Source organism: Salvelinus namaycush, chromosome 6 (assembly GCF_016432855.1).
Source record: "Salvelinus namaycush isolate Seneca chromosome 6, SaNama_1.0, whole genome shotgun sequence".
Lineage (NCBI taxonomy): Eukaryota > Metazoa > Chordata > Actinopteri > Salmoniformes > Salmonidae > Salvelinus > Salvelinus namaycush.
Window position 1 is genome coordinate 19539506 of NC_052312.1, and position 70603 is coordinate 19610108.

The 70603-nt window shown below is 43.6% G+C and overlaps 4 protein-coding genes across 8 annotated transcripts; 2 read left to right on the plus strand and 2 right to left on the minus strand.

Moving 5' to 3' along the window:
• Nucleotides 1-3444: 3444 nt before the first annotated feature.
• Nucleotides 3445-8807, minus strand: LOC120049734 (neuropeptide-like protein C4orf48 homolog). Of its 3 annotated transcripts, none has more exons than XM_038996103.1 (4): nt 8722-8807; nt 7077-7222; nt 6667-6755; nt 3445-4631 (listed from the first exon to the last, which is right to left on the minus strand). In XM_038996103.1, exons 2-4 carry the CDS (start codon nt 7186-7188, stop codon nt 4560-4562), a joined length of 273 nt encoding a protein of 90 aa, XP_038852031.1. In that variant the 5' UTR covers nt 7189-7222; nt 8722-8807; the 3' UTR covers nt 3445-4559. The 3 variants fall into 3 exon arrangements, with proteins under 3 accessions (XP_038852031.1, XP_038852028.1, XP_038852032.1); XM_038996100.1 differs by lacking the exon at nt 8722-8807 and adding an exon at nt 8462-8702; XM_038996104.1 differs by lacking the exon at nt 8722-8807 and adding an exon at nt 7477-7553.
• LOC120049731 (negative elongation factor A-like) lies at nt 8361-20719 on the plus strand. Of its 3 annotated transcripts, none has more exons than XM_038996096.1 (11): nt 8361-8570; nt 9992-10163; nt 10536-10697; nt 13635-13724; nt 13857-13984; nt 16340-16409; nt 18077-18165; nt 18240-18351; nt 18750-19045; nt 19385-19484; nt 19983-20719. In XM_038996096.1, exons 1-11 carry the CDS (start codon nt 8361-8363, stop codon nt 20165-20167), a joined length of 1614 nt encoding a protein of 537 aa, XP_038852024.1. In that variant the 3' UTR covers nt 20168-20719. The 3 variants fall into 3 exon arrangements, with proteins under 3 accessions (XP_038852024.1, XP_038852025.1, XP_038852026.1); XM_038996097.1 differs by lacking the exon at nt 8361-8570 and adding an exon at nt 9095-9619 and having other exon boundaries at nt 19983-20167; XM_038996098.1 differs by lacking the exon at nt 8361-8570 and adding an exon at nt 9713-9731 and having other exon boundaries at nt 19983-20167.
• LOC120049733 (fatty-acid amide hydrolase 2-A-like) lies at nt 20532-29725 on the minus strand. Its single transcript, XM_038996099.1, has 11 exons — nt 29388-29725; nt 28398-28480; nt 28023-28159; nt 26966-27175; nt 26577-26696; nt 26347-26482; nt 24687-24804; nt 24487-24606; nt 23194-23305; nt 22128-22316; nt 20532-21882 (listed from the first exon to the last, which is right to left on the minus strand). Exons 1-11 carry the CDS (start codon nt 29571-29573, stop codon nt 21707-21709), a joined length of 1587 nt encoding a protein of 528 aa, XP_038852027.1. The 5' UTR covers nt 29574-29725; the 3' UTR covers nt 20532-21706.
• Nucleotides 29726-43206: 13481 nt separating this feature from the next.
• Nucleotides 43207-66420, plus strand: LOC120049263 (dual specificity testis-specific protein kinase 1-like). The gene is made up of 10 exons (XM_038995511.1): nt 43207-43354; nt 45283-45588; nt 57726-57847; nt 58567-58615; nt 59594-59740; nt 60951-61033; nt 63057-63231; nt 63520-63606; nt 63764-63860; nt 64380-66420. The coding sequence occupies exons 2-10, from the start codon at nt 45376-45378 to the stop codon at nt 65546-65548; spliced, it is 2142 nt and encodes a 713-aa protein (XP_038851439.1). The 5' UTR covers nt 43207-43354; nt 45283-45375; the 3' UTR covers nt 65549-66420.
• Nucleotides 66421-70603: the final 4183 nt, after the last annotated feature.

Sequence of the window (70603 nt, forward strand, 5' to 3'; positions counted from 1 at the left end):
CTGAGGAGTGGTTTCCGTCTGGTCACTCTACCATAAAGGCTGTGCCTCGACACAATCCTGTATGGGTAATTCCTTCAACCTCTTGGCTTGTTTTTTGCTCTGACATGCACTGTCAACTTTGGGACCTTATATAGAAAGGTGTGTGCCTTTCCAAATCATGTCCAATGAATTGAATTTACAACAGGTGGACTCCAATCAAGTTGTAGAAACATCTCAAGGATGATCAATGCAAACAGGATGCACCTGAGCTCAATTTCGAGTCTCATAGCAAAGTGTCTGAATACTTGTGTAATAAATTTGCAAAAATTTCTAAAAACCTGTTTTCGCTTTGTCATTATGGGTTATTGTGTGTAGATTGGTAAGGGAAAACATTTATTTGATCAATTTTAGAATAAGGCTGTAACGTAAGAAAATGTGGAAAAAGTCAAGGGGTCTTAATACTTTCCGAATGCACTGTAAATAAATTAAAGGGTGTGAGAGTATGAAGGCTCCGCAAACAGCCAAGTACTGACTACAGCACTTCTCTCTAATTGGGGTGAGACTCAGGCTACTTCTATCCTGGTCCCCGATCTCTTTGTGCAGTTTTGCCAAATCTTGCTGTGTTGGCAAGACAGCACAAACATATCTTAGTCCAGGCTTGCTATTGCTGCATTCTGGAAATAAAACAGCTCCAGACCAGAACAATATGTCTAGAGGGAGAGAACTGTTGCTGTGTGATCTCAGACAGCCATTTCTTTTGATCATCGTTTGATAGATAATGCCTGTGGTCTCATTCCAAGCTGAGCAGTCAGTTCAGACACCCTATATGAGGAAAGGCATTGCTACAGGATTTTGAAGAAAATGCTGTTTAAAAAAAATTCTATGCAATAATAACATTAATCATGATCACTTAATAACCACAATTTGTAGAATAAAATGATGTACAGTTGAAGTTGGAAGTTTACATACACTTAGGTTGGAGTCATTAAAACTCATTTTTTCAAACACTCCACAAATGTCTTGTTAACAAACTATAGTTTTGGCAAGTGGGTTAGGACATCTACTTTGTGCATGACACAAGTCATTTTTCCAACAATTGTTTATAGACAGATTATTTCACTTATAATTCACTGTATCACAATTCCAGTGGGTCAGAAGTTTACATACACTAAGTTGACTGTGCCTTTAAACAGCTTGGAAAATTCCAGAAAATTGTCATGGCTTTAGAAGCTTCTGATAGGCTAATTGACATCATTTGAGTCAATTGGAGGTGTACTTGTGGATGTATTTCAAGGCCTACCTTCAAACTCAGTGCCTCTTTGCTTGACATCATGGGAAAATCAAAAGAAATCAGCCAAGACCTCAGAAAAAAATAGTAGACCTCCACAAGTCTGGTTCATCCTTGGGAGCAATTTCCAAACGCCCGAAGGTACCACGTTCATCTGTACAAACAATAGTACGCAAGTATAAACACCATGGGACCACACAGCCGTCATACCACTCAGGAAGGAGGCGCCTTCTGTCTCCTAGAGATAAACGTACTTTGGTGCAAATCAATCCCAGAACAACAGCAAAGGATCTTGTCAAGATGCTGGAGGAAACAGGTACAAAAGTATCTATATCCACAGTAAAACGAGTCCTATATTGACATAACCTGAAAGGCCACTCAGCAAGGAAGAAGCCACTGCTCCAAAACCGCCATAAAAAAGCCAGACTACGGTTTGCAACTGCACATCGGGACAAAGATCATACTTCTTGGAGAAATGTCCTCTGGTCTGATGAAACAAAAATAGAACTGTTTGGCCATAATGACCATTGTTATGTTTGGAGGAAAAAGGGGGAGTCTTGCAAGCCGAAGAACACCATCCCAACCGTGAAGCACGGGGGTGGCAGCATCATGTTTTGGGGGTGCTTTGCTGCAGGATGGACTGGTGCACTTCACAAAATAGATGGCATCATGAGGCAGGAAAATTATGTGGATATATTGAAGCAACATCTCAAGACATCAGTCAGGAAGTTAAAGCTTGGTCGTAAATGGGTCTTCCAAATGGACAATGACCCCAAGCATACTTCCAAAGTTGTGTCAAAATGGCTTAAGGACAACAAAGTCAAGGTATTGGAGTGGCCATCACAAAGCCCTGACCTCAATCCTACAGAAAATTTGTGGGCAGAACTGAAAAAGTGTGCGTGAGCAAGGCCTACAAACCTGACTCAGTTACACCAGCTCTGTCAGGAGGAATGGGCCAACATTCACCCAACTTATTGTGGGAAGCTTGTGGAAGGCTACCCGAAACGTTTGACCCATTTTAAACAATTTAAAGGCAATGCTACCAAATACTAATTTAGTGTATGTAAACTTCTGACCCACTGGGAATGTGATGAAAGAAATAAAAGCTGAAATAAATAATTCTCTCTATTATTCTGACATTTCACATTCTTAAAATAAAGTGGTGATCCAAACTGACCTAAAACAGGGAATTTTTACTTGGATTAAATGTCAGGAATTGTGAAAAACTGAGTTGAAATGTATTTGGCTACGGTGTATGTAAACTTCCGACTTCAACTGTATGTACAAAAATATCACAAAATCAAGCACATAACATCAGACTGTGTGTCCACTGATGTATTCAGAGAAAATCATCTCAGTCACTGGTTTATAGCAAGATAGGCACAGGCACACACACAGTAGTTTATAGTGTGACTAAACACATAAAACTGTTTCCTGAGCGAACAGCTCCTATTCCCTGCAGGGGAGAAATGTGGCCCTATACAGTTTTACACATAGGATACCTCCCAAATGGGACGCTATTCCCTATATAGTGCACTACTTTTGACTAGAGCCTATGGTCAAAAGTAGTGCACAGCACTACACTCTTAGAAAAAAGGGTTCTGCGGCTGTCCCCATAGAAGAACCCTTTGAAGAACCCTTTTGGGTTCCATGTAGAACCCTCTGTGGAAAGGGTCCTACATGGAACCTTAAAGGGTTCTTCAAAGGGTTCTCCTATGGGGACAGCCAAAGAACCATTTTAGGTTCTAGATAGCACCCTTTTTTCTAAGAGTGTACTACATAAGGAATAGGGTGCCATTTGAGACGCAGACATAATCAATGTGCCTCGGCCACTAGCGCTGATGGATAGCGCTGTGCATTATCTATAAGAAGCAAAACTATACATTACACACACACACACAACCTTGATTAACAAATGTTCTCTTGCTCCTGAGGTTGCTTGCCAGACACTGAAATATGGAACCTGTAATGTATCACTGGGAACTGAGGCACAGTCCCAAATCGATCCCTAAGCACAACGCCCTATGCACTTGTGGTGGACGTTTCACCATATTACTTATACCAATCAAATCCGCTCAGATCTCTACAAGTGCATAGGGTGTAGGGCTTAGGGTTCATTTTGGGATTGGGCTTCAGTCATTTCCACAACCACTAAAAAGATATCAGAAAGGCATACAGACAGTGACGAAAGTTATGACTTTAATACCAAATAAAACATACAAGACATTACTAAAAGCAGCTTATTGACATATTGAAACAAAGAAAGCAACAACACAAACACAAAGCATTATTATCATTAATAATTCTCCTCTGTAGTTACCATTTTAGCAATACATTGTCAATATTCTACAGTCCCTATGTCTTAGTGGTAAATATGCATTTGTTTGTCTATATTCTCCTGACCGCTACATCATTCAACTCTCTTATCTTCATACAGTTCAGATAGACAGAATAAAGACAAAAGATATGATGAATATAACAAAGGATGAAGTGCCTCAGACAACTGATTGCCATAAACAACTGGTTGAGATGAGTGTAGGCCTACACCCTATAAACATGCATGGTACCACATACACCTAAAAAGTACACTTATTCTAAAGGCCTGGTGTTGCCATGCCAATAAAAGATAACTTTCCAAGACACTTGTTATGTTATTATGAATTAACAACTATTTTGAATGTAATGCTGCTGCTTTGCGTGTATCTATGTATATGTGAATTATCCTGATCATATTGGCACACATTTAATAAAAGGTGTCTGTCCATTGAACCTATATACAGATCTACTATGCTATAGCACAAATTATAGGTTTTGTGATAGGTTACATCCAAATTGAAAGTGTTTTTTCTTTAACTTAAATGTGTAAAGTGTAAATCGTATTTTATTTCACAAAATCCCTCAGATAAGACAATCCCTCAGATAAGACAATCCCTCAGATAAGACAATCCCTCAGATAAGACATGGACATGAGTTCTGGGACAATAGGCTAGCTGTTGTTGGCTTTGCCCTACATGCCATAGTAACGCATGACTGGCTTATCTAAACTCATAAAATGAAATCTTATCTTTAAATAATTAAACCACTGCAATATCAATAGTGATATGTTAGCAAAGAAAATAAAGTGTCTGTTGTACAAATTAGCAAACTAAATGGTACAATATTCCATATGAAGGAAGCTCAGAGAGACAACTGTCTAGTCCAGGCGTTGTTTGTAGTGGGTAAAAGTAAGTGTCCGGCCATTGGGGGTGTGGGGTTGGTTGGTTGCCATGGGGGGGGCACATCACTACTCCACTCAGCGCAGGGTATTAGTGGGCATGCAGTCACACAGGGCTCGCCTCTCTGCCCTCAACACCAGGGTCTCAGTCTAGGAGGAAACAAAAGCAACGCCATGTTAGGGAGTACTAAGCGGAGTAAACTTTTTAAACTAGGCTAAGACTTATAGAGGAACTTTACAGGTAGGTATACAGCAGGCCAGGGTATAGATGTGGTAAAAAGGTCAATCGAACTCGACCAAAACAATGTAATTGCCATGGCAACATGTGGGGGAAAGGGCCGTGGGGGAAAGATCCCAAATCTCCTTATTTCAACGCAGAAAAATTTGCTTACATTTAAGCTATTGTTTATGTGTGTATTTCACCAGAGGCGCAACTTTCACTGGGGACGAAGGGGAGATGTCCCCCCCAACATTCTGAAATGGCATTTTTGTACTGGTTTTATCATTGGAATGTGATACAAAACGAGGTAACGGTGTGCTTTAGGACCATGCGGACGTCTCCGAGCAGTCAGGTAGGCCGTTTGGAGTGTTTAGTTGACTGGATAAAAAAAATTATATGTCCCCCCCACTTCTAAAACCTAAGTTGCGCCCCCTGTATTTCACACTATGTTGAGGTAGAAACCGGAGTATAATGCTTGTATGGATGTCAACCCCAACACATGTTCATGTCATCTTAACCAATCAACTGCATTACAATTAAAAATGACTGACTACCACCACGGATTTCTGTACGCTAGCTATGCTAACCAGTTTATACGAACAGGAGTTAGCATTTAGCAGTCACTTCTTCTAAACCCGAAAAGGGACAACTTCTAAATGTTATGCAGCGAAAACTTCCAAATATAACAAAATCGGACTTAAGTTACCACATTGTGGGTCTGTTACAATACATAAATCATGACGGATTTGACAAATATCCACTTAGTTAGATCAAATTTGTCAAATGTGTGCTAATCTGGTCATTGGAACGGTCTGCGTTCCATTGACCCCTTTACTGCATCTATAGGGAGCAACTCAGTACTATCCCAGCCATAACCAGTGCTTGAAGTGGAATGAAATAGATGCTGGTACTCATTTTAGGTGCTGGTACACAGTGGGGTAGTGGGGGCATTGCGTATACTCACATCTTAATAATATTAATATGAATCTGTCAGCAAGAGCACACAACTCTCAACCAGGAGCATCTGACAGAAGAACGACATCGGTATCCCGTAGCTGGTAGGAAAGGCATTTCAACTTATACCAGTAAATGGTAATTAACCACATAAGGAGACCATTTTGAGGTCTGGGAAAAATAAAATGTAAATATTCTGGGAGGGTTTAGATGCCCATTAATTAAATTGTGCACCTAGCATGAGACCTTTTGGCTAACAGTGTTGCTGTACTGTACAATGTAGGCCTACAGTGTGTGGTGGCAGAGTTTGCAAAACAAATGCACTCCCGATTCATCATCATATCATTCTACCAGGTAGACCTACTTTGCAGTCAACATTTAATTGGGAAGGTTTTTTGTGAAAGCCTTTAGAAATGTTCAAACACCACATGATGACTGAATTGAGCATCGCAAAGATTCAAATAAGACTTCGGACCAAACTTTTTCAATACCTGCTTTGCTTACCCATTGTTGCCTTAAAGCATTGTTGTTTTTCTATTTTAAAAAAAAGTGTGATTGAGAGAGTGAAAACCTGAAAAAAACTATAGGAAAACATATACTTTTTCACTTCTTTCCTTCGCCAGGCGGGCTATTTTTTGGGGTCAAATTAGAGTATACCCACTTCTCCAGGCACCACTACACCACTGCTGGTACTCATCATATATTAAAGGCAATACTATATTCTGTAACAGGTGCCAGTTCTCAATCAATAGAAACTCAAAAGGTGGACAACTACGACCCACGTCAAGCATTAAGTGTAACAATGTGTAAATACAATAGTTATTAAATTGATGTAGTTCTGTCCTTGAGCTGTTCTTCTCTAGTAATGTTCTGTATTGTGTCATATTTCATGTTTTGTGTGGACCCCCAGGAAGAGTAACTGCTGCTTACGCAACAGCTAATGGGGATCCTAATAAAATGACACGCTGTAACATAAAGTGTAACTGAAAAGAAAGGGATAGCAACTGTTACCCGGGCATCAAGGTTAAAAGCAGTCTTCTTAAGGTCTTGTAGTGCCCTCTGCATGAATTCAAATGCATGACAGTCCACACAGGGCCGACCTGCAAGACAATGTGACAAAATATAAAAACTGTGTTCATTATGATTCATTATAGCCTACTGCATTTGTGAAAACAAAAACAATATTTTAAGACGTTTTGTATTTACAATCAATACCTATCTGCTGATACACTTCCTCAATTGCTGTTGTCAATTGGTATAACCTATCGATTAGGCAATCAATCATAATTGATTGTGTTTGGGCCTAGAATTTTTTAAATCTTTATACACCTAGACAATAGTCATCCGCACTACAGTAACAGCCGCTCATTGTGTATAATCGCAAATGCAACAAAGACAATATATTAAATTAAACCACTTACTTTCAGCAGGGATTACTGTCCCTGCCTCCTGCTCCGCATCACTTGGCCTAAAACACAGGAGCTGCACGGCTAATAGCAGCATCACCGCTTGCAAATAGCCGCTCGATACCATACTGATGCTCGATGCAGGATGTCAAGAGAAAGACCTGGAAAATGGAGATAGCGAATTTTAGCATATGATTCCTTATGATATATAATTAAGTTAATAAACGAAGCATTGATAGGATATATGAAAACGATTGTAGGCTACGTTTCCACGACTAAAGAAAGCAACACCAGCATCCATAATAACATCACAGATGCGGAGGTCTCATTTTAAATGGGCCAAGCTTTTTTTCATAAAGAAAAAGATCGGAAATATAACTAAGAACAGTATAACATTTAATGTAGGCCTACTCACTGTGGGTGATATTTTAAAGAAAATAAAAACAATGTAGCCTGCCGAAAGACGCCCACCTCAAGACGATTCTGTTGAATATTAATTCAAAGTGCAGAAGGCGCATGCGTATAAAACCCTTTGAGGGTCGTCACTAGTTACCACAGCCACAAAACCAAAATTGGCTCATAAAAATAAAATTAATTTAAGGTTAAACATACATTTAGCAGTGTGGTTAAGGTTAGGTTTTGTGACTGTGGCAACTGTAAATTAGGCAAACGAATTATCCCTCCACAAATCCCGTAAAATTAGGCCTATGCTAAATTATTTTCTTGATTTAATTTAATCATCCCAAATTGAATGTTGGCCTCCCTGGTTCGCTAATATTGTTCACATTTCTTCGCAGTCGCTTATTTGCATAACCTTATACAGAAATGGTTGTACAATAAATATTATCCGCATGTAGACGGACCATTAATTCCTACACATTAGTGCACTCTCCAAGTCAATTTTAGGAAAAGGGTTTGTATTATTAGACTTATTTGCAAAAGGGAAGTCAGCATTCCCTTAGAGTCAAACAGCAATGCTGTTAAAGACATACATCTCAAGTGTTCTGTAAACTCAATATTTTCAAAAGGCCATGTAAAATGACATTTGTTTTTTGGATAGGTAAAAGAGATGTGTGTTCCTTTGATCTCCCTCGACATGAACATGGGGTCCATGATATGTAGAATCCTTGAGACGACATTTAAAATTATTTAAGGTTAGGGTTTAGTGTAAGGACGTCCCAAGGATCCATGTTAGCACTAAGCATGAACATGGTGGGTGTGTCCTAACCAACCGTTCTAAGTTTTCTTAGCTAGGTAGCCTTTTAAAATGCCCGAACTCAAAACGCTTCTTTTTCCAAGATGGCGTCGATGAAGGATAGCGACACCGGCCTGTGGCTCCATAATAAACTAGGATCAACAGACGAACTTTGGGCGCCTTCTAGTATTGCTTCACTCCTCACCGTTTCAGTTATCGACAATATACGGTTGTGTTTTTCGAGTTTGTCGCCTCCAGTAAAGCTAAAAATCTTGCTTGGGATGCTGCATCTTCCGAGGCGGACTGTTGATGAGGTGGGTACGCGAGTTGCTATATGACTGACTGAACACTAGTTAGCCACTGCTACTAGTTAGTTTAAATGGGGTTCTGCAGCAAGCAGCCTTGGTCGAGTTGCTAACTAACGTTAATATTTCCTGAGTGGGAAGTATAGTACACCATGCTTACAAGCTAACCGTTTCCAGGGTAGACTTATCTAGGTGCATATGGCGTAGACTCTTCGCTTAGGGAGACCTGTAACGAAGAGCCAAGTGTCTACAGCCAGGAGGTAGTTAGCTAGCTAACTGTCGTTTGTTTAGGCTCATTCTGTCCAGTCTCATAATTTGTTTACCTAACGCACGTGCATTGCTTTCACAAACACCAAGTTAACTTAGTTAGCGATCTAGCCTGACGTGTAACATTGAACCTGTTTGTAGTGTAGTCGCGATTTTTTTTTTGTCTGAGAAGCGTTCAAATGCTCAAAACTTCTCGGCGCTTTGTCAGTCCAGGTGGATTCGCATGTCTGCCAGGCTGCTTGTGCCATTTTGGAGGGCGTAACCAGCGAGCTAAGTTACAAGTCAAAATTGGGAAACGGCCTTTAAAATATATTTTTTAAATCGTCTAGTAACTAAACGTTCTATTAACTTTGATACAGTCTAGCTTCTTAGCTACAACTTGTTGTAAACCAGGTGCACTACAATTTCTCGACATTTCTTTGTTTACCAATTACATTTCTGTGATGATTAATTGATTGAATTAGCTACCTGTATACGTGTCATTTCAATTTCATGACCATCACAAAATCTACATATCCTGTAATGCATTATCTCCGTCATTAGTCCACAGCGCTTTATTCTCCTAAATTACACAATTCACAGTCCATGCGGCCTACTGTTCCACCATGTATTGGGCATACATCTTTCCCATGTCCTACTGTTCAGAAGCCTGATAGCTGCCAGAATTAAACTTGCCCAGCTCCTATTATTGCTGAACTGTGGGACCTTATCTCCTTCTGGAGGACAGAAGCTCAAAACATTGGGCAAGACTGTGTGGGGTCCTCTGATGTGCTTGGCCTTGTTCCTTGCCCGTAAGTCTCCTGAACTGGACCCCGGGTTTACGGTCCTCCTGAGGATGCCCATGTTAGCTACTGACAGCCCACCAGGCCAGGAAACAAAGTCAGCATACACTCTATATGGAAGGTGTAGTAGTTGGATGTATTCCATTTCTGTGCCCTGCCCTAACCTCCACATCCACCTCCCTCTTATGCCCATATACACCCTGCCCCATAGAGATTCTATAATCAATTTATTTCTATCAACAGACAGCAATGCATACTGTGAGCCATGTATACATGTAAAGCCTAAAGACACATGACCATTCCACAAGATTGAATGATAAGTTTATTTTTTAATTAATCTTGCTCTACTAACCTCCACAATCACCTCCTTTGACATGCCAGATGAAAGAGGCCCTATCAGAGATCATCCAGCTGGCCACGGTGGACTCTGAGCCCTGGGTACTGATGGTGGCAGATATCCTTAAGTCCTTCCCAGAGACGGGCTCTCTCAACCTGGACCTGGAGGAGCAGAACCCTAACGTACAGGACATCTTGGGCGAGCTCCGGGAGAAAGGTTGGTACACTACCATATTCTAGGGGTCAAGAGTAAAATGAGAGCAGAAGGGGATGTTGAGGATCATGGTTCTAGCTTTACAACTGGAATGACTATGATTATGTAAACTGTGCTTGGGTAATTTGTAGTACAGAATAGGATGCATGTTCCAGCATGTTGGTGCTGTTCTGACATCACCTGTTGGTTGGCCATCTATCAGAGTCCTACTTTTTCTTTATCACCTGTGAACATGTTAGTGCTTGTGCAGGTACTTGTTGGTTGCACCTGCCTGTTTCCATCACACTTCTGCTTTTGCTTCCTCTTTGGGGTCTAGGCTTGAGATGCTGTAAAAACAGGGCTTTATAAATACATTTGATTGATCTCCCCCTGCAGTGAGTGAGTGTGAGGCGTCGGCCATGCTCCCTCTGGAGTGCCAGTACCTGAACAAAAGCGCCCTGACCACCCTGGTGGGCCCACTCACGCCCCCCGTCAAACACTTCCAGCTCAAGAGGAAGCCCAAGAGCGCCACCCTCAGGGCAGAACTGCTGCAGAAATGTAAGAGAAGACACTTCACTCGATCCACCCACCCTGGGTGCATGTCAATAGTCTAGTGGCATCCTCGTCATCTTCTTCATCTGGGGCCTAGGAATACTGATCAAGGATCATGTTCCCCCTGTCCATGTAATGTTACTCATTATGATCTAAAAGGCAGAACTGATCCTAGATCACAACTCTTACTCTGAGACGCTTAATGAATGTGGCCCCTGATGTGAAAAGCAAAAGTTAAAGCGCTATGGTGGATGCTTACTTGGGATTTGCTTTCACTTGGCCAGTTGTTTCACACATCAGTGCAGGTGAAGGAAAGTAGATGAGAAAGTGAAGCCACTTTACTCTTCAGATGGTCCCAGTGCTTTTTCTGTATCAAAAAGGGGCTAAGGTGGTGGACGTGGCACGGTCAGCCCATCAGTGCGGCTGAATTCAGTCAAGGCCCTGGGAAATAATGTTTTTGAGGCCCCCATCTTGGCGGTTGAGAGAATTTCAGTGTTTTAAAGCCAATTTCTTGCAGAAAATGATATGCACATTTTTTTTCACACATTTTGCTATGGGGTGGGGAGAATTTGATCAGTTTAGCAAATTTCCTGCAAATCAAAATTACATAAAAGTTTATTGGTCACGTACACAGATTTGTAGACATTATCGCAGGTGCAGTGAAATGCTTGTGTTTCTAGCTCAGTGCAGAATACCTAACAATACACGCAATCTAAAAAGTCTGGACGAAACATTAGGAACACTTGCTCTGTCCATGACGTAGACTGACCAGGTGAAAGCTATGATCCCTTATTGATGTCACTTGGTAAATCCACTTCAATAAGTGTAGATGTAGGGGAGAAGACAGGTTAAAAAAAGGATTTGAGACATGGATTGTCTGTGTGCCATTCAGAGGGTTAATGGGCAAGACCAAAGATTTAAGTGCCTTTGAATGAGGTATGGTAGTAGGTGCCAGGCGCACTGGTTTGTGTCAATTACTGCAGCGCTGCTGCGTTTTTCACGCTCAAGTTTCCCATGTGTATTAAAAGTGGTCGACTACCCAAAGAACATCCAGCCAACTTAACACAACTGTGGGATGCATTGGAGTCAACATGGGCCAGCAAGCAACCCTGTGGAATGCTTTCGACACCTTGTAGAGTCCATGCCCTGACGGCTTGAGGCTGTTCTGAGGGCAGAAGGGGGTGCAACTCAATATCAGGAAGGCGTTCCTACGGTTTTGTACACTCATTTGTACACTGGTGTATATGGATAGACAAGTCCTTTCCAAAGACTGCTCCCTCAAACTGCAATATTTTCTCTCAGCTCCAGCTTAAGTAAATTTCCTGCAATTCTATGCATTTTGCCATGGCTAATGCTGTGTCCTTATGCTCAAATATTTTAACAAGTCAATACTTCTGAAATCATCGTTTTAGTCTGGCTTTTATTTTAGTGATTGTTGGTTCTCATATGTATTTAAAGATGCATAGGTCTATCTTTTCTACATACTAGTTTGTCATTTAAGTTTACGCTGACAGTGTTTTTCCATCTTGAAAATAAATAATTTGGACTTAGGCGGCCCGTCAGACTTTTCTATGCAGAAAAGACCCCGACTCGCCATGTTTCGGGTCTCCTGTCCTTTGTAGGGTCCATATAAAATCTCCGTTGCGGAGAACGCAGACGGAATTTAGACCTTAAAATGGAATTCAACAACATAAAAAAAAATCAATTGAGCTTACTAGGAAATTAACTAAATGTATTGAGCATCATAAGACCTGAAGAAAATACATCAGTGATTCATATTTTCCTTCAACTTTCTGAAGAGGCAAAGGCACAGGAATTCACCTGGGTGTGTGTGCACGCGTTTGTCGAACACTTTGCGTAGCCGTTAGCGATGATGCTAATGTAATGACAGCCGTCTTCTGGTAGATGGAAAGGCTTTCTCAAAAGACCACAATTAAATGTTAGTGGCAATATGTAACTTTTTGGGGCGACCCAACTAAATTCACAAAGAAATGTGAGTTATAGATCTATAATTCGACTTGAAAGCAAGTCTAAGAAGCAGTAGATCTGTTCTTTATGTGATATTCCTATGCTTCCTATTCTGTTTTGGTTTTGTACAATAGCTTCAAACAGCTGAAACAACAATATTTTTAATTATGGAAAATATATTTCACAGTGGTGTAGATGGTAAAATGATTCTCTTCACTATACTAGTTTATTTTGTCACAAACTGAAATTAGGATAACTATTAGTTCTAGCAACAAGGAAATGGAGGAGCGATTTTTGAATAGATCAACTTTAATTTCAAAGTAGCCAATGTCTACCTGGCAGAATGATATCATGATTAGTGGCCTTTTGTTTTGAAAACTCTGCAATCACATGAGCGCTACAGAAACATCGCTAACCAAACAATTGTCTCATGTTGCACTTATATTAAAGGGTAACTACACCCAAAAATCAAGATTTCTTAGATTTTTCACAGACCTCAAAAGTGGTCTCTTGATGTGGTTTAAGCATTGTTGTGGACTTAGAACATCAAATGTTTGTTTTTCTATATAAAAGTGTGATTTAGAGAACCTGAAACTGGGGAAAAACAGAAACCTGGAAAAACAAAACAGAAACTGGAATTTGGGGGGGAAAACAAAATCAGGCAAATACAATATTTTATAGGGCCCTACCTTTGTGCTAGTTTAGTGAATGGTCTTTTTCACATTAGTGAATGGACTCATGTTCATTACAGCATGCACTGGAAAATGAATATGAACGTTTATTGGACAAGTTCATGTAGTCCCTCCCTATTTGTTTTCTTCTGTTTGGTGCCAAATGAACAGCACCCTCTGGTGTATTCACTAGGAACCTAACGGAAGCAAACGGGACAAAACTGGGAGGAACTTTACCTAAATTAGTAGTTTTAAACATTTTCCATTGCAAAATATTTGACTCATCGTTCTGTTGTGGTTTCAGCCACAGAGACGGCTCAACAGCTGAAGAAGACCGCAGGAGTGCCTTTCCATGCAAAAGGAAGAGGCCTGGTCAAGAAGATTGACACCACCAGTGAGTTTGACATACACACAGCAATTACAATACTCGTTTTTGCTAAGACTAGGCATATGAACACTTACACATTCATACCCACGGGTGTCTAATTGGTTGCTGAGATATCATGTTTTATACTCTCCCTTCCAGCACCTCTCAAGGGGATCCCCAAAGCCCCGTTCCGCAGCCCCACCACCCCCAGTATGTTCAGCCCGCCGAGCAACCGCACACCCATTGCCCCAGCACGGACGCCCCTGCGCAAGGAGAGGGGAGTCAAGGTAACGAAGGGGCCTTAACAAGTGACCTTGTTTTCTTTTGAGGGATAGTTCACCCAAAGTACAAAATTACATTGGTTTCCTCATCCTGCAAGCAGTCTATGGACAAGGTAAGATCGCAATCCATGCTTTGGTTTTGTTTTCGGACAGTGGGTTCACAAGCAAAACCAAAGCATGGATTGCTGTCTTAACCTCGTTCATAGACTGCTTATACAGTAAGGAAACCAATATGTCATTTTGTAATAAATAAATAAAGTTTCTCACAATAGACAGGAAGCAGGGTTTCCGTTATGAAAATGTGCTGGACATTTGACCAGTAGCATTTTAATTTACCAGACATTTGAGAAATGTACTGGACCCAAATGTATTGGGTGCGTAAACTGATTAGGGCGTCCACCCACGGTGCTCAGAATAACAAATCACATTTAGATTATGGTCATTCATCTTAACAGAACATGCAACTCCAGGATGCAACGGCGTGCATCCCTGTTCCTGAATTCCGATGCACACTTGGAAGATTTTAAAATAACTGTCCACATTTACTTTTCCTCAGCCAACAAGACGAGTAACGAACAGCAAAATCACGGCTGTGTGATCACTCTCTCCGCAGCCGACGTGAGTAAGACCTTTAAAACAGGTCAATATTCACAAGGCCGCAGGGCCAGGCGAATTACCAGGACGTGTACTCCGAGCATGCGCTGACCAACTGGCAAGTGTCTTCACTGACATTTTCAACCTGTCTGAGTCTGTAAGACCAACATGTTTCAAGCAGACCACCGTAGTCCCTATGCCCAAGAACACTAAGGTAACCTGCCTAAATGACTACCGACCCTTAGCACTCACGTCTGTATCCATGATGTGCTTTGAAAGGCTGGTCATGGCTCACAACACAGATCCACTCCAATTTGCATACCACCCCAACAGATCCACAGATGCTGCAATCTTTATTGCACTCCACACTGCCCTTTCACACCTGGACAAATGGAACACCTATGTGAGAATGCTATTCATTGACTACAGCTCAACGTTCAACACCATTGTGCCCTCAAAGCTCATCAAGAAAGCTAAGGATCCTGGGACTAAACACCTCCCTCTGCAACTGGATCCTGGACTTCCTGACAGGCCGCCCCCAGGTGGTAAGGGTAGGTAACAACACATCCTCCACGCTGATCCTCAACACGGGGGACCCCTCTGGGGTGTGTGCTCAGTCCCCTCCTGTACTCCCTGTTCACTCACGACTGCACGGCCAGCCACGACTCCAACACCAAGTTAGCCGATGACACAGTGGTAGGCCTGATCCCCGACATCAACGAGACATCCTATAAGGAGGAGGTCAGAGACCTGGCCGTGTAGTACCAGGACAACAACCTCTCCCTCAATGTGATCAAGACAAAGGAAATTATTGTGGACTACAGGAAAAGGAGGACCGAGTACGCCCCCATTCTCATCGACAGGGCTGCAGTGGAGCAGGTTGAGAGCTTCAAGTTCCTTGGTGTCCACATCACCAACACACTATCATGGTCCAAACACACCAAGCCAGTCGTGAAGAAAGCACGACAAAGCCTATTCCCCCTCAGGGGACTGAAAAGATTTGGCATGGGTCCTCAGATCCTCAAAAGGTTTTACAGCTGTACCATCTGAGAGCATCCTGACTAGTTGCATCACTGCCTGTGAGAGGAAGTGATGTAGTGTCAGAGGAAGGCCCTAAAAATAGTCAGACTCCAGCCACCCTAGTCATAGACTTCTCTATGCTACCGCACGGGAAGCGGTACCGGAGTGCCAAGTCTAGGTCCAAAAGGCTTTTAAACAGCTTCTACCCCCAAGCCATAAGACTCCTGAACATCTAATCAAATGGCTACCCAGACTATTTGCATGGCCCTCTTTTACGCTGCTGCTACTCTCATATCTATGCATAGTCACTTTAATAACTCTACCTACATGTACATATTACCTCGACTAACCGGTGCCCCCGCACATTGACTCTGTACCGGTACCCCCTGTATATAGCCTTTGTTTTTTATTTTTCTTAGGTATTTTTCTAAAAAACTGCATTGTTGGTTAAGGGCTTGTAAGTAAGCATTTCACTCGAAGTTTTACGCTGTATTCAGTGCATGTGACAAATAAAAATTGATTATGTATTTATCAATGAATAGGCAAAGCATTATTTAGCAATGGGATTATACATTTTTTTTGCAGAATTTAATTTAGTCTTAAAAAAAGAAAATGCCTAAAGCTGGCTATTACCGGCTAACGGAAACCCTGATGGGAAGCTGTATTGAAAGGATTGTCATTTTAAATTGGTGGTTCAATGTGTTAAGCGATGCACATTATTGATGCACATTATTGTCTGTTCTTTAGCTGTTAGACATCTCAGAGCTCGATATGGTGGGAGCTGGTAGAGAGGCAAAGAGGAGAAGAAAGACTTTGGGTAAATGCATTTTCATATTTTTTATCAACAGTGCATTTGGAAAGTATTCAGACCCCTTGACTTTTTCCACATTTTGTTACCTTAGACTTATTCTAAAATTGCTACTTTTTTTTTTTTTTTCACCCATCAATCTTCCCACTACCCCATAATGACAAAGTAAAAACTGTTTATACATTTTAGCAAATTTATAAAAAGTTCTCTTTTCAGTACTTTGTTGAAGCATCTTTGACAGCAATTACAGCCTCGTCTTCTTGGGTATGACGCTAAAAGCTTGGCACACCTGTATTTGGGGAGTTTCTCCCGTTCTTCTCTACAGATCCTCTCAAGCTCTGTCAGGTTGGATGGGGAGTGTCGCTGCACAGCTATTTTCACATCTCTCCAGAGATGTTCGATTGGGTTCAAGTCCGGGCTCTGGCTGGGCCACTAAAGGACATTCAGAGACTTGTCCCGAAGCCACTCCTGCGTTGTCTTGGCTGTGTGCTTAGGGTCGTTGTCCTGTTGGAAGGTGAACCTTCACCCCAGTCTGAGGTCCTGAGCAGGTTTTCATCAAGGATCTCTGTACTTTGCTCCGTTCATCTTTGCCTCAATCCTGACTAGTCTCACAGTCCATCCCGCTGAAAAACATCCCCACAGCGTGATGCAGCCTCCACCATGCTTCCCCGTAGGGATGGGGCCAGGTTTCCTCCAGACGTGACGCTTGGCATTCAGGCAAAAGAGTTCAATCTTGGTTTCATCAGACCAGAGAATCTTGGTTCTCATGGTCTGAGTCCTTTAGGTGTCTTTTGGCAAACTCCAAACGGGCTGTCATGTGCCTTTTACTGAGTAGTGGCTTCCGTCTGGCCACTCTACCATAAAGGCCTGATTGGTGAAGTGCTGCAGAGATGGTTGTCCTTCTGGAAGGTTCTCGCATCTCCACAGAGGAACTCTAGAGCTCTGTCAGAGTAACCATCAGATTCTTGGTCACCTCCCTGACAAAGGCCCTTCTCGTCCGATTGCTCAGTTTGGTCGGGGCGGCCAGCTCTAGGAAAAGTCTTATTGGTTCCAAACTTCTTCTATTTAAGAATGGAGGCCATTGTGTTCTTGGGGATCTTCAATGTTGCAGAATTGTTTTTGTACCCTTCACCAGATCTGTGCCTCGACACAATCCTGTCTCGGGGCTCTACGGACAATTCCTTCAACCTCATGGTTTGGTTTTTGCTCTGACATGCACTGTCAACTGTGGGACCTTTTTTATATAGACAGGTGTGTGCCTTTCCAAATCCTGTCCAATCAATTGAATTTACTGAAGGTGGACTCCAAGTTGTAGAAACATCTCGCAGATGATCAATAGAAACAGGATGCACTTGAGCTCAACTTCGAGTCTCATTGCAAAGGGTCTGAATACTTATGTAAATAAGGTATGTTTTTTTTAAATATTTGATAAATGTACAAACATTTCTAAAAACCTGTTTTCGCTTTTTCATTATGGGGTATTGTGTATAGATTGCTAAGGATTTTTATTTGTTTAATCCATTTTAGAATAAGGCTGTAACGTAACAAAATGTGGAAAAAGTCAAGGCGTCAGAAATAGTGCCTTCGGAAAGTATTCAATCTAGCTAGCAGTCTTCACTATTATTCACCGTCTTTGACTCACTCATTCTTATTGATCTCTTTCTCTCATGGTACAGAAACAGAGGCTGGGGAGAAAGCTGCCAAAGAGGAGGCTGTGGTGGAGAATGCTACACCAGACTATGCTGCTGGACTGGTGTCCACACAGGTAGGAAGAGAGACACTGTCACGCAATTAACAAAGTGATTATTGAATTGTAACCTATTCAACGGGTGTTTTCAGAAACTGGGTGCGTTGAACAACGAGAGCGCCCTGCCGTCTACGAGTTACATGCCTGCTACTCCCAGTATGGTCCCCTCCTCCTCCTACATTCCCAGTTCAGAGACACAGCCAGGTGAGAGAGACATCTTCACACACCTAGATACCTGTTACTCAAATCTGTTACCCTCCATTTGGTCCTATACGAAGTTGGTTTTTGCAATATGGCACGGTTGTAGCACATTGAGTAAATAAGCCTTGGACAATTAAAGCCTTGTCTGAGCCAGAACGGTCTATAGGGCAGTCTCCTGTTTCTGTAGCGAGGCAGCTTGATTTACAATACTCGTAGCAGCTTGCCTTTTGATACACCACATGGAATTTGATGTATTGGTTTGACAAACTACCTGGATTGACAAAGTTCTGACAAGATTTCCATCCGTACTTACTCCTATCCAATCTTCTGCACAACCAATTAGCGATTGATAGAGCGATTGTCGAAAAACTGAGTCTTTATTCATCCTCTTCTTTCTCTAGCGAATGCGGGCGGTTCAGGGCGTGACGTCCTGCAGTCGAGTCGACAGCCTGAGGAGTCGGCCACGCCCAGCGCTGCCGCCACCACCCTCCCCGGCCAGTTCAAACAAAGGACGCCCATGTACAACGCCGGCAACACGGCCGCCAGCCCCACCGCCCCCGCCTCCCCCAGCACCCCCGCCAGCAGCAACGGCCCCCAGGCTGCCGCCATTGCCACGCAGCCCGAGACCCCAGCCACACAGCCCCCCGCTACCCCCCAGACCAGCACGCCCCAGCCCAAAAAGAACCTCTCGCTCACTGTGAGTTGGATAAAGGCATCATTGGGACTCTGTTCCAACATTTGCACCACTATACTACTTAGAATGAAGCGATATTGGGCATGCATTCTAAGATGAACTTGTGTTACTATGCGAGAATGTCACGCTTACATACAAACATTGACTGTAGAGATTGTAGTTTAGTATTTGTAATGGTGGTTTGGCATGCGATGGTGGTTTTTACTTACGAGTTATGTAGTTTTGTCTTCGTTGAATGCACTGACTAAGTGACTGTATAAGAGCATCTGCTAAATGTCTAAAATGTAAATGCGTGTGGTGTGGCGTAATCTCTGTGCCATGTGTTGTGGTCCCCCCCCTCAGAGAGAACAGATGTATGCTGCTCAGGAAATGTTCAAGACCGCTAACAAGGTCACCAGACCAGAGAAAGCTCTCATCCTGGGCTTCATGGCCGGATCCAGAGGTACTGTACTGCTTTGTGCAAATACTCCCATTTCCCTAGATGAAGTCCACCTAGCGTATGAGTTTTGTACTGTTGGAATTGCAATGTTTTAGTAATAAGTAACAGCTTTTTCTAACAGTGAATAAATATTCCCTCAAGTACAGGGGAGGCTGCTGAGAGTAGGACGGCTCATAATAAGGGCTGGAACGGAGCAAATGGAATGGCAAATGCCGACGTATTTGATACCATTCCACTGATTACGCTCCAGCTTTTACCACGAGCCTGTCCTCCTCAATTAAGGTGCAACAGACCTGTGCTGGAGTATGTCCACTTAGTGGCATACTGTATGAGTTTAACGTAATAATGTTTTTAGTAATGTGTGGGTATGTTCAAGTGCTCTGGAGGCGGAGCTGGCTACACACACACACACCTTTTAAAACACTCTTGCCCCACTGCGAGTTCTCCTGCTACGACACACACAAACTACACCTCTACCTGTTGGTGTATCCCCTCCTCCAGAGAACCCGTGTCCGGAGCAGGGGGACATCATCCAGATCAAGCTAAGCGAGCACACCGAGATCCTGCCCAAGGCGGACGGCACGGGCAGCACCACCATGCTGGTGGACACGGTGTTTGAGATGAACTACTCCACAGGACAGTGGACCCGCCTCAAGAAGTACAAACCAATCACCAACACCTCCTGAGGTGGCTGCTGGCCTGCCGGGACGAAACACACACGTATACACATTTACATACACACGCCAAATCCTACTCGGGTGGCCAGGGACTTGTCATACTCACACACATGGGCCAAATCCAGCCCGTGAGAGGGGCTGGGGAGTGGGGGAACAGATCCCTCTCTCAACGTTTCTTCATTGCCAAAAGGCAAGGACCCTCAAGACTCGTTTCCGTTGGTTCGTTTTTCTTTTCAGTTATGTCCCCTCAGATTCCTTATACCTTATTTTCATAAGATACCTGTCAAGACCTGCTTTACTATGAAAAGGTGCAAGCATGCCACAAAATATTACAACTGTCCGTGTTTTTCACTGTGAGAATGACGTTTACTGTATTCTTCCTACTTCGTCTGAGAACATGTAAGAAACTAAAGAGCCCAAACCATCGGTGAACATATGACAGAGAGGGATGATGGGTTTCCTTTTTGCTGTGAAATTCTGTTTTGAAAAGTTCCGGAGAATGTTTCGTTTTTTTCCATCCTTACCAAGGGAAGAAAAATAAAGCGAAAAATGTTCAGATTCCAGAGTGTTAAAGAGTCCTTCAGAACCTATCGCTCTCCTCCCTATCATTCTATTTTGGCGCTCATGATGACTAGGGTAAAGACTTGTTTCAGAACGTTTTGCTACGGTGTGCACTAAGGAATACACCCCGGGGTTGGGGTATACTCCATTTGTCAATTCGGGATATGAATTCCAATTCAAGCAAATGATTAAATCAGATAATTTCTTTTTAAAAAGGTCTTTACTAATCAAACCACAGAAATGCAAAGATTGGAATCGAGTAATACAGTATTCTTGTTCAAAAGTACTGGCTTTTAGGATCTGCATTCCTGTCAATTTGCAAAAGATAAAGGTTGACAGTAAGATCGATCGGAGTGAGTGGGACTTTGATAGTACAAAAGTCAATCATGGCTGACTAGACATTCTTTGTGCCAATAACATTCGCTTTCAGTGCAGAAAAACAGACATTCTTTCTTCAGTGAGAGGTCATTGAACCAGACAGTTCCATTGGGGTAAGTGCTGAATAGTGTGTACTGTGTGTGTAATAGAGCTATTCTGAGCACAAGGCTAAGGCTAGTAAACACACCCCTTTATCAGCGGTTAGGGACATACTTACTTCCCTTAACCAGAGATCTAGGATCAGATTATTCTACCATTCCCCATTAAAAATGGGTAAGGACAACCTCTACCTCCATCAGCCAGTGTGGGGCACGTTCAGCGGGGCAAAACATTTAGATACAAACATGCCTGTGACTTGTAGAATAAGGAATCATGTCGGTTCTATTCGTGACATTTCTATCTGCAACGTTTGACCACCTTTCATACTGAACATTGCCCAGTGATCCTCAGGTCAGGGCCACTATCCATAAAGCGTCTTAGAGTAGGAGTGCTGATCCAGGATCAGGTCCTCCCTGTTCATGTAACTCGTTTATTTTGATTTAAAAAGGCCAAACTGATTGTAGTAGATCAGCACTCCTACCCTGCAATGCTTTATAGATACAGGACAGGTCAGGCGGCTCCAGGGTCTATCCAGCCTCCGTAGGTCTTCTCCAGGTAGAGGGCCATGGCTAGGGACAGGCGGTCCTGGAGCTTCCCAGTCACCACCTGCACCCCCAGGGGAAGACCCTCTACACTCAACCCCAGAGGGCACTGGGTCACAGGCAGCCCCAGGATGTTGATGACCCCTGAGGATGGAGGGGGGAAGGATAGAGGGATGCAAATGAGAGAAATCTTTGGATTATGTTGTATTCATTCATTCAGTTGTGGTGTACAGACAATTCATTCTCAGTCACATTTGTGACCGCAGCCCTGAGCTTTGAATCATTGTGTGATTTGCCTGAACGTTTGAATACCTCAAGTTATATTAAGATTTGGTTCATAGATTTATCTCCATTTATATGATTAGATATTGTCTTCCAGACCCTCTCACCTGTGTAGGCGAAGTTGAAGGGTGTGAAGAGGGGGTGGTGGTGTTTGGGGGCGAGGTGAGGGTGGGTGGGGTACAGGAGAACCCCGTCTGTACCCAACAGCTCCTCAATCTCCTTCTGTAGCTTCTCTTTCTGCTTCAGGATGAAGGGAGAGGGCTTGGATGAGCTGGTAATCTCTACCAAGGCCAGGCCTGGAATACACAGAGCAACAGAATGACCATGATTCCAGAGATAACAGATTGATGTACTTAATGTATTGATTAGCCTATACCAGAGATGGGCAACTGACAGGGGTGGGGGCCACAAAAGAGGCTGCGGATGCACGTGGGTCTGCGTACCCACATCCATACCCCTCATGACAGTGAAGAGGAAGAATGTACGTTTTAGAGTTAATTTCCTGCTATACTGTGCATTTTGTCATGGGGCTTAGAGAAAATGTTGCCATTTTTAAAGTAAATTTGCTGCAATTCTACACAATGTGCCATGGGGCAAAAAAAAATGCAATTATAACGAATTTCATGCAATTGTACTCATTTTGCCATAGGGTGGAGGCAAATGTTTGCAGTTTTTAATATGATAACCGATGATCAATGGGCCCCTCCCCGGTCAGGAATTTGACCATGCTTACTACTTGTTTAGATAGCTGGACTACACCAACTTACCAATGTAAAATAAAAATAGCTGACATGGGCTAATTGAGTGACTGCTGATGCACAACCATGTTTTGAAGTGGCACCTTGTGTATTCTAACTCTCAACAATAAGTTGAGACTAAAGTTTTTTGGGGGGGTCAAATTGGTTGTGGGCCTACAAAAGGAGGAGCTGCTAGTTGCCCATCCCTGACCTATATCATCATGACGAGTGGACCTAAAGATACCATGTTTGACAGTTGACTCAGTTGATCAAAGTGCCATTATAGCTCTGGTTACTAGAATACACCCGGGCACAAACAATAGATACTATAGAGGTCTACAAGGTCACTCAGTTGACTGGCAACACTTAAAACAAATCATTAGAACCGAAACTACTATTACTAGACAGGATTGTCAATGTGTGTTTATGTTGTTACCAATAGCAGCCATGGTGTGAGGGGACCTTCCCATCATCCACTTGGCCAGCTCCCACACTGGCCACACCGGCCTCCCTGGTTCCCCCATCAACACTTGGAAGGGTGTGGGGCGCTGCGAGAAACACATACACACGTATCTACACTGAACAAAAATGTAAACGAAACATGTAAAGTGTTGGTCCCATGATTCATGAGCTGAAATAAGATCCCCCAAAATTTTACATATGCACAAAAAGCTTATTTCTTTCAAATGTTGTGCACAAATTTGTTTACATCCCTGTTAGTGAGCATTTCTTCTTTGCCAACATAATCCATCTACCTGACAGGTTTTGTATATCAAAAAGCTGTTTGAACAGCATGATCATTACTCAGGTGCACCTTGTGCTGGGGGCAATAAAAGGGCAGTTGTGTCACACGTCACAGATATCTCAAGTTGAGGGCGTGCATTTGGCATGCTGACTGCAGGAATGTCCACCAGAGCTGTTGGAATGTTCATTTCTCTACCATAAGCCACCTCCAGTGTTTTAGAGAATTTGGCAGTACGTCCAACCAGCCTCTCAACCGCAGACCACGTCTATGGCATCGTGTGGTTTGCTGATGTCAATGTCGTTTAAAGAGTGCCCCATTGTGGCAGTGGGGTTATGGGGGCAGGCATAAACTACGGACAACGAACACAATTGCATTGACGAGTTCCTGAGGCCTATTGTCATGCAGCCATCACCTCATGTTTCAGCATGATAATGCACACCCCATGACGCAAGGATCTGTACACAACAACCGGAAGCTGAAAATGTCCCAGTTCTTCCATGGCCTGCACACTCACCAGACATGTCACCAATTGAGCATGTTTGGGATGCTCTGGATCGACGTGTACAACAGCGTGTTCCAGTTTCCACCAATATCCATCAACTTCGCACAGCCATTGAAGAGTGGGACACTTTACACAGGCCACAACATCCTGATCAACTCTATGCTTAGGAGATGTCACGCTGCATGAGGCAAATGGTGGTAACACCAGATACTGAATGGTTTTCTGATCCACGCCCCTACCTTTTGTTGTTGGTATCTGTGACGAACAGATCCATATCTGTATTCCCAGTCATGTGAAATTCATAGATTAGGGTCTAATGAATTTATCCCAATTGACTGATTGTACCTCAGTAAAATCTTTGAAATTGTTGCATGTTGCGTTTAATATTTTTGTTCAGCATAGTTAGGATGGCAGTACTAGTGAGGCCTCATAATACCCCCATAAACGCTACCTAATGAAGACAGCAGCAGCAGTTGACCCACCTTGCCCTCCTTGTCGGGGAGCCCCATGTACGTATCCCAGATCTGGAAGCCATATTTGAGCCCAGAGAGACGCACCTCCTGAACCTTGACCCCTAGGTCAGACTCGAGCCGCTCCACCACCTGGTAGAAATACAGATGTCTTTGTGAATCTACGTTTGCGCGTGTGTGCGTGTTGCGGGTCTACTAGGCATTCTACTCACCCTCCTCTGGGCTTGAAGGAGCTGTTCATCTACAGCACTCACCAGAGGAGAGCCTCCATCGTGAGGGATAGAGAAGAAACGCAGGTTCCTCAGATCCACCTCAACGGACAAAGACAATCTGTACAGAGACATGGAGAGCTAGGACAGTTAAACAGGTGCTCAAAATGTCATGGTTTTGATATACACTACATGACCAAAAGTATGTGGACACCTGTTCGTCGAACATCCAAAAATCAGAGGCATTAATATTAAGTTGGTCCCCCCCTTTGCTGCTCTAACAGCCTCCACTCCTCTGGGAAGGCTTTCCACTAGATGTTGGAACATTGCTGCTGGGACTTGCTTTAGGGAGGTCGGGTACTGTTGTTGGGCAATTAGGCCTGGCTCGCAGTCGGCTTTCCAATAAATCCCAAAGGTGTTCGATGGAGTTGAGGTCAGGGCTCTGTGCAGGCCAGTCAAGTTCTTCCACACCGATCTCGACAAACCATTTCTGTATGGACCTCGCTTTTTGCACTGCCCCAAACTGTTGCCACAAAGTTGGAAGCACAGAATCGTCTAGAATGTCATTGTATACTGTAGCTTAAAGATTTCCCTTCACTGGAACTAAAGGGCCTAGCCCGAGCCATGAAAAACTGCCCCAGACCATTATTCCTCCACCAAACTTTACAGTTGGCACTATACATTGGGGCAGGTAGCGTTGTCCTGGCATCCACCAAACCCAGATTTGTCCGGCGAACTGCCAGATGGTGAAGTGTGATTCATCACTCCAGAGAATGCTTTTCCACTGCTCCAAAGTCACATGGTGGCAAATTTACACCACTCCAGCTGACACTTGGCATTGCGCATGGTGATCTTTAGGCTTGTGTGTGGCTGCTCGGCCATGGAAACCCATTTCATTTAGCTCCAGACAAACAGTTATTATGCTGATGTTGCTTCCAGAGGCAGTTTGGAACTCGGGTGTGAGTGTTGCAAACGAGGACAGGCGATTTTCATGTGTTACACGCTTCAGCACTCAGCGGTCTCGTTCTGTGAGATTGTGTGGCCTACCACTTTGCGGCTGAGCCATTGTTGCTCCTAGACGTTTCCACTTCCCAATAACAGCACTTACAGTTGACCGGGGAAGCTTTAGCAGAAATTTGACGACCTGACTTGTTGGAAAGGTGGCATCCTATGACGGTTCCATGTTGAAAGTCACTGAGCTCTTCAGTAAGGCCATTCTACTGCCAATGTTTGTCTATGGAGATTGCATGGCGGTGTGCTCGATTTTATACACCTTTCAGCAACGGGTGTGGCTGAAATAGCCGAACCCACTAATTTGAAGGGGTGTCCACATACTTTAGTGTATATATAGTGTAACTTCACAAAACTTAGTTGTGTGGACATTAAACTTATTTGCATTTTTGTATGCCTGTAAAAACTACCCATGCACCATTGGTAGTTAGTTGTTTCTAGTTAGATGTGTTGAAGCCTTTACTGAGAATACAGTGTTGGGTGTTTTAGTCTGTTAAAGGTGTGATGGGTTGTGTACTTGTGGTACCGCGAACACTGTGTTGACTGTTCATGTGTGTTCGGGTGGTAGTTGTTGGTGTGTTACGGATGTAGTTGTGTACTTGTGTTTTGATTGTCTACTTGTCATGTGCTAGGGTTGCGATCGGTTGTGTACTTGTGAGCATTGGGTCCAGCCATGATCCTGAGCATGGGCAGAAGGTCCTCAGCATAACGACACATGGGGCCAGTACTGAGGTAGTCCTCATGACGACCAGAGGCAGGGGGGTACTGACAATCATTAGATATTACACCTACAAATAACACAGGAGAAACATGGCCAATTACACACACGCACTAGCATCTACATATACACCAACACACACACAAGGGGTACTCTATATTTACCTGGTGTGGTTTTATGGCCAAAAACGCCATTGAAGAAGCACGGCATACGGATACTTCCACCGATGTCAGAACCTATCCCGATCACTGATGCTCCACCGCCAAGTATACTACCCTCTCCACCTGCAGTCCACAGGAAAGGAGGAGGGAAAGAGGAAGAGAGATTGAGATAAAGTCAGTAAAGCTTGTCCGAGCCAGAAAGGCCCATAGGGGCAGGAACCTATTGTCTGTTTCTGTAGGTGAGGTAACTTGATATAACAAGTAATTAATGTGCACTATCAGTCCTATTGTTATGGACATCTACCTGTGTTATTACATCAGCACAGCTGTAATACCGTTAACACATACCTTCCCGTGTTATTACCAGTTTATAACACCTCACAATACCACACCTGAGCTGCCGCCTGGTGTCCTCTCCTGGTCATAGGGGTTATTGCAAATGCCGTATAGGTGGTTGTGGGACTCGGACCACATGCAGAGCTCGCTGGAGTTGGTGACCCCCAGGGGGATGGCCCCGGCCCTCTTTAACAGGGCCACGGGAGGGGCGTCCCCCACTGAAAGGACCCCGCGCCGGGAAACCACACCTGCGGTGTTAGGCATGCCTGGCGGACAAAGGGAACGGGTGGGGAGAAGTTGAACATACAGGTGGAACTGTAAACTAGGATATAATCCATGACAATTTCACAAATATTTGGAGAGTGCAATGGCTTGGGTCTGTTACGGTTGTGGACTAAGCTGGCAGATACAGATATTCAAAACCGTTTATTTGAATAGGGACAGATGCACTTTACTGATGCTTATCTAGTGGGAATATCAAAGAATGTAATGTATCAGATGGTGACGAGGCAGAGGGAAAGTTGTTGATGGTCGAGTGCTGTTATGGTGAGACCTTAGGACTGTAGGAGAGGGTCTGTGTGTGTGGGGGGGGGGGGGGGGGGGGGTTTAGGTCTACCTATAGCAGTGTTTCTCAATCCTGGTCCTGGAGACCCAAATGGGTACCCTTTCTAATTTTTGCCCTAGTACTAACAGGCCTAAATCACTAATTAAGGCTTGGTGATGAATTGATAAGTGAAATCATGTGTGTTAATGCTAGGGCTTTGGGTCCCCAGGACCAGGATTGGAAAACACTGACCTATAGGGTAGGCCTACACACTCACCCAGACCCGCTCTCATAGCCTCACTACAGGGTACACAACTACATGAGTAGTACACAGTGTGGGAGAGTACAGGAGAGGATCTAGGTCAGCCATTTTCAAACCTCTGCTTGAGGAACACACCCGGACGTTTCACAATTTTAGTTGTAGTCCTGAGCTAGCTCAAGGGCTGGATGATTAGATAACAAGTTGAATCAGGTGTGCTAGTTCTGGAATAGTTCAAATATGTAAACAGCTGGGCGGTCCCCGAGGAGAGGTTTGAGAAAGGATGGTCTAGGTGAGTGTGTAGACCTACCCCGTAGAGCGAAGGCCTCTTTGACAGTGAGGGGGACCCCCAGCAGGGGAAGTCTATCCTCCAGAACATCCTCTCCCCCGGTCTCCTCCTCGATCAGCTTGTCCACCTGGGCTGCCTCTAGCAACGCTGCTGCAAACCTGGAGAGAGGGAGGAGAGGAAGCGAGAGAGCAGAGAAGGAGGAGAGGAAAATAGGGAGCAGAGAGGGAGAGGAAGAGAGGGAGAGGAATAGAGAGAGGGGAATAGAGAGAAAAGAAAGAAATAGGCATATACAGGTTTAGTTGTGTCAGAACATAGTGGAGGTAAGGTGAAACGGCAACATGAGATTTGTAACCATATGACATTTAACCAGTCTAGTACCGGAGTACTTGTACTTGCCTGTCCTGCACCATAGCATTGAGCAGCGGGTTCACCTCCTGAATCCTGTCAATGTAGGCCTGCACCACCTCCACGCTCGACACCTACACCAACCAACATACAGTACAGACAGTAGTGCGCCTGTGTGTGCATCAATTCCAGTCAATTCAGAGTAAACCAATTTCCAATTCAACATTTTCCTCATTGAAAAGGCCTAAAGATTATTGGAATTGCTGTAGTCATAAACTTCCTGAATTGACAACTGGAATTGACCCCAACCCAGTTTCATAAGGAGATAACAGCACAAGGCTGTTGCCTAAGAGCCTATTTCTGCTTGATCTGAAAATGTGGTCGGAGACGCCATATGGATGGTGTGACGCTATTTGCGGAGCCTCCAGAGGCACGCAGACGCCATTATGAGCTCCGTACCGTATATATGTGCGCATCTCAAATTGTGTAACAGTGTGGAGGGCTGGGTATAGCTCCGCATTGACATGATTGGTTGTCTAAACACAAACTGACTTCCTTGACAAAAGCTCTGCGCTACTCCGCGAAGCAGAAAAAGTATGAATGCCCTGACTTCTGCAGAGGCCATATCACCGTAAATACTGCACGGCCAAATGCAGACGTCGGATTGACCATGTAGCGCCTTTATGTAATGGACATGTGCAGACATGTGCAGAGTGCAGTCACAGCCCAACTGTTCCCAGAGAGCAACGCAGTAGCCTATCATGCAGCAGATAGGCTCTTTATCAAGCCGTTGTAGAACCCTGTCCTAAGCTTTTGGTATTTTATTAGAATCCCCATTATCTGTGGCAAAAACAGCAGCAACTCTTCCTTGGGTCCACACATGGTGGATAAATTAAGATAGTTCACTCAGGCCTTTTACCATTGGCTGCACCATTCAGGCCTACGGCACCGGAACCGTACAAATGGAAGCACTCCGGAAAAGTAGTCTCTCGCGTAAAAATAGATTAGAACATATAACCCGGTACCGGGTAGCCTACGGACCTCTCTCCGACGAATCCTTTGCGCGAGCTGCATCGCAGACATCATCAGCAGAGGGTTGGTGACCGGAAGAAGTTTGGTGAATCCACGGGACCGCCGGGGAGAGAGGAGTCGAAAGAGCGCAAAGAGCACGCCCGTGCACGCACTCAGAATCCATACCTGGGCCCGTTCTAGCCGGGTCAACGCCATGATCACAGCTATGGTCACCACCACCGCACGAACTGTTTTGACAGCAGGACACTGTCGTCGTCTAACATAACAACTCCCGGCATGCAGCGTGTTATTATGGTTCTTATCTATAAATGGGTTGCAGCCGACCTCGCTATCAGGTCAGCTGTTATCTATTGGACAGATTCACGTTTAAACGGAAAGTGACAACTTTCGCGAGAGTTGTACTTCTCGGTAACCGATATTAGGTCAACCGTGGCTAAATTTTAAACCGATATGAAGTGGCCAAGTGTGTGAACAATCAAAAGGTTAATAGTTAACCATTTGGCATCGTGTACTTCGATACGTAGTCTATGAGAATAAAATGCACTGTATTGAATATATTAAATGTAAGGTATCAAGCAAACCAAATAAATAAAATAAGTGTACAACATAGTAGACAACAAATTATTATAGTGACATATTGGTCACAAATCACTATTTGCTTAGCTAAATCCGCTCTTTTAAGCGAGCGCAATGAACTGTCATATCTACATTGCACCACATGGTAGCAGTATTGCTATGAGTAAAAACATGATGCGCACTCAGACAAACTGAGCAGGTAATCATCGGGGTAAATAACTGCGCAATGCATGTCAGTGGATTAGGTAACCAAACCCATGAAGTCTGCATTTTAACCATCAAAAATGCTTTCCACAAATCCACGTTCCAGAATTTCCCTCAATATCTACAGGACTCAAACTGTACTTGCTTTTCTTTTGAATATGTTATGCTTGTATAGGCTAATTTAGCTGAAATGTCTAGATGCAGCCTAATATTCTAATGTAATTTAACATAAAATACAAAAATATGTAAAATTATTTTTTTTCTAATTCCACCTGATATGGCACTGGGTCATTTGTCTCAGTAGCTTATTGCAAAATCAGAACTTTATATGAATGAAACAATGACTGTACATTTTGAATGTCACGGCTGTTGAAAGAGGAGGACCAAGGTGCAGCGTGGTGAGCGTACATTTTCTTTATTGAATAAAAATGACGCCGAACAAAAACAACAAACACTACAAAAACAAACCGTGAAGCTACATGCTATGTGCCCTAAACAAAAGTCAACTTCCCACAAACACAGGTGGAAAAAAGAGCTACCTAAGTATGGTTCCCAATCAAAGACAACGATAGACAGCTGTCCCTGATTGAGAACCATACCCGGCCAAAACATAGAAATAGAAAATCATAGAAACACAAAACATAGAATGCCCACCCCAACTCACACCCTGACCAAACCAAAATAGAGACATAAAAATGATCTCTAAGGTCAGGGCGTGACATTGAAGGATTTTATTGCAATGATTCAGGGAAAACAAAGTGTATACAATACAAACGTAATCTTTAAATGTCTGCTAACAACCAATATAAAGGTGTTTAAACTTAATCTACCTTGTGCCTTAACTGAAAATATTCAACAGTCATATTGATACTTGTTATATCAATTTGTAAGAAATCACACCTTTTTTTATACATAGCAACTTGACAAAAAATCTTTTGGCCACATCTGCTGTCTTCATGATTGATAAAAATCTATCAAAATGTATTTGTCACAACAGGTGTAGGTAGACCTTACCGTGAAATGCTTACTTACTAGTGCTTAACCAACAATGCAGTGTTTTAAAAAAGTAGGCCTAAGTAAGAAAAATGTGCTAAATAAACGAAAGGAAAAATAGTAACAATAAAATAACAACAATGAGGCTATATACAATAATTGGGGTAATATGTAGATGCAGGTAGGGGAAAATTGACTATGCGTAGATCATGAGCAGAGAGTAGCAGCAGTGTATGTGAAGAGTGTGAAGGAATGTGAATGTGTGTTTTGTGTCTGTGTGTGTCTGTAGTATGTGTGAGTGTGTGGTTAGAGTACAGTGAGTGTGCATTGAGCCTGTGCAGGAGAGTCAGTACAAAAAAATAAGGGGGTCAATGTAAATAGTCCGGGTAGCCATTTGATTAACTGTTCAGCAGTCTTATGGGTTGGGGGTAGAAGCTATTAAGGAGCCTTTTGGTCCCAGACATGGCACTCCGGTACCGCTTGCCGTGCAGTAGCAGAGAGAGCAGTCTATGACTTGGGTGGTTGGAGTCTTTGACAATTTTTAGGGCCTTCCTCTGACACTGCCTGGTATAGAGATCCTGGATGGCAGGAAGCTCTGCCCGAGTGATGTACTGGGCCGTACGCATTACCCTTTGTAGCGTCTTGAGGTCAGATGCCGAGCAGTTGCCATACCAAGCGGTGATGCAACCAGTCAAGATGCTGTCAAGATGCTCAGTCAAGATGCTGTAGAACTTTTTGAGGATCTGAGGGTCCATAATAAATCTTTTTTAGCCTCCTGAGGGAGAATAGGTGTTGTTGTGACCTCTTCATGACTGTCTTGGTGTGTTGGGACTATGATAGGTTCATTAGTGATGTGGACACAATGGAACTTGAAGCTCTCGACCCACTCCACTACATTCCCGTCAATTTGAATGGGGGCGTGCTCGGCACAAATTCGAAGTGAGCCTAGAAGGCATTTAGCTCATCTGGCCGCATCACTGGGCAGCTTGTGGCTGGAATTCCTTTGTAATCCGTGATAGTTTGCAAGCCCTGCCACATCCGCCGAGCGTCAGAGCCCGTGTAGTAGGATTCGATCGTAGTCCTGTATTGACGCTTTGCCTGTTTGATGGTTCATCAGAAGGCGTAGTGGCATTTATTATAAGAGTCCGGATTAGTGTCCTTTAGCTCATTGCGGATGTTGCCTGTAATCCATGGCTTTTGGTTGGGATACGTACGTACGGTCACTGTGTGGACGACGTCGGCGATGCACTTATTGATGAAGCCAGTGGCTGATGTGTTAAACTCCTTAATGCCATCGGATGAATCCCAGAACATATTCCAGTCTGTGCTAGCAAAACAGACCTGTATCTTAGCATCAACTTCAATGGGCCACTTCCATATTGAGCGCGTCACTGGTACTTTCTGTTTGAGTTTTTGCTTGTAAGCAGGAATGAGGAGATAAGAGTTATGTTCAGATTTGTCAAATGGAGGGTGAGGGAAAGCATTGTATGAGTCTCTGTGTGTGGAGTAAAGGTGATCTAGAGGTTGTTTTTGCCTCTAGTTGTACAGGGGACATGCTGGTAGAAATGAGGTATTTAAATTGGCCGGGAGCGCCGCCTCTGTGTGAGCATTTTCTTGTTTGCTTATGGCCCTGTACAGCTCATTGAGTGTGGTCTTAGTGCCAGTATCGGTTTGTGGTGGTAAATAGACAGCTACGAAAAATATAGATTAAAAATATTTTGGTAAATAGTATTGTCTACAGTTTATTATGAGGTATTCTGCACCATTGAGAGCATCCTGACTAGTTGCATCACCGCCTGGTATGGCAACTGCTCAGCATCTGACCGCAAGGCACTACAGAGGGTAGTGCATACGGCCCAGTACGTCACTGGGGCCAAGCTTCCTGCCATCCAGGACCTCTATACAAGGTGGTGTCAGAGGAAGGCCCTAAAAATTGTCAAGCGGAGCGCCAAGTTTGGGTCCAAAAGGCTCCATAACAGCTTCTACCCCCAAGCCATAAGACTGCTGAACAATTAATCAAATGGCTACCCAGACTATTTGCATTGACTCCCCCCTTTTTTTACGATGCTGCTACTCGGTGTTTATTATCTATGCATAATCACTTTAGCCCTACCTACATGTACAGTACCAGTCAAAAGTTTGGACCTACTCATTCCAGTGTTTTTCTTAATTTTTTTACTATTTTCTACATTGTAGAATAATAGTGACAACATCTAAACTATGAAATAACACATATGGAAACATGTAGTAACCAAAAAAGTGGTAAACAGATCAAAATATATTTTATATTTGAGATTCATCAAAGAAGCCACCCTTTGCCTTGATGACAGCTTTGCACACTCTAAAATTTGTTTAACACCTTTTTGGTTACTACATGATTCCATATGTGTTATTTCATAGTTTTGATGTCTTAACTATTATTCCACAATGTAGAAAATAGTAAAAGTAAAGAAAAATCCTTGAATGAGTAGGTGTGTCCAAACTTTTGACTGTTTATATAACCTCAATTACCTCGACTAACCTGTACTCCCGCACATTGACTTGGTACCGGTACCCCCTGTATATAGCCTTGCTATTGTTATTTTATTATTACTTTTTTAAAACTTGATTTTCTTAACTCTTATTTTTCTTAAATAAGTGACAAATACGATTTGATTTGAAAAGAAGAAAGCCTGTACAGATATGTCCTGAATACAAAGCGTTATGTTTGCGGCAAATCTAACACAACACATCACTGAGTACCACTCTTCATATTTTCAAGTATGGTGGTGTCTGCTCATGTTATGCTTGTCATCGGCAAGGACTAGGGAAATTGCCGATTGCCGAAATATGGCTAAGCACAGGCAAAATCCTATAGGAAAACATGGTTCAGTCTGCTTTCCAACATACACTGCGAGACACAAATTCAGCTTTCAGCAGGATAATAATATAAAACACAAGGCCAAATATACACTGGAGTTGCTTACCAAGACAACATTGAATTATCCTGAGTGGCCTAGTTACAGTTTTGACTTAAATCGGCTTGAAAATCTATGGCAAGACTTGAAAATGGCTGTCTATGATCAACAACCAATTGACGGAGCTTGAAGAATTTAAAAAAGACAATCCAGGTGTGGAAAGCTCTTCGAGACTTACCCAGAGACTTACCCAATCACTGCCAAAGGTGATCCAAACTTATTGACTCAGAGGGTTGATTACCTATGTAATCAAGATTTATTAGTGTTTTATTTTTCATAATCTTTTTACAAATGTTAACATTTTTCTTCCACTTTAACATTACAGAGTATTTTGTGTAGATCTTTGACAAAACATGACAATAAAATCACCTTTAACACAACAAAATGTGGAAAAGGTAAAGGGGTGTGAATACTTTCTGAAGGGACTGTAACTTAAATACCTCATGATGTAACGTCTGCTTCCAACTCACATTCTCAAACATGTAGATCCCCTGAACGCAGCTCACTTTCCAGCCCACTTTCCAGCTCACACTCTCAAACACCTAGATCCCCTGAACGTAGCTCACTCTCCAGATCCCAATCACCTGAATTCTAATCACCTGTTCACACACCTGTATGTTATTATCACACACTATTTAGTTCAGTTCTTTGCACCCCATCACTGTGAGGTATTGTTTGTTTTGTGACACATGTCTTTCAGAGCGCTGGGTTTCCTGTGATTTACTCCTCTTGTGTATGATAGTTTTTGCCTGCCTCACGAACAACGCCTTTTACCTATTCCCTGCCTGTACTTTAGTCTATTGGATTTCCTGTTATCTACCTATTACCTAGCATGAGCTAGTTCGTACCCCATCCCAACCCAAAATATAAGCTTGTTATACTCCAAACTTTGTAAATGAAAACAAACCACTAGCCTGAAAACATTATTAAAACTATCATTTTGATATCACCAATGGTTTACTGAAACGGGCAGGGAGAATGCTTTGTTATTGTTTTTACTGCTGATTGTTTAAAGTGGCAATCTATAACATTCTTATTAAATCACACACAATATTGTAAAATGTTAAACAAAAAGTGGTAATTGTAAGACAGGAACATACTACCCTCTAAAAAGAAAAGGTTCCTGGAGTATCCTTTAGGGGTTCTTCGAATTGAAACTGTGGGGGAACCCCTATAAGTTCTTCGGAGAACCCTTTAATTAAAAGGGCTCTTCAAAGAACTCCTTTTAATGCATTCTCAAAAAAAGTTTGAAGAACCTTTTGTGGTTCATTTTTTTTAAATAGTAATTTTACAGATGATTATCAAAACATGCACATTACAGTATTTTGTGGTAAATGTGAATGAAACAAACTGTTTTGATAATGGTTTCATACAGATATCTTGTCCATAATGTAGAGGCCTATGGGATATTCATTGAAGAGTTAAGGGAGGAGGATGGTAAACGTGATCTGCATAACATACCAATACCAATTTTACATACCTTTGTATGCCTCCTCGTCTGTATACCTGCAGACACAAAAGTAAGCAGTTCAGTCATCTGCACCCAATACAGCTAGCCTTCATCATATTCTTATAGCCTACATACAGTATTCTTACCTCTTTGTTGATTGATATCCATTGAATTGTGTCCATTTTCTGTTTTAGAAAGAGTTACACAAGTATGAAAAATAGACAATATCATTATAGAACAATATCAATTTAGATCATACAAGGGACAAACCTTACCTTAAATTGAGATCTTTACATGTTTCAGTTAAGTGCCTGCACATGCTGTCCTTTCAAATCCAAATGTTTCAGTTGGGCAGTTAGGTTCCTGCAAGAACTCCCATCAACTAAGGAGGTTCCTCGATGAACCCCACCTCCTATGAGGTTCTTGGAAGAACCTTTTGGGGGCAATCACACATGAAATTGTAAAATGTAAAACAAAAAGTGGTATTTCTAGAACAGGAACTCACTATTGGAAAGTTCTACAGCCTCCAACTGAATCAGTGAATTATATCATCCCAATTCTGTACGTCCACATTGTTAAGAGGCATCGTATGCTATCCCCTACCAGCTCCAATTGCTACTTTCAGTTAGACAAACTAAAGATATGGAATAACTTAAGGCTGAACCTAGATATTAGAGAGATACTTCCCTAATCCCCCCTGGTTAATAACCATCTATTTCCACCATCCTTTTCAGACAAAGCTTTTGATATATGGAGACAAAATGGTGTGAAATCACTTTATGACCTTTATAAAGTTGGCGCCTTTGCATCATTTGAATATCTCTCAAAAACATTAAATATTCCAAAGTTCCACTTCTGTAGATACTTACAAGCCTGCGATTGGGCCAAAAAATAAACAAATAAATGATTTCCCACAGGTGCCATCTCGCAACATTTTCAATTATATATTCAAAACCAACTCAATTGCAAAAGGGAGTCTATCAGCTGTTTATACTAAATTACTAACTGTTGGGACTCCTTGATGTAAAGAAATTGACATCAATTTGGGAATTGAAATTTAAACCAATAGTTGAGAATGTACACTGAGTGTACAAAACACTATGAACACCTGCTCTTTCCATAGCTTTCACCTGGTCAGTCTATGTTATGATCTCTTATTGATGTCACTTGTTAAATCCACTTCAATCAGTGATGATGAAGGGGAGGAGACAGGTTAAAGAAAGATTTTTAACCCTTGAGACAGTTGAGACATGGAATGTGTATTTGTGCCATTCAGAGGGGGAATGTCCAGTAATGTCCAATAGATTCCAGGTGCACAGGTTTGTGTCAAGAACTGCAGCGCTGCTGGGTTTTTCACACTCAACAGTTTCCCGTGTGTATCAAGAATGGTCCACCACCCAAGGGACATCCAGCCAACTTGACACAACTGTGGGAAGCATAGGAGTCAACATGGGCCATCATCCCTGTGGAATGCTTCCGACACCTTGTAGAGTCCATGTCCGACAAATTGAGGCTGGTCTGAGGGCAAAATGGGGGGGTTAATATTGTAAATCAATATTAGGAAGATGCTCTTAATGTTTTCTACACTCAGTGGGCTGGCACAGCGGTCTAAGGCACTGCATCACAATGCTAGAGGCATCACTACAGACCTGGGTTTGATCCTGGGCTGTATCACAACCAGCCATGATTGGGTGGCGCACAATTGGCCCAGCGTCGTCTGGGTTAGGGGAGGGTTTGGCTTGGGGGGGGGGGGGGGGGGGGGGGGGGGGGGGGCTCTACTTGGCTCATTGCGATCTAGCGACTCCTTGTGGCGGGCCAGGCGCCTGCAGGCTGATCTCGGTCATCAGTTGAACGCTGTTTCCGCCGAACACATTGGTATGTTCGGTTGTTAAGAAGCGCGGTTTGGCGGGTCATTTGGAGGACGCATGACTCAACCTTCGCCTCTCAAGCCAGTTGGGGAGTTGCAGCGATGAGACAAGATCGAAATTGGGGAGAAAAAGGGGGTAAAATACAACCATAAAATAAACAAAGAAATCCTTCTATTTCTATATGTAGCAGTCAGGCTACATTTGTATGCCTCTGTCTACAATCAGTTCATTTTGTTGCATGAATTGCAGTGCATTTTCTTAGGCTACATTTTGCCAAATTGCATAGGCCACAAATCTTTTAGGGATGCATGTGATGGAAAAACGATTTTTTAAATTCCCATGACAACTAGGCCAAATCAATATCTCATCTGCAATGCAAGTGACATACTGTACATTTATTGAATGTTTAGCCTCTATTCTCTTTCCTGTTTTTAATTACATTGAAATGAAGCGTTTCTGCATTTGCAATTAAGACGATTGTTTTATTGTTGGCCTATGCCTAAAGGCTATATTGTTTATGACCTGAATCAGTCACCCCTGTAAAACCTGCAACATTATAGCTTACAACGTGATTTATATCCTACAAAAGACGTGTGAAATTCAACAACTAGAAATCAAAGCAATTTCTAGACCTTTTAATCTCATTAGAAATTCAACAATTTAGCATCACAAAAAGCCCCCGAACAAAGTCTTATGTGGATCAAATGATCGAACCAATATTTGAAGTATCAATAGGCTTTCATCCAAGCACACACAGTCATAGAAACCTGAGGAGATAATACGTTTCTGCACCTCATCGGTAAATTGAGATACACCCCCACACACTCTCTCTTGTAGGGTAAAGAGAATTAACATTTTGGGACGTGTAGAGACGGGACAGACTGAAAATGAAAGCAGTGGGTGGGTTTTAAAATTGCCAATTGACTTTGTTTGTGTCTCTAGTCTCTACAACCCACTTCTTTTTTTTTATCAACAATCTACATGGAGAATAGAACCAGAACTAGAATGAGATTCCATTTCTATGGATAGAATATTGTATTTGAATGTCCTTGTCCCTGACAAACCTTGAGTTTGAGATCCTGAGTTGTTTGTATAGGCATAGATAGCTATACCACATTGTCATGTTTTATGTGTGTTAATGGGTAAAATTATATGGATTTATCTCTATAACACGGACGTACACAAACACACACACACACAGAGAAGAAGCCTCAAGGGGCTCTTTCCATTGATTTATATTTTGATCTTTAAGCCATTTAGACACTAATGGATGGAAGCCAGGACATCCATCTCATCTTGTTATTTTCAGTCTTTTTCTTGTAGATCCTCAATATATCTACAGTATACCCCACTGACTGCTTCATAAGGTCTTCACAGTAATAAGACCCTATACTTTCTGCATAATGTTGACAAGAATGTATACACAAAAGGATTCTAATTCTGCAATCGATCATATCCACCACCAGCATTTAGATTTAGATTTTATTAGGATCCTTTTGTATAATAGCGAAAAAGACATTACAGACAAAAGACTTTACAATTTACATACATTTAAAAGATTAACATGTAGTGTGCATGTGTGTGTGTGCATCTGTCAGTTACACATACATGTCAGTACATACACACAACAAGTAGGTCACATGGGGGAAAGGCGTTGTGCCGTGAGTTGTTGCTTTATTTGTTTTTTTAAACCAGGTTTGCTGTTTACTTGCACTGAATTAGATGGAAGGGAGTTCCGTGCAATCATGGCTCTGTATATTACTGTGTGTTTCCTTGAATTTGTTCTGGGCCTGGGGACTGTGAAAAGACCCCTGGTGGCATCTCTGGTGGGGTAAATGTGTGTCAGTGGTGTGTGTAAGTTGACTATACAAACAATTTGGAATTTCCAACACATGAATGTTTCTTGTAAAAACAAGAAGTGATGCAGACAGTCTTTCCTCAACTCTTAACCAAGAGAGACTGGCATGCATAGTATTGATATCAGCCCTCTGATTATGATGAAGAGCAAAACGTGCCACTCTGTTCTGGGCCAGCTGCAGCTTAACTAAGTCCATCTTTGCAGCACTTTCACCATATGACTGGACAATAATCAAGGTAAGATAAAAGCATTCCAGGTGTCAGTCGGTCAGTCATTTAGTAAATGGAGTGTAATGTACTTCACACACACACAAACAGACACACACACTACAACACAAACACACTAATTTAGTAATTTAGTAATTTTAGTAATTATGTTCTATTTCCAATGGGTGAGAGGATGAGAGCATACACACTTCCTTATGATCCACTATCCTGCTACTTCAGTGTACCCTAGTGACTGGCCCTGTCGGTCCCCCAAGGGGTACCACTAACCACCATGTCCCCTCCATTGGGATATCAGCAGCAGCTGGTTCCTGGAGGTGAGCAGGGGGTTCATCATGGATCATGTGGCATCCCCCTCCTCAGTCTACCCCACCCCTCTACTCCTGTGGGGCATGTGGGGGTGTGTGAAACAGCGGGTGAGTTCCAAAAACCAATTAGAGCCCCCTTACCTTGCGGATCTGGACAGCCAATGAGAAACTAGGGGAAAGTGAGTGGGATCCTTAGTACCTGCAGGACTCCCATGTTGAGGTCTCTGTGATAATAATCATTTGTGGGTGCATATATTTGTCCTTTGCATATTCCAACTCTGCCCAACATGTTTCACCTTGTTGGCCCAGGGATTCAAACCAGCAACCTTTCAGTTACTGGGCCAATGCTCTAACCAATAGGCTACCTGCCATGACCTGTGTGCGTGTGTACACAGTTTGTTGCTGCACTGGTAGAAACGTAAGATGCAGGCTATATTCCAATGTTTAGTTCATGTAGACCTATCCACCTATATTCACATTTCTTTATATGAATATGTAGTCTAAAAGGTCAACAACAATAGCCTATGTGTCAGGAGCATATAAACTATAATCAATGACCAAGATGTAATAGCCTAATGCTCACCTATGCATATTTGTTTGGTTAAAGAACTATAGAACTATAACTAACATATGGGGTCATGTGAGGTCAACACAATCATCTCCCATCCGTATCACACAGGCTACGTCCCAAATGACACTCTATTCCCCATAGGGGTCTGGTCAAAAGTAGTGCACTATGTAGGGAATAGGGTGCCATTTAGGATGCAAGATCAGTCTATTCTGAGACTTTAGCTAAATAATACATAGGATATGTCATTATCTAAACAATGGTGTGACTTGAGGGTTATGTTTCAGGGAGTCACTACCTGGGGTGTATGTGTGGATAAAAACCCCAAGAAAAAAATGGATAAATTATGCATTATAGTAGAGCCTAGAGACTATTCAAATGTTGCCAGTTGGTAGCCTATTGAATGGCACAAAGCATTTACCAGGGGCCGAATGTGACCACAGCCTGTTATGTGAACTATATCGGTATGTGGTGTGAGATGGCGCTACAGTAAGAAGCAATTTATCACCGGGTGGCCCTGAGGTTGTACTGAGCAGTATTCCTCCATGTTCTACCTGGACTCAGGGGTAGACGTAACATAGTAAAAGGTAAATCCGAGACACTCCAATTAGTATGATATGTTATGTTTCGTATGGTATGTATTAATTTATGGACGTCCGTCATACGATACAATATGTTCCGAATGACAATTTCTATGATATGTTAAGAATTGCAATTACTACAATATGTTATGAATTGCAATTCGTACAATATATCAAGAATTTGCTAAATGGCCTCCCTAGTATCGCAGCGGTCCAAGCCAGCCGTGACCGGGAGACCCATGTGGCAAAGCACAATTAGCCCAGCATCGTCTGGGTTAGGGGAGGGTTTGGCCGGCCGGGATGTCCTTATCCCATCGAGCTCTAGCGACTTCTGTGGCGGGTTGGGCGCATGCACGGTCGTCAGTTGTACGGTGTTTCCTCTGACACATTGGTGCGTCTGGCTTCCGGGTTAAGCGAGCAATGTGTCAAGAAGCAGTGCGGCTTGGCAGGGTCGTGTTTCGGAAGACGCATGGCTCTCCACCTTCACCTCTCCTGAGTCCATACAGGAGTTGTGATGGGATGGGACAAGACTGTAACTACCAATTGGATATCACGAATTTGGGGCAAAAAAGGGGTAAAAAAACATGCATTTTCAAAATGTATTATATGTTTCAAATTCCAATTTGTTGTGGCTAACATTAGCTAGGAGTCTAGGTGGCTAACACTAATGTTAGCTAGGCTAAGGGTTAAGGTTAGGGTGAGGGGAAGAGTTAGTTAACGTGCTAAGTAGTTGCAAAGTAGCTACAAAGTAGTTTAAAAGTTACTAATATCCTAAAGTTGTCCGTGATGAGATTCGAACACGCAGCCATTGGGTTGCTAGATGTTCGCTTTTGGTTTTGTCTTAAGTAACATTCTGTCTTATGTAACCATACCAAACCTAACATACAGTGCATTCGGAATATATTCAGACCCCTTTACCCTTTCCACATTTTGTTACAGCCTTATTCTAAAATAGATTCAATCGTTTTTTCCCCCTTATCAATCTACACACAGTACCCCATAATGACAAAGTCTCCCAGTCTCTGCCACTGAAAAACATCCCGACAGCATGATGCTGCCACCACCATGGTTCACCGAAGGGATGGTGCCAGGTTTCCTCCAGACGTGATGCTCGGCCTTCAGGCCAAAGAGTTCAATCTTGGTTTCATCAGACCAGAGCATCTTGTTTCTCATGGTCTGAGTCCTTTAGGTGCCTTTTGCCAAACTCCAAGCAGGCTGTCATTCGCCTTTTATTGAGGAGTGGCTTCCGTCTGGCCACTCCACCATAAAGGCCTGACTGGTGGAGTGCTGCAAAGATGGTTGTCCTTCTGGAAGGTTCTCCCATCTCCATAGAGGAACTCTGTAGCTCTGTCAGAGTGACCATCGGGTTCTTGGTCATCTCCCTGACCAAGGCCCTTCTCCCCTGATTGCTTAGTTTGGCTGGGCAGCCAGCTCTAGGAAGGGTCTTGGTGGTTCCAAACTTCTTCCATTTAAGAATGAAGGAGGCCACTGTGTTCTTGGGGACCTTCAATGCTGCAAAAATGTTTTGGTATCCTTCCCCAGATCTGTGCCTTGACACAATCCTGGCTCAGGGCTCTACGGACAATTTCTTCGACCTCATGGCTTAGTTTTTGCTCTGACATGCACTGTCAACTGTGGGACCTTATATAGACAGATATGTGCCTTTTCAAATCATGTCCAATCAATTGAATTTACCACAGGATGACTCCAATCAAGTTGTCGAAACATCTCAATGATGATCAATGGAAACAGGATGCACCTGAGCTCAATTTATTTTGAATCTCATAGCAAAGGGTAAATACTAAATACTTATTTCTGTTTTGTCTAAAAACCTGTTTTTGCTTTGTCATTATGGGGTATTTTGTGTAGATTGATAAGAGGGAAAAAATATTGTATCTATTTTAGAATAAGGCTGTAACGTAACAAAATGTGGAAAAATGAGACCAGTCTGTGATGTTCACAGTCAACTGAGGAAAATGTATAAATAGATGTCGAGTTGCACTTAGGGTACTGCAGGTAGACTATGCGTGCTATGTGTGTTTACCTTGAGTTTCTGAGATAGGTGAACATTGTTGTTAGTTTGAAAGCAGCCGCAGGTGAAGTTTTTGAAGGTGATGACCGTGATGACGCGTGGACCCGCCCAACTGCTTTTTCGCCAATAAGAAGCGACACTAAAAGTCGCACTGTTTTCTCAGTGCACTGCAGAGCAGACCACGACAAACAGAGGCAACGGGACTTGAAACGGGGGACCGTGCAGGAGCGGGACGGTAGACAAGGCTGATTAATTAGAGAAATAAAAGGCACCGTAATCCAATACCACGGCCGGGTCAGGGCGCGAGAGGCAGAGGACACCGTTGGCTAGGCTACCTGTAGATTTGATCAAGGGCATGTAAGTCGCATCAATGTTTTAGTGCGGTCATGCATGCATGATTCCGTCCTAGAGCTTTTTTTTTTGCCATTATTTTCCACTTTGAAATAGTGTAGGCATAGGTTATATTTTTGTGCATATTTAGTTGTGTGGGAGAGTAGTGACAGACGAATCCAAAAACTAAGCCCAGCTCTGCATTTATAATTGATGACCTGCAGTCAAGCTGACAGTGGTCGAATAAAGTCTGTTACGAATGCGCTACTCTCTCGCTTTCTGTCTACCGAAAGCATCAAACGTGCCCAAAGAAGCTCTCTTCGTCCGTCCACCGGTTGTTTTCAACCTGAACATTTGCCTGTTTGTTTATGCAGCCTGTTAGTCTTGTTTCTATTGAATGATCAATCAAGATCCATTTGAAAAGGCTACTGTTATGTGATTTGGTCAAGTTAGGTTATATAGCAGCTCTGTGTGTGCAAATTCTGTTCTACAATGAAGCGGCGATATCGCGCTGTTTTCATGACATGTATCAGGACAGACCAGCCATAGATAAGTAGGCTACACAAATAACAGCGGCCAACCACGGTAAACGGCCTGTTTTCTATTTTAAAGCCTAGTGGCTTCCTTCTGTCAGGGAGAAGCAGAGTCCAGGGTCATTAAACAATACGCACGGGCATAGCCGCGGGAAATAGGGGTGCTAAGAGTGCTGTACCACCCCCTGAGAAATCATTATATATATATATGAGAGAAAAAAATCCACAAAAGTAGTGCACTGGGCCTTTTCCTGTATTAGCAGAATGATATAACCCTCTGTAGTGAAGGCAATTATTATTTATTTTTGTAGTTGGTATTTTTCACAAAAGTAGTGCACTGGGCCTTTACTAGTCCTGTACTAGCTGACCATATAGAGCCCCACAGTGGAAGTGTCCTAATACGCATAAAACCTAGCGGTCTAACAGGGAAATAGTTCCAATCATTTTTCCAATAGGGTATATTAGAAACACTTAAAATAAGGACTGTTTCGTGTAGGCTTAACCTGGAGTGATGTTTTGATAACCATTTAAATCTCTCTAGAACAAAGTGACATCAATAAAGTTGCCTCTATTTACTCTGTTTTGAAAACGCTAATTAGTGTCAAAGTAGACATCATGCAAGACTACAAATCCCTGCAAGCTCCTGCACGTCATCTCTAGCTGACACTTTTGCTAATGGATGTTGTGGAAATTTATTAATTACTACATTTAGCTAAGATTAGCTAGTTAATCCAGAGATTCTTCACTTTGCCTCGATTAATCAGTTTCATCCAGATCATGGCATTTACAGTTCTTTATAATAGCCACATTAGCAGCTAATTAGCGTGTCATTTTTGGGGGGTAAATACATTGATAAGTCACCTTGTCCTAGAGAGATTTACAGTTATCAAAACGTCACGCCATGGTAAGCCTACACAAAACACAGCCCTTATTTTAAGTGTTTCTAAAATCCCCTATAGGAAAAATAGTGGGAAAACGATTGGAACCATTTCCTTGTTTGAACGCTAGGTTTTATGGGTATTATGACTCATACTGTGGTACGCTATAGCCGTTTGTAGCAGGAATTTATTTTGTTCCCCTCCCCAAACATCTTCCTGCGGCTATGCGCACGTGAAACTGGGTTTCAATTGGTAGAAAATGTGTGCCCTTTCCACTGCATGAGCAGACAGTAGGAAACTGAATTTTACTGAGGGAGAGAGAAGGGGGTGGATATATCTGCCTATATCTTTACAGCATGACGGAATCAAACACCGCGCACAAGCGATGTCGAATGCGGCAGGATTGATGGAAGTTGTGTAGGCTTAAGTTTCTAAAAGAAGAAATACACAAACTTGAAGACAGACAGCTGTTTTCTGTTAGCTTTAGAGATCGAGGGTACTTTGATCGTGAATTAATCTGTTTCTCCCTCGTTCTGATACTCAGTATCCAGTGTGAAGCTCAGCCATTTTACCGGATCCTCTCGCTTCTGCGGAGGACATGGGAAATGTAAACCGTGTTGGATTTTGAGCTGCGTGCATGTCCCGCCCCCCTCCGCATCCTGGGATAACTGAGATGGAGCGGGTCGAGATGGACCGGGACCAGGAGGCGGCGGAGCCACTCGTCCACGGGCCGAACCGAATCAGGCCCTCGTCCTACCGGGCTCTACGCAGCGCCGTGTCAAGCCTGGCCCGTATAGATGACTTCATCTGTGAGAAGATTGGCTCGGGCTTCTTCTCAGAAGTGTTCAAGGTAAGGTAAATTACATGTAAGAGTTTGAAGATCAGGGCCTGTCCTGTATTCTATTCACAAAGCGTCTCAAAGTAGGGGTGGGGCGGCAGGTAGCCCAGTGGTTAGAGCGTTGGTTCGGTTACAAGATCGAATCCCAGAGCTGACAAGGTAAAAATATGTCGTTCTGCCCCTGAACAAGGCAGTTAACCCACTGTTCCTAGGCCGCCATTGAAAATAAGAATTTGTTCTTAACTGACTTGCCTAGTTAAATAAAATAAAAGGAGAGCTGATCTATGATCAGTTTTCACTTATAAATCATAATGAATATGATTAGCGATAGGCCTAGACAGAAAGGTCCCAAATCCTAGACTCACATTCTTATTTCTTATTCAGATCATTTATTCTGAAATGCTTTGTGAATATTGGTCCAAAGTAGTTCAACTTGGCCTATTGACTTGTTTAAGGAGGTCTAGGTTTAGTGCTAAACAGTGTGGGATAGGATAGCCTTTGGACATCTGAGCATCCCTGGTGAGGTCATCATTGACACCAAGCATGAAACATGAATGATGTTACCTGACGCCAGATGTTTTTGTAGGCAAGTGATTAGTTGGCCTTTACTATACTCTCTATTGGCCTATACCCTTGTCGGGTTGTGTGTACGAAGGAGGCTTCAGTATATGGGCCTCTTTGGAAGGACACTTTCCACAAAAGCTCTTTCTGAAATGAATGGCTTGTAGAAAACAAGCTTCTAAATACTGTACCTAACATTCAAGGTGCTAGATAAGGTAGGCTTGCGCATACAGTGCTGATGATGATGGAACATAATAGGGAAGATTTATTTTGCCACTAGTGACCACAGCACCACATCGACCCCCACCAGAACCCAGTGACGGTGAAACACTGAATTTCCAATTCTCTTCCATGCTTTTCAATTAGGAAAATTTGGATTGAAATGGAATTGACCCCAAACCTATAGCCCACATTACAGGGAAGGGAACGGAGTGTGTTGGTGTGAAAATTATACCTGTTCCTGGATGGTAGGTCTACTGCACATGCAGAGGTAGATGGTAACCTTACTCTGTCTAAACAACATGAGTGGAAGTCAAGGGGGGTTCAGCCTGGGATGCATCCCAAATGGCACCCTCTTCTCTACACAGTGCACTACTATTGACCAGATTAGTGCACTACGTAGGGAAAAGTGCTATTTGGGACACAGTCACGGACTAACCTTATTCCTGGTTCCTCTCCTGTTTCACTAAGCCTTATAATGTTCAGGTAGCCTATTGGTTAGAGCGTTGGGCCAATAACCGAAAGTTTGATGGTTCGAATTCCCGAGGGGAAAAATCTCCCAATGTGCCCTTGAGCAAGGCACTTCCCTCTAATTTGCTCCAGGGGCACTGTACTACTATGGCTGACTCTGAAACACATTCTACTGCACTTATCCAGTGAATGTGACAACAAAAACATCTTTAAAGTTTATTTCCATAACATTGGGCCAGGGGTTTTCCTTGACATCTCTTTATAATAGGAGCATAGTAACACAACTGTCACAGTGCCCTTTGGATGTGCAGTTCGCATGCAAATGATTTGGTCTTTGTAGGTACTGGCTGTAAAGATGCCTCTCTTGATTTGAGTAATCTGCCCTTTGATAACTGCGTATAAATGCAAACGTATTACTGCAGTGATAAAAACTACGAGTTCCAATCTAGCTGTTGTAAAGTTCAGATGACATGACCGTAATAGAGGCATAAATGAGCCTCGCAATAAATCTGCGAAGATAAACTGAAAATGATCGACACCGACCATATTGATCTCTTATCGCAGGCATTTTGCTGACATCATTCATTACGATAAGTAGCCTATACTAGAGAAATGTCAAGTTTGAAATGAAATCAGTTTGCTAATATGGGTGATTGTTAATGGGACAATTGATGGCTACAAAAACCAAACTACTAGTAGTAGTTCAAGGATAATAAAAAAAACTGTGGTGAACATTGTTTTAAATATATCGTTCTATTTATCGTTATCTGGCAATTTATCGCAATATACATTTTTGTCCATATAGCCCAGCTTTACCTCGCAACTCTGTATTGCATACCGTAAATTATCTTCTCTCCACTCTGTCCTTTGACATCTGCTTTATAAAGCAGCATCTCTGTGGTCTAAAGGGACCAGGAGTTTTTTTGCTCAGTCACACACACACACACACACACACACACACACACACACACACACTCTGAAGCATTGACTCTTAATAATTAAATATAAATGGAGTTCCACAAAGACACTTGGCACCCTGCCATCTCTAGTGTTACACTCTTGCTCTCTCACACTCTCCAGGCTCAGTTAATGCTTTCCTCATGGCACTCAGTCAGCCAGGCAGACATGTATACCTCCGCACTGCCATTGTGCAAGACAAGGAGGGGTGCGCGTGTCAAGACAAATCCTTCAGGTGCTGCTTTGTATCTTTTTTCTTTAATAATTTTCAAAGAACTGCAAGAGCGTGCTCCCTAGACCTGCCTGATTGCAGAACTGTAAGTGTTACTTCCTGTAGAGGCAGGAAGGAATTCTGTTTTTTTCCCCCCATCTTCAGATCTAACTGAAACAGAACTAGAATGTTCTAGTTATTCTAATTCTATGGGAAGGAGCACAGACCTACCTTAGGTGTCAAACCTGTCCTTCTCAAGGATGAAAGAATGGAGATTGAAAGATGAAGGGACGATGGGAATAGAAGATTGGTAGAGAGGATAAATGTTTTTGTTTGTACTTTTACCCCATTTTCTCCCCAATTTCGTGATATCCAATTTGTAGTTAGTCTTGTCCCATCGCTGCAACTCCCCTACGGACTCGGGAGAAGCGAAGGTCGAGAGCCATGTATCCTCTGAAACACGACCTCGCCAAGCCGCACTGCTTCTTGACACACTGCTCACTTAACCCGGAAGCCAGCCGCACCAATGTGTCGGAGGAAAAACCGTACACCTGACGTCAGCTTGCAGGTACCCGGCCCGCCACAAGGAGTCTCCCGGTCACGGGCCTGCTGTGACACCGCCTGGGATCGAACCTGGGTCTGTAGTGATGCCTCAAGCACTGTGATGCAGTGCCTTAGACCGCTGCACCACTCAGGAGGCCCCTAGAGAAAGGATAATACATACATATAGGTAGGAGGAGGGAATATGAAGGTACATGTATTGAGCGATTTAAAGTAAGAGTTGTTGTAGTGTTGAGTTGATCATTGGAGGCTGCTGAGGAGAGGACGGCTCATAATAATGGCTGAAACAGAGCGAATGTATTTGATACCGTTCCACTGATTCCGTTCCAGCCATTAACACCAGCCCGTCCTCACCAAACTTCCTATGGTTGAGGTAATACTGGGGTTGGAGTTTGTCATTAGTGGAATCAAATCAAAATGTATTTGTCGCATGTGCTGAATAGGTAGCCCTTACAGTGAAATGCTTGCTTACAAGCTCTTAACCAACAATGCAGTTTTAAGAAAAAAAGTGTTAAAGTATTTACTAAATAAACTGAAGTAAACAATACATTTTTTTTTAATAAGAGCTAAAATAACAGTAATGAGGCTATATACAGGGGGTACCGGTAGTGTCCATGTGTCCCTTATGACTTGGTGGTAGAAGCTGAAGACTTTTGGACCTAGACTTGCCGCTTCGGTACCGTTTGGCGTGCAGCAGCAGAGGAAACAGTCTATGACTAGGGTGGCTGGAATTTTTTGGAAATTTTTAGGGCCTTCCTCTTTTAATTTTTTTTATTTCACCTTTATTTAACCAGGTAGGCTAGTTGAGAACAAGTTCTCATTTACAACTGCGACCTGGCCAAGATAAAGCACAGCAGATTGACACATACAATAGCACAATTGGTTAGGAGCCCGTGAAACGGCAGCCATCTCCTCCGGCGCCATCAGATATCAGATCTGTGACTGATGGAGCTAGTTCTGAGTCATGTGGCGAAAAGTCACTCTGTCAATGAGTCATCACCCTAATGACGAGCACTAATTGACACTAAAGGCTTCCACAAGCCTCTGTTCGGCTGGCGCCTAGCCAAACTCACCTAGGTGAACCTAACCTAACCTTAAAAGGCCTTCACGTGAACGAGAAAAAAAACGCTGTTTGTCACCGTAGCAAATATACGCTTTCTCAAACTAGTCAGATTAATTCTAAGGTAACTCCAGAAATGTCATTTTAATTTTGACGTTTGTGCCGAGGAGATCTTAGTTGGGCAATTTTACATCTAAGATGTTTGGTGCAGTATTTCGCAAGTGAATAAAATTGCATGAAAACCAGTCATCTATCATTTAATGATAACAAACACTTAATTGAATAATCCCTGTTGTTGACCAATGACCGACAAAGGGGTGTAGACTTCGGCTACTGAAATTCGGCTAACAAAAACATCAATGTTGTCATAATATAGGCACAAACTGTTTCTGATGAGAAGCATGCGAACACCTTTAGGGCATACGCAGTCAGCAGGGGTGGGGTGTATTCATTAGTGCAAACCGTAGCAAAATGTTTTGCAACAAGAGTTTCTATTGGGCAAATTCAGATAGGTCCCTCTCCGTTTTATCCCGTTTTCTTGCATTTGGTTCCTAGTGAATACACCCCAGGAGAGTGGAAGATGACAACATGCAGTTCCCAGTGCATACTTCATACTGCGATCAAAAATTAAATAAACCAAACTAAAAGAAAAAAAAAATGAAATAAGAGTAACTCCGAGACAAAAGAAAAACCAAGGCACTCAATACTGGTTAATGATTTTCTAGTCATAGGAAAATATACACATGACAAATGTTAAATCAGAACGCTGTGTATGTGGGGTGTAATAAGGACAGTTGGTGAATAATAGGCATAACTAGTCTGTGTGTGTCAGTACCAAGCTGCTGCCAGCTGCTTTTGACACCAGGTGGAAACAGTGACGGCAAGAGCCACACACTGCTGTCAACATTCACAAAACAGTGGTGTGTGCGTGTCGATGTGTGTTCACACTTAGCTGGGTTTTGCTAGAACGACATGCAGACGTTTTACACAGCTAAATGCTTCAAATGTCAACATAATCAGATAGTAAAAAAAAGAGAAGGATATACACTATATACAAAAGTATGTGGGCACCCCTTCAATTTAGTGGATTCGGCTATTTCAGCCACACCTATTTCAATCTCCATAGACCAACATTGGCAGTAGAATGGCCTTACTGAAGAGCTCAGTGACATTCAATGTGGCACCGTCATAGGATGCCAATGTCAGTTCGTCAAATTTCTGCCCTGCTAGAGCTGCCCCGGTCAACTAAGTGCTGTTATTGTGAAGTGGAAATGTCTATGAGCAACAACGGCTCAGCTGTGAAGTGGTAAGCCACACAAGCTCACAGAACGAGACCGCCGAGTGCTGAAGTGCGTATCGCACAATAATCGTCTGTCCTCGGTTGCAACACTCACTACCGAGTTCCAAACTGCCTCTGGAAGCAACGTCAGCACAATAACTGTTCATCGGGAGCTTCATGAAATGGGTTACCATGGCCGAGCAGCGTCAAACAAGCCTAAGATCACAATGCGCAATGCCAAGCATCGGCTGGCGTGGTGTAAAGCTCGCCGCCATTGGACTCTGGAGCAGTGGAAACGCATTCTCTAGAGTGATGAATCACTCACCATCTGGCAGTCCAACGGACTAATCTGGGTTTGGCGGATGCCAGGAGAACACTACCTGCCACAATGCATAGTTCCAACTGTAAAGGTTGGTGGAGGAGGAATAATGGTATGGGGCTGTGTTTCAAGGTTCGGGCTAGGCCCCTTAGTTCCAGTGAAGGGAACAGCATACAATGACATTCTAGATGATTCTGTGCTTCCAACTTTGTGGCAACAGTTTGTGGAAGGCCCTTTTCCTGTTTCAGTCTGACAATGCCCCCGTGCGCAAAGGGAGGTCCATACAGAAATGTTTTGTCGATCGGTATGGAAGAACTTGACTGGCCTGCACAGAACCCTGACCTCAACCCCATCAACCACCTTTGGGATGAATTGGAATGCCTACTGCGAGCCAGGCCTAATCGCCCAACATCAGTGCCCGACCTCACTAATGCCTTGTGGCTGAATGGACGCAAGTCCCCGCAACGTTCCAACATCTAGGTGATTTTGGAATGAGATGTTTGACGAGCAGGTGTCCACATACCTTTGGTCATGTAGTGTATTTCAAATTGAACTCTGCTTTTCATTTACCACCACAGATTGATCTACAACATGATTGTGTTATAATTCATTCTTATCAATATATTGGCCTATTTATTGTATTGCATCAGTCACTTTGCAAGCCTGCTGAGTGGTAGTTTCTGTGTGATGTGTGTTTGTAGCTTCTTGCTGAGTCTCTCTCTCTTTCTCTCGTGTCCCTCTCACTCTCACTTTCTTTCTACACAGGAGGAGAATGATGATGCTTGGTCTGTCAGTCTGGTTAAAATCACTGCTGCATTTGCACAGAGGAGATTAGTGTGTGTGTGTGATTGACAGCCTGGATTAAGCGCTGATGGGCAATGCTCTCCTCTAGGGTCCTGTTGTCCCAGCTGAACCGAAGTTTGTCAGAGGAGAATAGACAGGTTCTGGGAAGTCTACCCTTTTGGAAAAGCGCAACAACAATACTGAGGAACTACTCCGTAAACTGACTTTTGCACGCGCATGCAAGCACTCACACACTAACACACAGGCACACACCGATCCATCATCGACTGTCACTCGTGTTTGTGATCTGTTACAGTAAGTGAGCATTACAAGTCAGTAAGTCTGTGTTTATTGGCTGAGGATCTGCTATTAGAAGGAAGGGGGGAGGTGGCGACGACTGGGAGGTTGTGGGGTTAGGAGAGGAGGAGACGACTGGGAGGTTGTGGGGTTAGGAGAGGAGGAGGAGACGACTGTGGTGGAGGAGGGGTGGTATGGGCTGACACTACCAGTTTTGACTTGAAGCTCCCATTCAGGTGCTTGGCTAGCACAGCACTTTCCCTGCTTCATTGTCTCTCACCTCCTACCTTTCCAGTCAGGACTTGCTCTCCTGTCAATCAAGATGTGTCTGTCTGGGGCTGTCTGTCTGGGGCTGTCTGTCTGGGGCTGTCTGTCTGGGGCTGTCTGTCTGGGGCTGTCTGTCTGGGGCTGTCTGTCTGGGGCTGTCTGTCTGGGGCTGTCTGTGTATTCCCTTTTTGTTTCCACATGAGCTCACATGTTGTTATAGACTATATACACGTGCACATAATTTGTATTTAAACACTTTGTTGTTGTACTTTTACCCATTTTTTGCCCAAATTTCATGATATCCAGTTGGTAGTTAGTCTTTCCCCATCGTTGCAACTTCCCTACGGACTCGGGAGAGGCGAACATACTTGGTATTGAAATGCATGTGCACATACTTGGTAATTTAAATGCATTTAACACAATGTTGTGGAAATTCTTATACAGGGTCACTCGAAGTTGATCATTGTATATTATCAGCGTGCTGGAGAGGTTCCATCCAACTCAATGCACCGTAGTACACATGTCAATCAGGAGCTCTGCTTGGGCAGACCCAGCAGTTGTCTTATATACGGCTATACACAGACAAGTTATATTTGCATTAATTCATTAATCAATCATTACAGTTTTGTTTCATTCATGTGACCGACCAATATTGGTTCATAACATGTGACAGACCAATACCTCACTAGGCTTCTTCTCTCTAAGCTGAGACCTTGAAACTGCGATATCTTTCGTTCTCAAAACAAGGTCTGGGCATACTGCCAAATTGCAGCTACTGATAGTGAGGATTTGTTCAGTCAGCCACTTGCATGAACACAGAAATTGGTTTATAGAACAGCACATGAATTGAACACAGAAATGAGTTATCAGAAAAGCACAAACATTCAAATTCCCATTACAACATACTTGGTGTGGTTTAAATGCATGTAGCACATACACTACCATTCAAAAGTTTGGGGTCACTTAATAAAAAAAGTCATTGTTTTTTAAAGAAAATCTACTTTTTTGGTCAATTTTTAAATAACATCAAATTGATCAGAAATACAGTGTAGACATTGTTAATGTTGTAAATGATTATTGTAGCTGGAAACGGCAGATTTTTTTATGGAATATCTACATAGACGTACAGAGGTCCATTTATCAGCAACCATCCCTCCTGTGTAATGAATATATTGGAATTGACTGATTTCCTTATGAACTAACTCGGTAAAATCCTTGAAATAGTTGCATTTTATTTTTGATCAGAATACTTTGCCGTTCTTGACATTTTCCCTGCTCTGTGTGTGTGTGTGTTTACAAGCCCCGTGTCCCCACATGTTATGTAGGGTGTAAAGAGCTTGTTATACCCGCTACGCCCCTCCCTCAGCTCTCTGGCCCCTCCCTCAGCAGTACAGTAGGTAAGTAAACAGGCCAGGGATGTGTTCATTTGGCTCAAACTGGGGTGTGTGACTACCTGGACTTGGCCAACAAGAAATGGTTGTTTTTGTTTTTCGTTGCGCAATGCTTTGCTATGTGGTCTAGGGAGTTGTGGAGGTGTGACTGTGTAGGGGGACCGGGACTGGTAGTAAGCCCAGAGAGAGGTGGGAAGGGTGGAGGAGCAGTGGGATTATTATTATTTTTTTTACAATGATGCAGAAAAGCGGGGGAGAGCTTCTTTTGATGTCCTGGAGCTGCATGCTCTTACTTGTTCCTGCAAGGCCTGCCACAGACACCGAGCGAGAGAGGTGCAGTGCTGTCATAGCATGAGAGACAGGAGTTGTAGGGTGTATGTTTTTGCGTGTATACACAATTTGCACGTGTGCGACGCTCAGTACTGATGTTGTGTAACACACTAAATGGTTTACCATTTAGGTAGGTAAGGGGTGTATCTGTGTATCATGTCTTGGACTAGAGAGTCTAGACACTGGGTCATGTTCTATTTAGAGGCTCCACAGGAAGACAGTCAGTCAGGACCTCCCTGCCTGTTATGATGGACCTGTTCTTAGCTAGCAGCCCCACATGTATCCCCTGGGCTCCCGAGGAGCGCAGCAGTCTATGGCACTGCTTCTCAGTGCTAGGGGCGTCATTACAGACCCTGGTTCGATTCCAGGCTGTATCACAACCGGCCGTGATTTGGAGTACCATAGGGCGGCGCACAATTTGGCCCAGCGTTGTTAGGGTTTGTCCAGGGTAGGCAGTCATTGTAAATAAGCATTTGTTCTTAACTGACTTGCCTAGTGAAATAAAACATCTAAGTCACCAAGAAAATAAAGCTTTTAGTCAAAACAGAACCAAAGAGAGCGTATGCATGTAAGTCATTTCTAAATGCTGTCTGTTCAGCCACACATTTTTCTCTTGGTCTGTGTTTCTCTCCAGTGTGATTAGAGGTCACCATAACTCAGAGCCTCTCATCAGCCAATGACAGACAGCCCTGCACATGTCCACTGATGCCCCTGACCTTTTATCTGCTAAATACCAGCACTTCGCATGCAAGTGTGTGTGTCTGAGTCAGATTTATTGGGCGTCTCCGTGTTCCCGTCACTGGAATGCTGATATCACACATGCTCACTGTTTACCTGTGATTATGGAGCTCTGACACACACACACCTGAGGTAGACTCTCACACCACGTTGCCATGGTACTCCTATTTTAGCTTGTGGCTTCTGGACACATTCCTATAAACATGATTACTGAGCACTTGTTTATTTGAGCTGAAATTCTGCATGAGGATGGGACTAAACGGATAGCCCAGACAGACCGTACAGCCTTACCTAATACAGTTCAGTTCTGCTGGTTCAGCATTTGGCTCATGTCTGCATTATGTGTGCGCCTATTTGTGTGAGTGCGTGTGTGTGTGTGCGCATCTTTGTGTGAGGGAGCCACTGTCCTGTTCTACTGGCCTGTAAATCTACTGATGTCGTTAAATCCTGTAGATGTTATAAATCAGATGGAGGGGGGGAAATAAACCATAGAGCTAATCTTCATTGTACAATGCATAGCTCTTACTGTAAGTGCGTGCGAGCCAGCAGAGTAGGGGTGAAACGGTGTGTGTGGGAGGGAGAAAGTGTGTTCTTCAGTCTCTCTAGTCCTTTCACTCCTCTCTTTTATCTGTCTCGGTCTGCCTGAGGGATAGACTGCAGCGGATGGATCAAATCGAGATCGGGTGTGTTCAAGCAGTAAATCTAAAGTCGACGAGTGATGTCGGGGGAGGTGCATCTCTGACAGCCGAAAGTCGGACACTAGTGGTTTTCCATCCGCAAGGCTCCGATCAACATGGCTGCCGTTGTTTTTATAATTTTCTTCCGTATAAGTGTCAAATAAACTGCTCTATACCCCGATATCACACACTCAGAAACTGAAAGCATAACGTGTGTACAATAATTCACTGGTTAGAGGTCTCATCACTTTCATTTGTTTCCCCTGTAGTTTCAGAATCGCTTAAGTTTGTTCCTGTTTCAGTCATATCTTTGGCCATGTTCGTGTGGGTCAAACAAAAACACCCTAATTTGTTGACAAATAGTGCCTCCCGCAATTCAGTTAGTGAGAAGCACCCGCAGCGACTTGAAGGCAACTTCATTAAAAACTGCATGACCTTGGATCACATGATTTTTGTGCATTAGTCGCAAGTCAGACACTTTTGTTTTATCCCCATAATGCAACACACTTTGAAAGGCGTGAGTGGCCAATGATGGTCAACGTCTTGACGAAAGTGATCCGCTTGACTGCGACCGTTGACTGCATACTGTAAGTATGGTAGTACTGCAGCCGTGAACTAAGAGGCCTGACGTGCGTTTTGTTTTTCGGTCTGCTGGCCAGCTCCTATCCAGTTCACTGTCACATTGACGATGTCGCCATACTCTTGCAGCATTTTCACTTGTGATTTACCTCTGTTTTACCCAAAAGGCTCAGACTTTTCTGTTTCCATCTACGCGGGCCGGCACCCGTGTCTCACTGGGCCATGGCTCTGGCGGATCTGCTCTCACTTGGGGCCAAAGCAAGGCCCTCTTTTCAGCTTGCATTTACATCATGGCTAACTGAACTTTAACACCTTCTCACAAAGCAACAGTCTTGAATGATGCAGAGGTTGTTGATTCTGCTTGCCACAAGCCTTAAGGGTCACACTCCTGATGGAAACACAATGACACTAGAGTTGACTTTAACGTGAAACACTGGTGACACACGTGTGGGTAAAGGCGTCTGCATGCCGAACTCTGCTAATCGACCCGGGCGAGTGTGCTCGCATCCTCCCTTAAAAGACCTTCGCTTGAAAAAAGCGGCAGTAGTATGGTTTGTCCATTTTGAGACGCTGTGGTCAGAAACTTCATCCAAAAACTCAAATCTGTAATTAAGTTGGCGTTTTTGCCGAGGAGATCTTAGTCGAGCAATTTTACATCTAAGTTGTTTGGTGTAGTATTTCTGAATGAATTTTTGTTGTTGCAAGAAAACGAGTCGTCTCTCTTGAATGACAGACTTCATTGAAGAATCCCTACTGTTGACCAATCACCGAAGGGACGTAGACTTCGGCTAACGATTTTAGGCTTGCCTCAAGAAAAAAAATGTCGGAACAACCGAAAAAACCCTTACAGAAGACGAAAACAAACAAAAATGTACAAAATCTCGTCATAATATGCACCAACTCTTCCGAACTGTTTCTGCTGGGAAGCATGCAGACCCCCTCTTTGAACACTCGCTGTCTTCCGCGCGCTCTCTTTCGCTCAGGCACTCGCACTACCAAATGTAACACACAAATTCCCACATACTGACAAACATGACAGTAACACTCACAGTACTAAGTGGATTGTTTTTGTGGACTTTTAGAGTACTTAGTGGTTGTCTATATGGTTTATTAGTTAGACGGGCAGGAGTCAAAGCCTCTCAGAACTCACATATAGGGGATAAGACAACACATCACCATGGTGACCACCAGACACTCACCAACAGCTTAGCCAGAGTAGAGCCATATAGTCCTGACTCTAGAACACAGGCCAAGACACCAGAACAGTTGGGTGGAAATGCATACTAGAACTGGGAACCGAAGATCCAATTTACGAGTTCACATTTTCAGTTCTCGTAACTACAGTCTCTGCTGCCCGATGTCCAATGGTGTGTTGAACTTAACTGTGTGTCATATCTTCTGTCTGAGGTCTGACCCTAGTGATGGTTCCCCCCTCCTGTCTCTGTGTAGGTGCAGCACCGTATCAGTGGCCAGGTGATGGCGCTGAAGATGAACACCATGGCCAGTAACCGAGCGAACATGCTGAGGGAGGTCCAACTGATGAACCGCCTGTCTCACCCCAACATACTCCGGTCTGTCCGTCTTTGGACTTGTATTAAAACACACACTTGCTTTCCATATGAAAGCTTTAGTCAACAGGGCAAATCCTCAGTATACACATTTGAGCCATGCAGTTATAACAGATTGTAAAACTTGTCATGAGAGACTCATATTACCTGTTTTTGAAATCGAAGAGTATCTGGTAACACCTTTTTATATACCGGCGCTGTTGAATGGAATAAACTACCATAGCAACTCAAAGCATGTTTGTTTTTTCATGTCTGCATGTAGTGCTCTAAACCAGGGGTACTCAATTCCTCCCCTACAAGGTCCGGAGCCTGCTGGTTTTCTGTTTTACCTGATAATTAATTGCACACACCTGGTATCCCAGGTGTAAATCAGTTCCTGATTTAGAGGGGAACAATAAACATTTAGTGGAACTGGATTCGAGGTCTAGAGTTGAGTTTGAGGGCTCTAGACTATGGCAATGTGGTCTTTTTTGATTTGTTCTGCGTTATCTGTATAACCAAAGTATGGCTAGTAGGCTAGATCAACTGTGTAGCATAGAGGCTTAGTATGTTTAAGTTTTTAACCATTTATTTAAGAGGACCACAATGGAAATGAGTTTACAAACTTTTTTTGTCATCTGAATGTAAATGCATTATCCACATTTGGTTGTATTGCGTTTTTAAATTGTCTAATAAATCTATCCTAGCTAGTTTTCTAATTGTCTTCCTCTCTCCTGTCTCAGGTTTGTAGGGGTGTGTGTTAATGAGGGACAACTCCATGCATTGACAGAGGTAAGATGTCTCTTTAAACTCCGGTAGACTGAATAGGATCTAGAGAACACTGGACAGATTGAACTATACAAAACAAAAATATAAACGCAATGGTTGTATTGAGTTACAGTTCATATAAGGACGTCAGGCCCACCCACTGAGAAGCCAGGCCCAGCCAATCAGAATTATATTTTTTCCTCCACAAAATGGCTTTATTACAGACAGAAATACTCCACAGTTTTGTCAGCTGTCTGGGTGGCTGGTCTCAGACTATCCCGCATGTGAAAAAGCTGGATGTGGAGGTCCTAGGCTGGCGTGGTTACACGGTTGGACGTACTGCCAAATTCTCTAAAATGACGTTGGAGGCGGCTTATGGTAGAGAAAAGAACATAACATTCTCTGTCAACCGCTCTGGTGGACATTCCTGCAGCCAGCATGCCAATTGCACACTCCCTCAACTTGAGACATCTGTGGATTTGTGTTGTGTGACAAAACTGCACATTTTAGAGGCCTTTTATTGTCCCCAGCACAAGGTGCACCTGTGTCATGACCATGCTGCTTAATCAGCTTCTTGATATGCTACGTCTGTCATGTGGATGGGTTATCTTGGCAAAGGAGACATGCTCACTAACATGGATGTAAACAAATGTGTGCATAACATGTGAGAGAAATAAGCTTTTTGTGCGTATGGAAGATTTCTGAGATTTTATTTCAGCTCATGAAACAATGGACCAACACTTTACTTGTTCTGTTTATATTTTTGTTCAGTATACTTGAACACTGACGGTTCACTTCTGTATGGTTAGGCTGAGGAAAATCTGAAGTAGAGGCAATCATTTGATTGACGGGTGCCATTGTCATGGCTACCAGACAGCGACCTGTTTCTCTCTTCCAAAATAGAGTTGATCTCAGTTGAGAATAACCTGTATAAATCAAGGTTAAGGGAACCTGTCATTTGATTGACACTTGGTTGCGTGTGGTTGTCATGGTTACTTCCAGTACATCAACGGGGGTAACCTGGAGCAGCTGTTGGACAGTGACCGGTACCTGTCGTGGTCAGTCAGGATGGGCCTGTCTCTAGACATCGCTAGGGGCCTGCAGTACCTCCACACCAAAGGCATCTTCCATAGAGACCTCACCTCCAAGGTAGGAAGCACGCATATAAACACACACACGTAGGAACACACACATCTGGTCATTGTACATACTTCAAATGTTATTTGTTGCATGTGCCAAATACAACCGGTGTAGACCTTACCGTGAACTGCTTACTTACAAGCCCTTGACCAACAATGCAGTTCAAGAAGAGTTAAGAAAATAGTTACTAAATAAACTAAAGTAAAAAGTAACACAATAAAATAACGAGGCTATATACAGGGGGTACCGGTATCGAGTCAATGTGCAGGGGTACAGGTTAGTCGAGGTAACTTGTACATGTAGGTAGGGGTAAAGTGACTATGCACAGATAATAGACAGCGTATAGCAGCAGTGTAAAAACAAATGGAGGGGGTGGGTGTCAATGTAAATGGTCCGGGAGGCCATTTGATTAATTGTTCAGCAGTCTGATGGTTTGGAGGTAGAAGCTGTCAATGAGCCTTTTGGTCCTAGACTTGGCGCGCCGGTACCGCTTGCCGTGCGGTAGCAGAGAGAACAGTCTGACTTGGGTGACTGGAGTCTTTGACAATTGGATGGCAGGAAGCTTGGCCCCAGTGATGTACTGGGCCATATGCACTACCCTCTGTAGCGCCTTGAGGTCAGATGCCGAGCAGTTGCCATACCAGGCGGTGATGCAACCAGTTAGGATGCTCTCGATGGTGCAGCTGTAAAACTTTTTGAGGATCTGAGGACCCATGCCAAATCTTTTCAGTCTCCTGCGGGGGAAAAGGGGTTGTCGTGCCCTCTTCATGACTATCTAGGTGTATTTCGTTGGTGATGTGGTCACCAAGGAGCTTGAAACTCTCGACCCGCTCCACTACAACCCCGTCATTGTGAATGGGGGGCTGTTCAGCCCGCCTTTTCCTGTAGTCCACGATCGTCTCGTTTGTCTTGCTCATATTGAGAGAGAGGTTGTTGTCATGGCATCACACGCAGCAAGCGTGCAAGCCACACATGCATACACACTCCATAAAACACAATAGTGCATACTCAAGTACACAGTTATCTATTATAATAAATGGATTTACCAGGGTCCATATTCATAAAGCATCTGAGTGCTGATCTTGGATCGTTTTAGCCTTCTGGATCATAATGAATAAAATGATATGGACAGGAGGGACCCGATCCTAGATCATCCTATTCTGAGACGCTTTGTGAATACGGGCCCTCACCTCTGTCTTCCTGGTTGTCTGTCCTGCAGAACTGCCTGGTGCGTTGGGAGAGTGGCCAGTGTACGGCTGTGGTGGGGGACTTGGGCCTGGCAGAGAAAATACCAGAGTACAGGTCAGTTGAGTCCATATATCATCCATCTATCAGCATGCACTGATTTAGATAACACACTTGAATGGCTGCTTCCTCTCGCTCTCTCTCCATCTCAATAGCTTGTTAGCTCTCGCCTGCTCTTGCTCGCTCTCTCTTGCTCTCTCCATCCATCCATCCCTCTCTCTCATTCACTCAGCCAGTATTTTATGTTAGGTTTAGCTCTAGTGTTATTGTGTTTCCATCAGGAGTATTGTAGACACAGCTCTACCGTTAGGATCAGCTTCCTCTTCCCCAATCCTAACCATTATGTGTACAGGAAAAACACACAACATTGACCTTAGATCAGTGTCTTAGGAGGCCATTAATCCCACTGAAGCGCAGTCCGATTTTCGAAAGACTGCGAGACTCTTTAGCCTGAAGTTGCGCTTTACCCGCTGCATCGAACGGTGCGATTAAGCCCCTGTTTCAGGGGCGAAGGAATGTTTCTAGCGGCGTTCGTTCACACCCAACCCCAGTTTGTTAATGATGCTGACATTTACGCCTCGTATTCTATGAGTCGCTTTAGCCTGCGTTGAACACAGATTGCCAGCGCGTGTGTTTTAAACCTCTCCGCTTCTCCTTGATGACAGGAGTTAATGTCCTGGTGGCTATAGCTCATATTAGTTACAGATCCAGGAGCAGCTTACGCTCCCTCAATCCTAACCTGAACTATTAGGGCTAAAACACAGAAACTGACCTTGGCTCAAACACTCTTACCCTGCTGGCCTCTTCGCCGTGGTAAATGGGTCTGTATCCTGTGTCTGATGGGAGGCAGCTGTTGCGTTTAACAGAGACCGTGTGTGTGTGTGCCGTTTCCGCTCACTCTGTTTGTCTTATGGTCACCCCAGTGTTTACCTTGTGTTTTTGCGTATGTATATGTACAGGCACTTTGTTTTGGTACCCCACAACAAGTTCTTGTGTACCGTGCATGCTTTTAGGTGTGAGTAAATTGATTTGACAGTGGAACACGGTAGTATTTGGCACCAGTGAATGTCTGCTGTGTGTTGACTGGACTTCCTCTATTGCAGCGTTTATTAACACGCATACACTTGTCAGAGTTTTTTTGTTGTTGTTGTGTTGCCTTTATACATATTGTGTGTGTGTGTGTGTGAGCCCTGCCTCCGAGAGAAAGAGCGGGCGAGAGACACAGATGGAGTTCAGGAAAGCTTTCCAAATAAGGTCAAACTATTCCAGCACACTCTTTCTCTCTCCTCTTTCTTTCTCCCTCTCCACCTCTCTCCCTCCCGTCCTCTAACACCGCCTCACCGGCGACTCTCCCTCCCTCCCTTCTTCCACATCCCCAAACGGTGTTTACACTGGGAGCTACGAATGTCTGTCTGCATTCCTCTCCTCTCTCTCCTCTATCGTTCCCTCTTTCTTTCTCAGCTCCCATAACTTCTTTTACTATGATGATGCTGGGGGGGGGGGTGATAGTTACATTTTGCAAAATAATTTGGGATGATATTGATATTTGACTCCAAGTATCGATTAGTAGAGTTGGCGCCGTAAAGCCGGTATTTTTCTTCCCATAGCTTGTTCTCCATCTTTTTTTAAATTGTGAGACAAAATGTTTTCAGCGCTTTTAAATGTGTTTCCCTGACTGATCAGAACTTGTTTTCTCATGCTCTCTCGTCTTTCTGAAGCAGACATATGGTGAGCAATATGTTTGGAACATCGAATTGCACTATCGAGTCGCAATCCATATAGAATCGTGAGAATCAATACATATCGTGTCGGCACCAAAGTATCGTGATAATATCGTATCGTGAGGTCCCTGGCAATGGTTGTTAATGAACTAGAGCATGGTGATGCTAGCTCCAGTCTTGTTGGTTTGTCAGTCTCACTTGCTGTTCTCTGTGTGAGCTGTAGTGCCTGTATTAATGACTCCGGGTGGAACTTTCCCCTAGGTAGGATACAGGTCTAGGATCAGCTTCCCCTCCCCCAATCCTAACCTTAAAGTCATCGCCTGTCATAATGCCCCGTGCCTGTCTTCCTCTGTCCTCAGTGAGGGGGCAGACCAGCAGCCCTTGGCCGTAGTGGGTTCCCCCTACTGGATGGCTCCAGAAGTGCTGCGAGGAGAGATCTACAACGAAAAGGTGGACGTATTTGCGTACGGCATCATCTTGTGTGAGGTCATCGCTAGGATACAGGCTGACCCTGACTTCCTCCCACGCACAGAGGTATGTTCATCACACTCAACATGCGCGCACACACATACACACACACTACCTCACACACACAATCAGTTTTCCCAATATTATTGTGTGGTGTAGACTTTGTTAAAACGTTTCCTCTTCTGCCCATTGTATGTAACTGCAGTATAAAAGCCTCTCAGGCAGTAAGTCACAGTACTTTCATTGAAGTCTCTGCTACCATCGTCTCTATTCTATTGTGCAAATTAGTGACTTTGCGTCTCCCTAGGGCGCTGTTTCACTGAGAGAGGTGTGTGATGCTCTGTCTGTCTGTAGGACTTTGGTCTGGACGTCGAGATGTTCCAGCACATGGTGGGAGACTGTCCACCTGCCTTCCTGAGCCTGGCTGTCACCTGCTGCAATGTAACACACAAATCCTCTTACACCTTTTCTCGCTCTCTCTTTCCCCTTCTATCGTTTCGCCTTATTCCTTCTCCTGCGTACTGTGACTTTTGAGGAACTGACTTTTTTCCCGTCTCTTTCGCTCATCTAACGCTCCGTCCGTCCATCTCTCTCGCAGATGGATCCAAAGCGCCGTCCGTCGTTCTCAGAGATTGTAACGGAGTTGCAGAGGAGAGAGACCGAGAGGACGCAGAAAGACGAAGCTGCACTAAAGGGTGTGTGTGTGTGTGGGGGGTGTTAAAGAACACCGGGAGGTCTTAGGTAGTCGGGGGGGGTTCTACGAACAGCAAATGCTATATCTATCAGCACTGTATTCAGACAGGCATCATTAAAACTGTTGGAATTGAGCTGAGGCTGCAGGTTATATGGGGTGGTATCCTGGGGATATTCTGCTGGAAAGATGGATAGATTAGGGGTGTGCAGATAGCTTGACGGGTAAGAGCGTTGGACCAGTAACTGAAAGGTCCCAGGTTCGAATCCCCGAGCCGGTAAGGTTGAAAATCACCCAACTGCTCCCCGGGCACCGATGATGTCGATTTTAAGGCAGCCCCCCTGCACCTATTTGATTCAGGGGTTGGGTTATAAGCGGAAGACACATTTCAGTTGAACGCCTTGTTGTCAAACTGACTAGGTTTCCCCTTTCCCAAGATTTGAATGTTGTATGTTTTTTCTCAGGCTTACAGTCTCAGCAGATTGCCAGCCGTGTATTATTCTTATTGAATCTCTGTCTCTAGATCTCGGCCCACTGAAGAGGCGCTTCCTCTGTCTCCCCGGCGACCCTCGCCTCTGCCGCAGCAAATCAGACGTGCTCCCTCCAGCCGTGCTCCCCACTCTGGCGCCTCCCACCCGTGTCAACCCCTTCTCCCTGCGAGAGGACCTAAAAGGAGGCAAGATCAAACTGTTCGACACGCCCAGCAAGTCATTCATCTCTTTAACGTTCACCTTACCCAAACCCCCGGATCCTTGTACCACCCCCTCGCCCACAGACAGAGAGGGGGGTACCCCCCGAGGAAGGCTCCACAGACGCTGCTTATCCCTTCCTTGCACCCCCCCACCAGATCTCCTGCCCCCCACCACCAAAGACGATACCACAGAAAAAACGGGAGTGTTGCCAACTGATCTAGACACTGAGAATGATGAGGGGAATGTAGAGAAGGAGATAGAGGAGCGGGGAATCGTGAAAGAGAGATTTACCTTTGAGTCGAATGAGTTCGTAGACGAGGAGGATATGGAGAGGAGGAAGAGCAGCGAGGGCCTCACGGGCGATGACTCGGGGCTTCCTCTCGATCCAGAACTGCTGTCATTGGACCAGCTGAGCGAGGAAAAGGAAACTGACCAGGAAGTGGAACCTATGGATTGCACCAGCTCCCCTGACACTCTAGATGGCACTCTCCCTCCACTCTCTTCTTTCCCTACTCTTCCACCTTATTCCAAACCCTCCCCACCCACCTCCACCACATTCACCAACGGCTGGGGTAATGTTCCCCCCGTCTTCAATGGTCCTCTCTGCCTGCCCCCCCTACCCACCCCTCCCATGGACAACAACAATAGCACCACGGTTGTCATTAGTCGGCCTCTGGGATGGCGGGGCACCAACCAGAACCACTCACCTCCTGGTAGGCCCATTGGGGGCTCTCCCTCGCTGTTCGGGTCCGGTAATGGTTCTGGTCCTTCTCTGGAGCAGGAGGAGATGATCTCGTGTCCTGGTTGCTGTCTGGTGGGTTTCCGGTTCCCCTCTCTGTGTTTCCGCACGCCCCCTCGCCGGAACCCCTATAAGAACCTGAACGGGGACAATACTGGGGTCACCCGAGGGCTGCTCTATAAAGGGCCTAAAGGGATACCGCCCTCCCCTACCAACCCCGAGCCTGGCCCTGGTCTAGCCCTGCCTGTGGCTCAGACATAGAGATAAAGAATGCCCTAACCACAGATCTAGGATCAGATTACCCAACCCCATTAGTCTAACCTTATTTCTTAGGAGGGAGCGACTGGAAACTGACCTTGGATCAGTGCCTATGTGATACTTCATTCCATTCTTACTTATAGATGGTTACATAGCTGCTGGTGGTCTATGAGTGGTGGGTCGCCCTCTGCTGGACTGAGGCGGTATTGTTAATGCTGTACTTGTATAATCCAGTATCACGCTATACTGATAAGGGGAGTGAGCTGAGATCTCACAGATCCCTACAGTGGATGAAGGCTGGTAAACTGACTGATTTTAATAAAGAAGCAATGACAATACTTTCCCTGAGCATGACAGCACTTGTATTGGTCAGAGCCATATTTAAATGTAAGCTAAACATGGCTTTGGTATTGGACCAATCCCATGGGATATGTATTTTATGATATCCTTCTATGCTGTGGTCCATGGCTCCTTTTCTGACAGTCACAGTTGTAAGTACTATTTTTGAATGGTGGTGGTGTTGCTACGATGACGAATGTTGTGGAATAGTGTTACTTATGAAATGTTGTGAAATATGAATGTTATTATTTAGATGTTTGATGCTGTCTGAACGGTCGAAGGCTCAGCAGTTTGCCTTGTGTTCAGGCTGCTGCACAGCTGTACGGTGCAACCTGGAGAGGCTACGTACGAACAGGGCAATGAAAGGTGTGTGTGATCCGTACACTGTTCTGTTGACTGATATCTCGCTGTGTGATCTCTTTTACGGCCCTCGTGGTCCTCGGGACAAAGCACTTATTATTAAGGTTTTTATTTTATGACTTTTTGTTTTATTATTTTTTGCGAATGAATGGTCAAAGACCTGGTTCAACAAAGAGATGTACAGATTCATATTATTTAAAAATGGCATTGAATAAAACCATCGAATGGGACGACTGTGTCTGCTTTTTCTCTAGCTGGATTGCAGGATTTCTAGCCAACTATCGGCCCAAACGTGCCATGAATAACTAGGAAGCATCAAGTAGTAGTAACTTTGAAAATAGTGACTCAAGACTATGTACTTGAATATATATCTACAAAGCTTGCAAGGTGGTTGTTCTTTTCCCTCGGTTTCCTGTCTCACTTGTCTTTGAGCTTCAGACCATTTCCTCTCACACCCGTGACTACTGTGTCACGTCCTGATCCTTGCACCCCCTGCCCGTCTTTATCTATCCCTTACATCTATTCTTTATTTATCTCTCTCCCACTCTCTCGATGTAGGTAAGTGACTGCTTACGCTACCTCTTTCCTATTCAACTTTGGAAAATTATTTATTATGCATTTTACTGTCATGTAGACGACGTTGCGTGCATCAGGGTAATTACATCAATGTGTTATCCCCTACCTCAAGGAGATTTTGTTTTGGAAAAAGATTTAGGCTGCGTCCTCAGTCTTTCTCAGCCTGTGGTCTCGCTCACCTGTGTCAACATGGTGACGGTACCAGGTGTGCTGCCGACCCTTGTGTTAACAGGACTGTGTGTCCACATCACAGGTAAGTCTGTTGCTCCCTCAAACCCACCTTAAATAACCCGAACCCTCCATATTGGGGACAGTGGCTGATCTAATTTACACCATCTATGGGGGGGGCTCACCAGAGTTACTCATATGGTTTGATCTCAATGGTTTACATTGACACTATTTTAACCTATAGTTGGCTATCATGTTATGTATGTGAATTGTTTACGTATAGTTATCCTTGTTTCTGTGATATCTTGAATATGAAAGTGTAGCCTATGTGAGATTGTGTGTGTGGTCTATTCCTGTGTGTGTGTGTTGACTTTGTGTTCCGTGTGATCTCTCAGGATCATCTAGAGCCGTCTGTACCACCAGTCTGTATTCCCTGAACTTAAACTGTGTCCTGCAGTGGGATTGTCCACAGGCCAACGCTACCACCACCTACACAGTCCAAACTAAGACTCAGGGGTGTGTCTGACTCCTCATTGCTCACTGTTGACTTAATGGACTAGTATCTAGCTCTAAATATCCTCTCAGCTAAATGCTGTTCCAAGATTTGGGGGTCTGTCTGCTGTCTCTATTGACCTAATCGATCTAGCTCTAATAGTATGCTGTATTACTGTTCTGATATTTTCTAGAATTGGTAGTGAATTGTTTCATAGAAAACCTCTACATTGATGTATCTTCTGTAATGTTTGTTCTGTGTGTAACTACGTTATAGTCATTTTAAGTGGAGTATTTTTAAATCAAGTCGTTGAAGGTTGTAATCAGCAATGGGATTCTGATTAGTCATTACCTTTACAATGAAGCTAATATGAATAGTGCAACTGTTGGGAGTGTGAGGGGAAGGCTAGCCTAGAAAGGGAAAGCAAATTATTGTGTGAACAAAGCGCTCTGACGACGCGGAGAGGAGCCGGCGAGAGGGGTAGCGTGAGAGGTGCATTTCAAACTTGTGGTTTTGGCAGAGAAACCTCAAAGGGTTTTAATCAGAGGGATGAATCAGTCACTCGGGTCCATGGTTGGTTGACTTTATGGGTAGATAGGCTCCGATAGATAGGCGCTATTGTTTTCTACCACAGCCGTGAAAACACCCTGGCTGCTCCTCTCCCCTGCCGCCTGGTTTCAGTCATAACCATCACCACCCATTTAGTCCAACAACCAGTGTGTCTGTTATCTTGTGTGGGTATTGCATATTTTCAGAAAGGATATTTCCACATTTTAATAGATCGGAATAATAAATACTATGTAGTTTATCTCCGTGTTTGTGTATGTTTCTATGTATATAGTACCAGTCAAGTTTGGACACACCTACTCATTCCAGGGTTTTTCTTTATTTTTACTATTTTCTACGTTGTAGAGTAGTGAAGACATCAAAACTATGAAATAACACATGGAATCATGTAGTAACCTAAAAAGTGTTAAACAAATCAAAATATATTTGAGATTCTTCAATAGCCACTCTTTGCCTTGATAACAGCTTTGCATTCTCTCAACCAACTTCATGAGGTAGGCACCTGGAATGCATTTCAATTAACAGGTGTGCCTTGTTAAAAGTACATTTGTGGAATTTCTTTCTTTCCTTAATGCATTTGAGCCAATCAGTTGTGTTGTGACAAGGTAGGGGTGGTATACAGAAGATGGCCCTATTTGGTAAAATACCAAGTCCATATTATGGCAAGAACAGCTCACATATGCAAGAGAAATGACAGTCTATCATTACTTTAAGACATGAAGCTCAGTCAATCTGGAACATTTCAAGAACTTAAAGTAAAAACCATCAAGCGCTATGATGACCGCCACAGGAAATAAAGACCCAGAGTTACCTCTGCTGCAGAGGATAAGTTCATTAGTTACCAGCCACAGAAATTGCAGCCCAAATAAATGTTTCACAGAGTTCATGTAACAGACAGATCTCGACATCAACTGTTCAGAGGAGACTGCGTGAATCAGGCCTTCATGGTCGAATTGCTGCAAAGAAACCACTACTGAAGGACACCAATTAGAAGAAACTTGCTTGGACCAAGAAACACGAGCAATGGACATTAGACTGGTGTAAATCTGTCCTTTGGTCTGATGAGTCCAAATTTGAGATTTTTGCTTCCAACCGCCGTGTCTTTGTGAGATGCAGAGTAGATGAACAGATGATTTCCGAATGTGTGGTTCCCTCTGTGACGCATGGAGGAAGAGGTGTGATGGTGAAACTGTGATTTATTTAGAATTCAAGGCACACTTAACCGGCATGGTTACCACACCATTTTGCAGTGATACTATCCCAACTGGTTTGCGCATATTGGGACTATTGTTTGTTTTTCAACAGAACAATGACCCAAAACACACATCCAGGCTATTTGACCAAGAAGGAGAGTGCTGCATCAGATGACCTAGCCTCCACAATCCCCCGACCTCAACCCAATTGAGATGATTTGGGATGAGTTGGACCGCAGAGGGAAGGAAAAGCAGCCAACAAGTGCTCAGCATATGTGTGAACTCTTTCAAGACTGTTGGAAAAGCATTCCTCATGAAGCTGGTTGAGAGAATGCCAGAGTGTGCAAATCTGTCAAGGCAAAGGGTGGCTACTTTGAAGAATCTCAAATATAAAATATATTTGATATGTTTAACACTTCTTTTGGTTACTACATGGTTCCATATGTGTTATTTAATAGTTTTGATGTCTTCTATTATTGTACAATGTAGAAAATAGTCAAAATAAAGAAAAACCATTGAATGAGTGTGTCCAAACTTTTGACTGGTACTGCGTGTGTGTGTGTTGCAGGGATTCGTGGCAGGACGTGGAGAGTTGTGTGCGGTTCTCCTCCCAGCTGTGCGACCTGTCCGAGGCCTTCTCTAACTTTGAGGTGTACAACATGATCCGCCTGGGCCTGCACCAGGGCCCGGGGAGTCCAGTCTGGACAGAACAACTTGGGTTTGGCGTCCGTGATTTCAGTCAGTAGCCTGTCTCTCCTCTAAGACCTGTCACGTATCTTGCCTTGGCAATTTATTGTTCAATACACTGCAGAGTTCAAACAGAGAGGGCTAAAATGGCTACAGGCGCTCACATGAAGAGATTGTTGTGATTTGAAATTAAAGTGGCTTCTTTGTTTCTCCTCTCCTCAGACTTCAGCAGTCCCTCTGTCTTGGTTTCTCTGTCTAGAGAGAAGCTGGTAGTGGAGGTGCACTTACCTTGTTCTAGCAAAAGGGATTGTCTTCCTCTGCAGAGCTGCTGTCCACTGTCAAATTTTATTGACCTCTGTGTCACCGTGACAGTATATAACCAACATAACTCCTCTGACTACAAGGTACCCCTGTTGCCATCTGCAATACCACTTTTTGCTCACCCTCCTTCTTTTCTCTTGCTCGCTCTCGTTCACACTCTCGTTCACACATCCTTTTTCCTTTCTACCTGCTGCTATGTAAGTAGTACAATGTTAAGGAGTGAGTGCTCAAACCAGAAACTACACTCTTATGATGTTTCCAGTGGTGTAAAAATACTTTAAAGTACTACTTAAGTATTTTTTTTAGTCTAGCTGTACTTTACTATTTATATGTTTTACATCTTTTACTTCACTA

What these genes read in the sequence shown, in the direction of transcription:
- LOC120049731 (XM_038996096.1), top strand. Translation starts at nt 8,361, where the DNA reads ATGGCGTCGATGAAGGATAGCGACACCGGCCTGTGGCTCCATAATAAA. An exon ending in CAAGAAGATTGACACCACCA is followed by an intron (nt 13,725 to 13,856) that starts GTGAGTTTGACA and finishes TCTCCCTTCCAG; the next exon opens with CACCTCTCAAGGGGATCCCC. An exon ending in AAAAGAACCTCTCGCTCACT is followed by an intron (nt 19,046 to 19,384) that starts GTGAGTTGGATA and finishes CCCCCCCCTCAG; the next exon opens with AGAGAACAGATGTATGCTGC.
- LOC120049733 (XM_038996099.1), bottom strand. Translation starts at nt 29,573, where the DNA reads ATGGCGTTGACCCGGCTAGAACGGGCCCAGGTATGGATTCTGAGTGCG. An exon ending in AAAGGATTCGTCGGAGAGAG is followed by an intron (nt 28,481 to 29,387) that starts GTCCGTAGGCTA and finishes TGGTTGGTGTAG; the next exon opens with GTGTCGAGCGTGGAGGTGGT. An exon ending in TCCTTCAAGCCCAGAGGAGG is followed by an intron (nt 24,607 to 24,686) that starts GTGAGTAGAATG and finishes TATTTCTACCAG; the next exon opens with GTGGTGGAGCGGCTCGAGTC.
- LOC120049263 (XM_038995511.1), top strand. Translation starts at nt 45,376, where the DNA reads ATGTCCCGCCCCCCTCCGCATCCTGGGATAACTGAGATGGAGCGGGTC. An exon ending in TCTCACCCCAACATACTCCG is followed by an intron (nt 57,848 to 58,566) that starts GTCTGTCCGTCT and finishes CTCCTGTCTCAG; the next exon opens with GTTTGTAGGGGTGTGTGTTA. An exon ending in AACTCCATGCATTGACAGAG is followed by an intron (nt 58,616 to 59,593) that starts GTAAGATGTCTC and finishes GGTTACTTCCAG; the next exon opens with TACATCAACGGGGGTAACCT.
- LOC120049734 (XM_038996103.1), bottom strand. Translation starts at nt 7,188, where the DNA reads ATGGTATCGAGCGGCTATTTGCAAGCGGTGATGCTGCTATTAGCCGTG. An exon ending in GACAGTAATCCCTGCTGAAA is followed by an intron (nt 6,756 to 7,076) that starts GTAAGTGGTTTA and finishes ATTGTCTTGCAG; the next exon opens with GTCGGCCCTGTGTGGACTGT. An exon ending in CTTTTAACCTTGATGCCCGG is followed by an intron (nt 4,632 to 6,666) that starts GTAACAGTTGCT and finishes GTTTCCTCCTAG; the next exon opens with ACTGAGACCCTGGTGTTGAG.